General features: G+C 45.1%; 1 protein-coding gene across 1 annotated transcript; it reads right to left on the minus strand.

Annotated features, from left to right (window-relative positions):
• Window positions 1-864: 864 nt before the first annotated feature.
• Window positions 865-30619, minus strand: CES5A (carboxylesterase 5A). The gene is made up of 13 exons (XM_019455909.2): window positions 30383-30619; window positions 29053-29257; window positions 26863-27001; window positions 25379-25512; window positions 24756-24909; window positions 22673-22780; window positions 20787-20891; window positions 19580-19720; window positions 16473-16538; window positions 13723-13870; window positions 3915-4064; window positions 1294-1366; window positions 865-1204 (listed from the first exon to the last, which is right to left on the minus strand). The coding sequence occupies exons 1-13, from the start codon at window positions 30483-30485 to the stop codon at window positions 1066-1068; spliced, it is 1665 nt and encodes a 554-aa protein (XP_019311454.2). The 5' UTR covers window positions 30486-30619; the 3' UTR covers window positions 865-1065.
• Window positions 30620-72089: the final 41470 nt, after the last annotated feature.

A 72089-nucleotide genomic window follows, 5' to 3' on the forward strand; every position in this document is an offset into this window, starting at 1 on the left:
AGGGTACAAATGCATCCCTACGTATCAACTGGCTAACTCTAATTCATCCTTTCTTAAGATCAATATCATTTCTCCAGAGGGAACCTCCTAAGACTTCCATCTAAATTAGGTCCCCCGTTACACTTTAATAAAACACCTTACTCTCCCTAGGTGAACTTATCAAATTTCTATCATCAGATATTCACCTGTGTGAATGTTTGCTTACTGTTTGTTTGCTTACCACTGGTGGCGAACGTGTCTTGCTTACCACTGTAGCTCCAGTGGGGATATGTCTAGTACACATCAGGCACCCGTTATAGGTTTATGGAAGGATGGATTAGTCTCAGTCCCATCAAACATCTTTACTCCTCAGTATCTCCCTGACCTGACCTTACTGCCTGGCGTCTGACTTCTGGGCCCCTTACCTTGGAGGATGTCTGGTTTCCATTGCTGAGGAGGAGGCTCTCCGGCCCCCCCCCCCCGCCCCCCACACACACATATCTCCTGAGCTGGAGGAAAGATCCGGTTCAGGCCATCGGTGTTCAGGACATCCATGTTTGGCTTGTGGCTGAAACTCCCCTGGATCGGAGCTGAAGCACTCACATTTCACTCAACACACACAGACACCTTCTCTCATAGGGAGTCCACATCATCTTGAATGCTGGGGGTTGTGAGCATGTTCTGAACACAGAATTAAATTCTGTTCCTTGTACATTATTTTACATTCTGATTTTGTTTCATCTGACTAACAAGGTCATTATGATACCAAGTAATACGCCAGCCATCACGGTGATTTATTGAAGAAATCTGGTAGCCTTCCAAGGCCAGTAGCATTGTTTGATGTTGAAAAGAATTCCCCTAAGAATCGTCCTCAAGACCATAAAACATCGGTGAAAGCAGCTGATTCCACGAAGTAGCTCAACACAGAAACGGAGCTAAGGATCGTGGGTGAAATTGTGGAAGAAGAAAAACCAAATCACACAGAGAGAACTTCCCATGGAGCAGAAGAGAAGAAGCCAGGAGGGAGCAGAGAAAGGGAGAGTAAGGGAGAAGGAGGACTGGGGAGGGCTGTGGAAGTGGAGGGTATCAGGGGAAGGTATCCGTCCAAAACTCCACCTCTTGCTCCTTCAGTTTCTGTCCCACGCTCACATTCAAATCCAGCTTCAGGTACTGCTCGCTCTGGGTGTAGGCTGGCCACAGAGGCACACCTTCCCCATTAGGGTTCCTGGAAGTGAGGGCAGAGATGGGGGTGAGATTTCTACCCCCAGACACCTGGCTGTGGGGAAAGCCCGCACCAAGGCAGTGCTCACTTACCCGGTCCGAGCAAAGTTGGCCCAGTACCTCATCATCTTCCTGCTCAGCAATTTCTCCTCCTCGGTGGCTCCTTCTGAAGGAGACAATCACAAAATCCGGCTCTCACATGGATTTGCCAGAAGCCCAAGGTGCTTCGGGCCTGCTGAATCTCGTTCACACCTCCCTTCCCACCGGGATCCTCTCACTGGCCCACCGTTCAATCCTCAATCGTTGGGCTCATTTTGTGTCTGCACATACTGAGGCCTAGAGCCGCCAGGGTTTGCCCAAGGGATCCTGGCTTCCAAATGGAGGAGGCAGATCACACAGCTTCCCTGTCTCACCAGTGCTCTTCCAGAAATTCCCATGAGGCTGCAGGTTTCCTAGGGTCAGAGGCCACCTCTCTCTCTCTCCTTCTACCACTCCCCCTCAAACAATTAATTAATTATGGCATTTCTCCATTTGAGAAAGTAATACTTGCTCAAAGGACAAATCCAAAATGCAGGCAGGGTATCTAACGAAAGTAAGTTTCCCTCCTGTCTCTTCCCTCCAGACACCCAGTTAGTTACCAACCTCAGAGGCAACCATAGTTACCAGCTTCCTGAGTGTCCTCCAAAGGCAGGCTAGCCTCGTGCAAGGGTTTTTGGCAGATGCCTTTTTACATACTCAGTATAATACGAACATATATCCTGCGTCTTTCTCTTTGTACTAAAACTGTATCCAGGAGATAGGCCCACACTGTTGTCTATAAACCTTCCATTCATTGCCATTTATTGTTCTATAAATGTATAACACGTAAGTATGTATATATTCAGTTATCTATGAATATATAATTCAGGCATCCAATATTCTCTTGGTGGATCTTTGCATCGTTTCCAATCTTTTGCTGGTGGAAACAATGCTTCAGTGTGTGCCTAAACCTTTGCCTGTATATAATTGTGCAAAAATTCTAGAAGTTGAACTGCTAGGGTAAAGACTAACTGCATTTTAAATTTTCCATTAATATATGAGGTTGTCTGTCTCCCCACACCTGCTGAAATATATTATGTAAAATGTATCGCTCTCCCCAACCTCGATAGTTGAGAGAGAATTCCTCAGTCAAGGTTAACGTTCAATCCTCTTGATATGGGTGAGGTCGAGTGGATTTTCATGCTTAAAAGTCACATGTTTCTTCTTCCATAAACTATTTATATATTGCCCAGTGTTTGACTGGGTTGTTCTTTTCCCATTGATTTTAGGAGTTCTTTATATATATTATGTACCATATATATTTATAGATATGTATACCATATATCTCTCTATCTCTATCTATATTTTTTTTATTTTTAATTTTTTTTTTAACCTTTATTTATTTTTGAGACAGAGAGAGACAGAGCATGAACAGGGGAGGGTCAGAGAGAGGGAGACACAGAATCCAAAACAGGCTCCAGGCTCTGAGCTGTCAGCACAGAGCCTGACGCGGGGCTCGAACTCACGGACCGCAAGATCATGACCTGAGCCGAAGTCGGCCGCTTAACCGACTGAGCCACCCAGGCGCCCCCTCTATCTATCTATATTTTTTAAGTAGATTTCATGCCCAGTGTGGAGCCCAATGAGAGGCCTGAACTCATGACCCTGAGATCAAGACCTGAGCTGAGATCAACAGTCAGATGGTTAACCGAGCCACCCAGGTGCCCCAAGAGCTCCTTAGATATTAAGGAATTTAGCCTTTGATACACATGCGGTTCATTTTTTCCCATTTGGAGATTCCTGTGCCCATCACACAGTTATGAGCTCAGTGATGGCTGCTGAGTAATAGTAACAGGGACATTTATTAAGTACTCACTGTATACCTTATGAGAATTGTTTCATTTAATCCTTAAGACAACGTAGGAGGCAGTTGTGTCATTACCTGTATTACAAGGATGGGAATGAATAAATCACATAATGAATAAACCTCAGAGCGCATACTCTGGCAGAGGCTCTGTCCTCATTGTCAAGAAGCCAGCGCGAACTGCTTACGAGCCTGTGTTGTGCAATTTCTTAAACAAAATATTTTAGTGATATCTATAGTGTGTAGTTCCTATATTTTCTCTATTGATAACCTCATATGACTGGCTTCTTATTTGAGGCACTGAATAGGTCATAAATTCAGGAATGAATGAGCAAACCTTGCTAGCAACAGTGTGCAAGCATCTGCATTAGATCACCTGGGTCCCACTACTTTGGGCTGGAATTATGAAAAACATGTTTGTTTGTTTGTTTGTTTGTTTTCCTTTTAAAGCCCTGGGTAGCATCAGTGATTCTAGAAAGGGCAAGGAGGGTTGAGACTAGTGGTCAGAGAGAAGGAAGAAAGAGGTTCTAATTAAAAACAAAAAAATTAGATTGCATGAGTGCCCTCAAGGGCCCACACCTTTAGGCTTTAGTATGAAGAGAAACACTTATCAAGCAAATGCTGGCAACTCCTTTTCCTAAAAATAAGAGGAGGGCATTTTCCAGGGAATGGCTATGTCTGTTAACCATAGATTAAATACTAACCCACCAGTCTTCTGGACTCTTGCATAGTATTGGGCGGTTGAGGGACTTCGTGCTAACAGTGCCTTCTCCCCAGCTCATCCCAAGCTCCAGTCCCTGCGAGAACAGAAGCCCCCGAAGCCGTTTCTTACCGAACATGACAATGTCGCCTTTCAGGAAGGCACCTCCAAAGACGAAGCGGATTTCATCAGAGTGATCGGCTTTCACGAAAGCTGGCCTTGTGTCGTTTAAGCACTGGGGCCGGTGTTGAAACTCATAGAAGTAGACAGGTGCGCCAGCATCTGTGGAGAGGCAGGAAAGGGCCTGCGGCCGGTGCGCATGCGCAGCGGAGCAGGGGCGGCCCTGTGTCCCCACCCGGGCTGGTCCTGGCTCCACAGACCCACGGGTGGGATGGCTGAGAGAAGGCAGGTGACTCGAACCATGCTAACTTCCTTCTTCTTTGTCGGAGGCCAGCACTTCCTGCCACAGCAGCCCCTACGCCCCTGGTGGCAAGAGCTCAGCACCCCTCCGGGCAGTCTGAGAGGGCAATAGCTTTTTACTTCTCTAAAAGCCTTTCTTACTGAGCCAAGACCTACCTCCCTGTGACTTCTTGTCACTAACTCTGGTTCGGCTGTCTGGAGACAAAGCGAACAAAGTTACTCCCTGCTTTCAACATTGTTTCATCTCTCTTCAGCTGAAGGCCTTTGCTTCGTAATCCCCCCTTCCTTCCCTGCATCATCAATTTTTCTCTACTGGACCACTGCCATCAGTAGCCAACAGGCTTCCAGAGTCTCCCGTTAACATGCATACACACATGTGCAACGTACACACGCACCGACACACACATGCGCACACATACACATGCACACCCACAGGCACACACAAACACACGTACTCTTGGTCTCCGTTTCCCTTCTGGTTACTGCCTTATCTCTCTAAATCCCTTCTAGCAAGACCTGACATTACTCATCATCTCTGCTTCCTCTCCTCTCATTGTCTCTTTCTTTCTCTCTATTAACTGAAGTATCATTTACGGGCAATAAAAAACGCAGATTTTAATTACACAGTTTGATAAGATTTTACAAATGCACTGACATTCACGACATGACATCACCATGCCCAGGTATACAGACCGTTTCTATCACCCTGGAAAATTCCCTTGTGTGTCTTTGTAGTCACTCTACCAAGAGACAATCCATGTTTTTATTCCTGTCACCACAGATTAATTTCGCCTGTCCTTGACCTCCGTGTAAACGGAATAACACATTATATAGACTTTTTTGTGTCTGGCTTCTTTTCTTCAGTGTAATGTTTTTGAGATTCATGCACGTTATTGCATGTATCAGTAGTTGATTGTTTTTTCATCACCAAGTAGTATGCTACTGCATTAATATATCACAATGTATTTATCCATTTGTCTGATGATAGACTTTTAGGTTCTTTCTAGTTTGGTGGTATTATGATTAAAGCCGCTAGGGATATCCGTATACAAGTCTTTTGTAAGGACATATGCTTTCACTTTTCTTCAGTGAATATCTAAGAGGAGAATGGTTGAGTAACAGGGTAGATGTACATTAAACTGTGTAAGAAACTTGACAGCTTTCCAGAATGGTTATGTCACTTTACATTCTCTCCAGAAGTATATGACACTTCTGAATATTCCACATCCTTGGATGTGGAATACTTCTGGGTATATAGTTTGTGGGTGTTTTTTTTTTTTTTCAGTTTTTAAAAATTTTATTTTAAGAGAGAGAGAGAGCACAGAAGGGCAGAGAAAGAGGGAGAAAGAGAAACCCAAGCAGGCTCCACACTGTTAGTGCAAGCCCAATGTGGGGCTCAAACTCACGAACTGTGAGATCATGACCTGAGACAAAACCAAGAGTCAGATATTAGCCGTTCCAGAGGTGTAAATGGTCTCCTCATTTGAAGTTTATTTTGCATTTTCCTGATGACTAATAACGTTGAGCACCTTTTCAGCCTTCAGATATCTTGTTTTGTGAAGTACCCCTTCAAGCCTTTTATCCATTTGTAATTGGATTGTTTGTCTCTTCGTTATTGAATTGTAAGAGTTCTCACATTCTGGATATGAATTTTTTTGTCAGACAATTATGTTGTGAATATTTTGGTCCAGTCTGTGGCTTGCCTCTTCATTTTTGTAACAGCACTCTGGGTTTGTTTGTTTTTTTTTTTTTTCTTTTAATGTAAAATACACGTAATGCAAAATTCACCACTGTAACCATTTCTAAGTGTGCAAATCAGTGTCTTTTAGTAGGTTCGGAATGTTGTGCAACCATCACCACTATCTAGGTCCAGAACACTTTCAGCACCCCAAACAGAAGCCTTTATGCAGTCCCTCCCCATTTGCCCTTCCTTCGGAGACTGCTTTCTGTCTCTATGGATTTGCCAATTCGGACATTTTATATAAATGGAATCACACATGTGGCCTTTTGGGTCTGGCTTCTTTCACTTAGCATGTTTTCATAGTGCAACAATGTTGTAGCATGTATCAGCATTTCATTTCTCACTATGGCCACATAATAATCCATTGTATATAGACACCACATTTTGTTTATCCTTTCATGGGCTGATGGACCTTTGGCGTTGTTACCACTGTTTGATCTCTCTGAAGAAGGCTGCTGTGAACATTCATGCCACACTATTGTTTTCAGTTATCTTGGGTGTATCCCTAGAGTGGAACTGCTGAGTTATAAGGTAATTTTATGTTTAAGTTTTTGAGGAACAGGCAAACCATCTTTCCACATTTGCATGTACCATTTACCGTTCCCACCAGCTGTATATGAGAGTTCCAGTTTCTCCACATTCTCAATAACATCGTGGTTTTCTGGGTTTTGTTTGTTTATTTGTTCTTTTATTGCAGCAACTCTGGTGTGGTTATGAAGTGCTATGTTACTGTGACTTGGTCTGACTTGCCTTCCCTGATGGCTAATAATGTTGATCACCCTTTCATGTGCTCATCAGTCATTTGTATATCTATTTTAGAGAGATGTCCATTCAGTTCTTTGCCCATTTTTGAATTGAGTTATTTGGGCTTTTTGTTGAGTCCTTCATATATTCCGAATAACAGACCCTTATCATATACAGTAAAACCTTGGTTGGTGAGCATAATTTGTCCTGGAACATGCTTGTAATCCAAAGCACTTGTATATCAAAGTAAATTTCCCCATAGAAAATAATGGAAACTCAGATGATTCATTCCACAACCCAAAAATACTCACATAAAAATGATTACAATACTATAATATAATACAAAATAATAAAGAAAATACAAAATAGAAAGAAAAATAAGCAAAGTAACCTGCACTTACCTTTGAAAACCTTCACGGCTGATGTGAGGGAGACTAGAGGAGGGTTATTGTGTAGGAAGAATTTCACTATCGCTATTAGAATCATTGCTATCCATTGGCTCAGTGGAATCGTTTTCTTTTCATGCAGCTTTAATAAGGAACCCATCCAATGACACTTGCTTTTGCCTCCTTTTGAGGACTTCACAGAAATATGACATTGCATTGTCATTAAATAGATCCATCACTCGCACACCTGCAGCCTTATTTGGATGGTGCTTTTCTACAAAATGTTACTGTTTCCCACATTTTACATGTCTCCCTAATCTCATGGGAAGTGAGGGATTCCTCTGCCTTTTTCTCCTCCTCTGCCAACGAGATCCCCTCCATAACCTCTTGTTGTTGCTCGTGATGCAGATCCTTCAGTTCGTCGGTGGTCAGCTCCTGGCCATGTGTCTCCACCAGCTCTTGAATATTGTCCTCATTCACCTCCAGTCCCATGGACTTCCCCGCAAACATGGCCAACTGACGGCTCCTGTTCACGAGCAAGCCCCTCCAAGTCATGTCCAAGAATGCAGTTAGGCCACAGTTTTCTCCAAGCAGAACTGAGGGTTCTCTTGGTGACCCCATCCCAGGCTTTATCGATGATCTTGAGGCAGCTCACGATGTGGAAATGATTTTTCCAAAATGCTCAGAGGGTAAGGTTTGTTCCTTCAGTTACCTCAAGGCATTGCTGAAATAGTGCTTTGGTGTAAAGCCTTTCAAAGTTTGAAATGACCTGCTGATCCATGAGCTGGAGGATTGGAGTGGTGTTGGGAGGAAGGAACTTGACCTTAAGGAACTCGAATTCCTCCAGTAAGTCGTCCTCAAAGCCTGGAGGATGAGCAGGAGCGTTATCCATAATCAGCAAAGCTTTGAGTGGCAGATTATTTTAAAAAGGTATTTCTTCACCGCAGGACTGAAGCCCTCGTTGAGCTACTCAGTGAACAAGCTATGAGTGACCCAAGCCTTCCTGTTGGACCTCCATACAACGTTTAACTGGCTTGTCTGCACCTTGCATTTCTTGAAGGTTTGTGAATTCGTGGAATGATACACGAGCAGGTGTTTGACTTTAAAACTCTAGCCTGCGTTATTACAAAACAAGAGGGGGAGATGGTCTTTCACGGGCTTGTGACTGGGCATTGCATTCCCTTCTTCTGTAATGTAGGTCCTCTTTGGCATCTTTTTCCAAAACAGCCCCATCTCATCACAGTTAAAAACTTACTCTGGCAGGTAACACTCGGAAACCATGAGCTTCTTGAACTCGGTAGTGAACGCGTCAGCTGCTTTAGCATCCGAACTCAAAGCCTCTCCATGCCTCACAACACTACGGATGCCACTTGTCCTCTTAAAGTTATCAAACCAACCCCTGCCTGCCTTGAAGACTTTTTAATTTTCTGTTGACGTACCTGGCAGTTTACTTATGAGGTCAGCGTACAAGGCATTTGCCGTCTCATAGATAAAGTTCTTGGTCACAGTATCACCTGCTAGTTGCTTCCCATTTATCCAAACCAGAAGCAACTTTTCTACATCTTCCAGAACACGTGGCCATTGCTTTGATATTCTCCTGACTCCTTTTGGTGCATCTAGCCCCCTTATTTCTTGTTTCTGCTTTAATATTGTGCAAATGCTCAAGGTAGATTTCCTATAAAATCTTGCAATTTCGGCCACCCACATACCTCATTCTGACCTCTCAATGATTTCCTTAACTTCCACCATAATCATCTCCTTCTTACTGCCTTTCCTTTCAACATTTTTCTGCATGGGGACCATTGTCTATGTTCACACAGATGTTGACTACAGCACAATATTAATAAACTCTTGTCTTATACTGTATTTAATGTAACTGGCAAGGCAGCAGAGGAAAGGGTCTATATCTCAGGCAGCCTGACCTAGAATGAAGCAAAGCATTCCTAAGCTTACTCTTGTATGGAAAAGCAAAGGACTGTCCATAGGTGCTTTGAAGGGACAAAAAATATACTAGTGCCAGTTGTAGGCACCTTCCAATGTTTTGAAAAATCACTGATTTCTGCCAAACACTCTGGCCTGAGACTGAGCATCTGAGCATGGGAGACGATCACCCACAATCCCACAGCAAGAGAGAGAGAGAGAGAGAAGAATCAGGCTCAGCTGTGATCATGTGATGTTTGGTGTCATGTACTATTTGTATTGCAAGACATTGCTCATTTATCAAGTTAAATTTTATTAGAAATGTTTGCTTGTCTTGTGGAACACTCGCAGAACAAGTTGCTCTCAATCCAAGGTTTTACTGTATATGATTTGTAAATATCTTCTCCCATTCTGTGGGTTGTCTTTTCACTTCCTTTATATTGTGCTTTGATGCACAATAATTTTTAATTTTTATGAAGTCCAATTTATCTATTTTTTCTTTTTTCATTACGCTTTTGGCATTATATCCAAGAATCCATTGTTACTTCCAAACTATTTGTATCTTTATTTCTAAAGTGAGTCTCTTTTAGAACAGCATACGGTTGGACTCTGTTTTTATAATCCGTTCATTCTGCAATCTCTGCCTTTTGAGAGAATCCATTTATATTTAGTGGAATTACTGATTAGGAAGGATTCATTTCTGCCATTTTACTATTTGTTCTTCAATATGTCATATATTTTTTATTCTTCAATTCTTCCATTACTACTTTCTTTTGTGTTAGATAATATTTTCTAGTGTACCAGTTTGATTCCTTCTTGTTTCTTTTACTCTACATATTTGTAGTTATTTTCTAAGTGGTTGTTCTGGGGATTATAATTAACATCCTAATTTAAAATAATGTATTTCAAATGAATACCAACTTTGTCTCAATGGTATACAAAAACTTTCCCCCTTTATAGCTCTGTGCCTTTATGTTGTTGTTGTCACAAATTGCACCCCGATGCACTGTATGTCAAAACATAGATTTAAAATTATTGTTCTTTACACTTGTCTTTTAAATCATATAGGAAGAAAAGAGACATTAGAGAACCAAAAATGAATTAATACTGACTTCTACAAGTAAACATAAGTAATGTGAGTACCTTTAGTGGTGCTCTTTTTTCTTCTTGTGGGTTTCAGATACTGTCTAGTGTCCTTTCATTTCAGCCTTAGGGACTCCCTTTATCATTTCTTATCAGGCAGGTTTACTAGTGACAAAATCTCTCAGGTTTTGTTTATCTGGCAATGTCTTGATTACTCCTTCATTTTTCAAGATAGTTTTGACAGATATGGAAATCTTGGTTGGCAGGCACTTTATTATTATTATAATTATTAGTTATAATAATAATTATTAGCTCAGCACTTTGAATGTGCCATTCTGGCCTCTGTGGTTTCTGTTGAGAAATCAGCTGTTAATCTTATTGAAACTACTTTGTACATGATCAGTCTATTCTCTCTTACCTTTTTCAGGAATTTCTGGTTTTGGTTTTTGATTGATTGTAATATGTCTCTACATACATTTCTTTGAGTTTCCTCCTACTTGGGAGTCACTGAAATTCATGTACATGAATATTTACATCTTTCATCAAATTTGAGACATTTTGATAATTACTTTTTTAATATTATTTTTACCTCTTTTTCTCTCCTCTCCTTCTGGAAGTCCTATCATGCATATGTTGAGATGTTTAATGGTGTTCCACAGGCCTCTTGAGCTCTGTTTACTTTTCTTCATTCCTTTTTCTTTCTGATCCTCACATTGGGTGATCTCAATGGATTTGTGTCCAAGTTCTCTGTTTCTTTCTTCTCTATGTTCAAATCTGCTGTGGAGTCCCTCTAGTGAATTTTCCATTCCAGTTGTATTTTTCAATGCCAGAATATCTATTTGGTCCTTTTTATAATTTTATAAATTCTCTCTTTACTGCTTCTGTATGTGGTGAAACATCATTCTCATGGTTTCCTTTAATTTTTTATATGTGGTTTCCTTCAGCTATTTGAGCATGTTTAATAGTTGGTTTAAAGTCTTCAGTAAATCCAATGTCTGGGGTCCTTCAGGTTCAGTTTCTATTAATTATTTTCCTGTCTGTGGGCCATACTTTCCCATTTCTTTGCATGCCTTGTAATATTTTGTTGAAAACTGGAGATTTTGAATATTATATTGTGGCAACTCTGAACATCAGATTCTAACTCCTTTCCATAGTTTGTTGTTACTGCTTGTTATGGTTGTGGTCGTTTGTTTGTTTAGAAATGTTTCTGTACTGGGATGCCTGGGTGGCTCAGTCGGTTAAGCGTCCGACTTCAGCTCAGGTCATGATCTCACAGTTTGTGGGTTTGAGCCCTGCGTTGGGCTCTGTGCTGACAGCTCAGAGCCTGGAGCCTGCTTGGGATTCTGTGTCTCCCTCTCTCTCTGCCTCTCCCCCTCTCTCTCAAAAATAAAATAAAACATTACAAAAATTAAAAAGATAAATGTTTCTTGGTCATGTGTAGCCACCAAAGTCTTTCTCCTGTTTTCTTAGTGGTCAACTAATAATTTTATGGCTCAGCTGAGGTTTTCATAAAAGCCTAAAACAAACAAACAAAATCTCCCAGTCTTTGAAGATGGACATTGTGTGTGTGTTGGAACATCCCTCAACACTCAGCCAGACAGTTTACAACTCTTACTTAGTTTTCACTTTCTGTTTGAGGATAGCCTCCAAGTCAGCCAGATATAACAGCTTAGGGCCATCTCAGGGCTTTTATGAGCATGCTCCCTACTCTGAATATGCACAAGGCCTTCTAAATTCCCAGGTATATGGAGAGCTTCTCAATCCTTTATTCCCAGAGCAGCTCATTGCCCAGCTTTTCCTCCTAAGTGTTGTCTCTTATTTATTCCAACTGTTATCCCTTGCCCCTAGTGGTATCAGCAAATGCATTTGCCTTTAAATGTTCATGAAAAATGCCCTCCAGGTAGGTGTCTAATCCCTGAGAAAGCTCTATGTTAGGGGAAATAAAAGCAAGCCCTTTTAGCTTAGTTGTTTAGGGAGCCACCAGATAGGTCAAAGCAAACAACCACAAGTCTTTGAGAATAGGTTCTTTTTTCTCCCTCCAGTACTAGCAGCCTAGACTATAAATATGGGCTGCTGTCTTTAAGGCCATTGCCTAGCTGGTGGCAGGAAATGGTGCAGAGTAAGTTAACATGCCACAAACACTCTCACTGAGACTCCAGGGTCTATATTTTGATGAAATGTTCATTTGCTTGCTATACACCTTTGATTTATTTCCAGAGTTCTGGTAAAATTGATTCTGACAGTACATGCCAATTTATTCACTGCTTTTGTGGTGGGACAGATTTTGGACTTTCCTCCTCCACCACTTTTGCTAACATTGTTAATAGTGTTTTTTGAAAAGTTTATTTTGCTTAAGTACAAGTTAAGCTTTTGCATTTGGGTCTACAACTCAACTCACATTGATTTTTGGGTATAGTGTGAGTTAGAGGGTTGAGGCTCACTTTTTCTACATAGATATCCAGTCATTTCAGCTCTGTTTTTTGAACAGAATTTCCTTTCTCCATTGACTTATCTTAGCACCTCTGTCAAAAACTGGTTAACTGTCGATTTTCTGGACTCTCCACTCTGTTCTATGTGTCTATTCTTCAGCCAGTACCAGACTTTCTTAATGACTGTACTCAAAAATAACACTTGAAATCAGATAACTTGTAAGTCCACTAACTTTGGTGTTCTTGTTCAAGATTGTTTTGGCTATCCTTGCATTTCCATGTAAATTTTTCGAGTCAGTTCATTCATTTCTCCAAAACCACTGGTGAAAGTTTGAGATTGGGATTGTATTCTCTGGAGATCAGTTTGCTCATTTTCTCTTGAATCCGTTTTAACCAGGCTTTTACTCCCATCATCCTATCACAATAGTTCCTGTCAAGGTCACCAGTGACCTCTGTGTTCCCAAATTCAAGAGTCCGTTCTTGGTCCTCATTCCCTTGTCACCTTTGCAGACCTTTTGATACAGAATCCTATAGTTCCCTGCCACTGCTATCCCCCACCCTGTGTTTTTTTACTTATATTACCATCTAACACATATATATTCTAACTTGACTTGTTTGTTAGTCTCCCCAACTAGAATGTGAGTTACATGGTGCCTTTGTTTTGTTCACTGATGTATCCTCAGGGCCCAGAATACTGTCAGGAACATAGTAGGCTCTTGATAAAAAATTGTGGAAACAGAAGGAAAGGGGAATGGAAGAGAAAGAGAGAGAGAGAGAGAGAGAGAGAGAGATGGAGAGAGAATAAGGGCAGGGCAGGGGTAAGGAGGGAAACAAGGTTTGTGTCGCCACAAGTAATACTCCCTTTCTGATTGCTCCACTACTGCTGATACCTAAAATGTTTGGGAAGACACTTTCAGAGAAAGGAACATGGGAAATAAAATTATGGGGAGGTGGGAATTTTCTGGATGGTCCTGACGAAGGAGGAGAAACAGAAACAACAAAAACTGATCAGCATCCCTGAACTCTGAAAGGCACGGCAATTGCAAAGGTCAGCCTGCAGGGTTGTATCCCAGACATCCTTGGGAACTCCCTCTAACTGAGGGAACAGAAGGGTGGAGCAGGGCCAGTCATCAGGCAACAAGAATTCCCGCAGCCACTGGCCTTGCTGAGCTGTGACCCTGCTGTGACGGGAGCGGGGGTAGTGCTGAGAGACTCACCTCTATGATGTCGAGCTGTGACCACCCCAGGGACCGCAAAGAGCACATCTCCAAGCAAGTCCAGAAAACTATCTCGTATTTCAACCGGGAAGTGCTTGTTGTAGAAGTAATGATCAGCCACAAGGTGCAAATACTGGGTGGGGATATGCTGTAAGAAATCATGGCCACAGGACATCCAGGTCAGCAACATCCAACACGTCAAGCATTTGCCTGGGCAGACGTGATTCTGAGGTCTTTACATGCATCGCCTCGTTTAATGCACACAGTGATCCCATGATGCAAATATCAAAATTAGCCCCCTTTCACAGATGAGGGCACTGAGGCTTAGAGAGGTTAAGGGGTTGTCCAAACTGGTACAGCCATTCTTTCACTTGCAGCCAAATTTCATGCTACTAATCACCGTGCACATGCCTCTCTGAGATGCTCCAGAAACGGCCACCCTTGGCCAGAACTGGCAACATGGTTTGCAGGGCAACGTTGTTCAAAAATGATACCAATTTCAAGATGGTGACAACATAGCATTCAATCAAGTGTAGAACTCTTCTGAGTGTAGACCTTTGTGCCAACACAGGTCCCACACCCAGGAGGCCGGCTTCAGGTAGTAGCACTGCCTCCAGTCCTTTGCTGATTCGAGCTAGTTGCTCTCTTGGAGTTCCCTCATCTATAAAAAACAGGCCGTGCTGGGGATCGCATGAGATATGAAGAAAGAAACATGCTGTCTGGCACAGAGCAGGTCTTCTGCTCTATTGGTTTCCCTCAACACCTATTGCCAAAACCCTTAACGGGGCAATTCCCTGACTTCTTGACCCGACACTGGGCTGCCTCCCAGTCTTCGATCCCTCAACTTGCCCCCAGCGCAAATGCCAGAGGATGCAACGTAAACTTCATGAAGATTCAGGGTCTGCCACATCAATGATGTTCTCGGGGATCTGGGGGGTCTAGGGAATGCTGGGATAAGTTATGGCACCTCAGCCACCATCCCCACCCCCCAACATGAAAATAAGCATGGTCCTGCAGATGTTTCTCTGGAATTTGGAGGCAGTATACAGCACACTCAGACTTGTTCATCAGGTCCTCTGAAGGCTGAGTGTTTTTAATCAGGCCCAGAGCAAGTCCAGGCTCTGGTGCAAGTGTCTCTGACTTGGACCATGTGACCAGCAGACCCCTAGGTGCTCACGGTACCCAAGGAGGGTCCGGATGCTCTGTGGACCCTCTGGTGAGCCCCAGTGGGATACTCACAGTGCAGACCCCTGGGGTTCCAGAGCAAGGCTATGCCATCTGCATCAGAGAACAACTTAATCATTTGAAAAGTACTTGCTCTGCCACCTAGGAGAGACTGCGTGCCCTTCCAGTCCTCCTGCACCTCCCCACAAAGCCCACTTCCCACTCCTAGGACCTGGTTCCACATACCTACTCCTCTTGAAATGCCCTCTGCTCAAATGTTTCCCTTTCCTAAACCAGATCAATCACCTCCTCCTCCATGAGGCCATCTCCAATCCAGCCTGCGAGGTCTCACTGTCTGGTGTATATATTTTAAGTATCTCTCAAACCTTAATCCCTGTTCGGACCACTAGATAGCCAAGACTCATCAAACATTACCTCTGGGCCTTGGGGCCCGAAGGATCCCCTGCCTCTGGTCTGGCTCACTCTGTGGCCAGAAGGCTCTTTCCAAAATGGAAATCAAATCATGCCGCTCTTCCTCTGTTCCCAGCCCCTGGGATGAACTGCACCTTCCTTTCAGAGCATATAACAGCTGCAAGCACCCTCCTCTACTGCAGCCTACCCTGCAGCTGACCTCATCACACTCCTCTGCTTCTAATCTTGGGTCCTCCGGCCGGGACCTCCAGCTCCCCTGGCCCCTGTTCCTCTACCAGCCAGACAAACCTAACTCATCCTTCAAGGCTCTTCTCCTTGAGGCAGCCACCTGCTTCCTCCTGTGAGCCACATGGGGCCTCGAACATTCCTCTGCTCTGGTTTGCAGACACTACTGAAGTGCCTCCTTCACTTCATCCACCACACGCTCCCCAGGTTCTGCAAGTGTAGAAGGAGTGTCTGCTCTTCACTGTACCTCAGTGCCTAGGGAAGCGCTGGGCTCTCAAGAAGCAGCCAGTCAATGAATAAGTGCACAAAGGGAACCTGGTACAGAGTTCACACTGGATGTTTACGGCAAGAAGGAGGGAAGAAGAGAAAGGAATCCGTTCCTACATCTAGTGTCTGGCTTAAGACCTGATACTGACACATCTGTTCAGGGAGTGAATGAATAAACAGTTGAGTCAGGATCCTGGGCCTCGCTGGAACCTAATACAGTGCCCAGCTGGCGTGGAGTGAATACAGGTCCTTAGTTCCGGGTGTGTTTCAGAATTCAGAACTTTGCTGACTGTGCATAAATAATTCAGTATATAAGCTGCGTGTCATGTCACGTGCTCTGGGGGCGGCTGCCCCAGCCCCCACACTACTTATGTCATCAGAGAAGCACATGAATAGGGGGATGAATGAAGTGGATGAGAACAATAAATACCAAGGGCCACCTATCAGCTAAGGAAGTTTCGGTTGTCCTACAGGCTGTTTTTCAGAGCTCCTTGGATTTTGAGATCGTGAATAAGGGACTGTGGTACTCTATTTGGCAAAGATTCACTGAATGAGTGAACGAGGAATGACTGTAGCCCCAGCCCCTACTGCTGAGTGTGCCCCGAGGAGGTCTGTTAAATAGGTGAATCTCTGACGAGTCACAGTTGCCCAGGCTCACTTACCAGGAACGTGTGTACGAAGTGGAGGGCCAGAGACCTGTTGGAACCCCCGAGGACCCCAGGAAACTCCTGTGGAGAGAAGTAGGGCATCCTCTGTGAGCACCTCAATACACCAGAAGGGAAAGTGGTCTCGCTGAGGGCTGAGGGGCCTGCCTTTTAGAGGGGAGGCTGGGAAGAGCAGGAACCCATTTAGTCCCCAAGGGGCGACATGCAGGAGTGGCCTCAGTGGGTCGGAGCAATGACAGTCTCTTCTCACACTTGCTAAAGGCAGCCATTCCCTGCCATACCTGTGGCCTTGTGGGGCCCGAGTGGCTGCCCTGTGGAAAGACCGTGTTATGAGCTGAAATGTGCCCCCCAACCCCCATTCCCACGTTGAAGACCTAACCCCCAGTACTCCAGAGTGTGATAGAGGGGAGACCACGTTTTTCAAGAAGTGATGAAATCAAAGGGAGGACTTTAGTTGGGCCCTAATCCAACCTGACTGGTGTCCTTATAGGAAGAGGAAATTCTGACACACAGAGACATCGGGGTGTGTGCATACAGAAGAAAGACCATGTGGGGACACAGGGAGAAGATGGCTTCGTGCAAGCCAAGGAGGGAGGCCCCACAAGAAATTAAGCCTGCTGACACTTTGATCTTGGACATCCAGCCCCTGGGATTGTGAGAAAATAAGTTTCTGTTGTTTAAGCTACCTGGTCTGTGGTGTTTTGCTGTGGCAGCCCGGGCAAACTAATACAGGCTACAGCTCGGCTTTGACACCACATTCAAAGAGAGGCCAGAAAAATCTCAAACTACTGGTTTATTGTTCTCTTTCTAGAGATCTTTACAATTAGGGCCTCTGAGATGCCAGCAGTTTGCAGAGAGCCAGTGAGGTGGCAAGACTGGTGGTTAAGAGCAGAGGCTTTTCTTGGGTGCCTGGGTGGCTCAGTCGGTTAAGCGTCTGACTCTTGATTTCAGCTCAGATCATGATCTCCCAGCTCGTGAGATCGAGTCCCACGTCGTGCTCTTTGCTAACTAACAGTGCTGAGGCTGCTTGGGCCCAGTCTCTCTCTCCCTCTCTCTCTGCCCCTCCCCTGGTCATGCACGTATGCTCTAAATAAATAAATAAATAGATAGATAGATAGATAGATAGATAGATAAATAAATAAATAAATATTTTTTAAAAAGAACATAGGCTATGCTTGGTACATAGTAAGGGCTAGGAGTAATTACTTGTTAAAAGACCCCTCCCGGGCCAGTATTACAGCTTAAAAACATGAGAGGGTAGAAATACTCTCCACTTGTCAAATGAATTTCGCTTTGACATTTTCTGCTGAAAGTCTTGAGATAATAAATCACGAGGGTAAATATTTAAACATCTCTGTCTCCTGGAATCTGAGGGAAACTCCTGAATCATTCAATTTATCTACACGTGTATTTCAACCACTAAGAACCTCTCTATATGTTCAGCAGCTGAAGGATTTGGAGGGAATTTTGGAGGATTTCCTATGGTCTCCAATGGTCAGCAGTGGATGTCGCTGCGAGGTCACGTGAACTATCCACACTGATGCAGGCTTTTGAGCTATGCAGACCCAGGCACCAACTCCCATCCTGCCACTTGAATAATTCCAATAGCTAACATTTACTGACGTGTGCTTGTGAAGCAGGTAGTTAAGATCATCCTATACCACGGATTAAGGAACGAAGGTTCAGAGAGGTTGGGCAGTTCACTTAAGGTCACACAGCAGGTTACCAGAGAACCCAGCATTTAATGGCAGAGCCTAAATGCATGAAGAAATTACACAACACTGTCTCCTCCCCCAGCTGGGAGACTTTGGGGAAGGAATTTTAGCCTTTCTGAGACTAAGTTTCTTTAACTGAAAAACAGGAATAACAATGCCCATTTGCAAGTTGTTGGACAGATGGTACACACTGGGCACGTGGAAGAGCTCGGGACTGGCTGCAGTGGTTATGGTGGTGGTGTCATCGGTAGCACCTGCCTTTTTCTTTCTAGCACAAACCTGGTAGCATCGAAAGGCCTTGCTGAAGCCACAGTCTGTGACTCAGATGCCTCATTTGCAACACGAGCAGAAAGATCCTCACTCCCACTTACTCCAAAACATTGCTCTGTAAGTCACATTAATAATGGTAGAACAGGCCTTTAATAGCCCGATGAACTCAGGGTTCTGGTTCTAACCAGCCACCAACTAGCCTTGAACCTTGACAAGCCTCTGGATTTCATAACCACATTTCCCTCAGCTTGAAAGGAGGAGGTTGGTCTCCATGACTGCGCTGTGATGATGTTACGGGTTTGAGCATTCCTACCCTTCTGAGGACAGATGAAAAGTTTCTTTCAAATCAACAGGGTCTTCTTTAAATGGCAGGGTCAAGAAACCATGGCTCCTTCTCAGGACTCAGCCTGAGCACAAATAACCCCTCCTTGGAGAAGCCTTTCTTGACCACCCCTCCTCCTCCCTAAAGACCTTCTCCCACCAGTTTATGTCCTTCCTAGCACTTACACTTCCGGAAACCATCTTTTCAACTGTCCATTTCATCTGGGCCTCCCCAGTAGGATGTGAGCCTGCAGAAAGCTGGGACTGCGTGACTTGTTCACTGTTGAATGCTTGCTTTTTACCAGGGTGTAGAGCGTAAAGTAAATGTTCGCTTCATACTTGTTGAATGAATAAGACAATTCAGTGATTTCGCAACTTGTACAAACCCAGAGAGCATTCTTGGAAGTCAAAATTTCATAACCGCACACGAAAATGTAAAGGCCTGAACATTTTCCAAACCTGCATGAAATTCATCTTTGAAGTAGTAACTGTGCTCATTTGAAACAATCATTTGTGATGTTTTGAACAAAGCTCGAATGGATCCATCCTCTCTTACTTTTTTCATAGAGTTGTTTCTTTCTCCATGAACCTTATATGAGGAGCAGGGCAGATGCTGACTCCGGCTGCCCTCAATCCTCAGCTACCCTCCTTCAGAGAGGGGAAGGGGCATCACCGTGTCCTTGGCTTCCGGGCTCCCGCATGACACTTGGCGTCCTTGCTGGCAGTGCTGAGCTGTGGAAGCACATACAGCTGCCACACCGCTGAGGAAGCGACAGGAAGGACAGCTGGGATCCTTACCGTGGGCAGCAGGAAGGCACAGTCGTGGTTATTGACTCCGATGATAGAAGGAACTGAATTAAATGCTTTTTGAGTCAATAGGGCTAGAGGCTCATCAGGAAAGAAAAATTCATCAACCACTGGAATGGAAAACGTGATTTTCTGGAATAAGGAAGAGGAGAAAAATCAGCATCTGCTTCCGTTCACAAAATCTGCTGTCCCCAAGCCCCCAGCCAAGGAGACCCAACCCGCCGAGCAGTGGTCAAACTACATTAAGAAAGGAAAAAGCCACAGTTGGCCCATCCTGATGTATCAGTTCTGCTTGGCCGGCCCTGCACTTGCTTAGGCAAAGGGGCTCCAATTCTTTGAGAACCTCTGACCAAATGCAGCAGGCAGAGTGGTGAGCAGGGGACAGGGGAGTGGCCACAGTAGTGGGAATTAGTATGCGCATCTTCCTGAGATGTCCTCCTCAGCACTGTGCCTTTGATCTGGCTGAGTCTTGGGTCTCAGGAGGAAACACAAGGCTTTATCCACGTTTTTTGGGGGTCTCTGTTTGGGAGTGGGGATGGCGGGGAGCACACAGAAGACCTTTCACACTCCATCGGGTCAAGGACTTGTTATCCAGCTCCCAGACTCCAGCACAACTCACAGCGGACCCTTCATCCATGCCAACAAAGTATTTCACAATTGTTGGAATCTGACAGATAATGACCTTGCTCTTCCAAGGACCATCAGAAGCTCTCACTAGTGGAAGGGGCACAAAGAGCTGATTCAGTCCAGTGACTGAAATTTGTCAGTGGTCATCTAGACTCTGCTTACATACCTACAGAGGGGGGTGCCTCACTATCTTCTAAAGGTGCTGGCCCTTTTTCAGAGTTTTTAGAAATTTCCTGGTTATACCAAGCCAAAATGGCTTCCTAACAGAACTCACACTCTTGACACTGATTTTAGCTTCTGGCAGCATGTGGAACAGGGGAAGTCCCTCTTCCCAGTGACTTAAAGACAACATTTGTGTTTTCCTGGATCTTCTCCTGGCTAGGCAGCATCCCTGGCCCATCAAGTTCTTTAAATGACCTATCATGGTTCTGTACATTCTACAGCCATTACTATGAATCCCAACCTCCATCTTTCCAAATCCCATATCAAAGTAAGTAAGAGAGTGGTGGGGTTTGTCTGCCCTTCCATTCCAAGCACCACCCTGCCCCCAAACCCTCCCGCCCCTCTTCACCTTGCTGATGTCCAACAACTCCTCGGGGGGTTTTGCCCTCAGGCACTGCAGCAGGGCAGCCGAGTCAGACGCATGGCAACCACAGATACGCGCAAGCACCTGCAACTGTTGCCAGAGAAGGACCAGGTCAGAGCACAGCATGGAAAGTCGCCAAGAAAATGAAAAGTGAAGAGTCCTAGATCCTTCATACATGAAGCCTGCTGCCCCTCCCCGCCCCCTGAGGACAGGCGGGCACTGTACCTCTTTGTTCTCTTGCCTGACTCTCCTTGTCATCTTTAGCAACCGCTGGAGTAGGGGGAGGTGGTGTGTCAGCCTGTGGCTGTGGAACAGAGTCAAGATTCCTGGCCATGGGGAGACCAGCCCGATGATGTTGGCTCCACTGGCAGTAGGCCTCACTGAGTCCAGGCGCCCAACTCTGGGATGCTGAGTGGAGCCAGGAGCCCCAAGCGTGAGGAGCAGCTTTGCAAGCATGACTTAACTGTCAGTTGAGGCAAGACTCTGGCTCAGTGCCAGCCTGTCAGCTCTGTTAAGCCTCATCCCCACCACAGCCTAGAATACCCTGAACAGCTTTTCCTGTCTCACATCAATTCCACTCATCCCTGGCTCCTCCGAGATGTCCTTTCAGACCACTGCAGCTCCCATGAACCCCTTCCTCCTCTGATTTCCTGTTACCTCAAGGATTCCCACCTTCTCTACCTAGCCTTTTCACAAACACTGCCTTGCGCAGTCGTCGAACTTTCCGTGGGAGCTCATCCCTTGAAAGTGGTGGCCCCCCAAGTGTCTGGGAGTCATGAATGCTCTGAGAATCCAACGAAAGCTACAAACCCTCTCCCTGGGAAAATGCACAAACATATAGAATCTACACACAACGTACAACTGTAGGAGCTCAAGGACCATCTCCCAACTACCCATGGATTTCAGGTTAAAAACCTTTGTCGTAAAATGATTATGGTCTTCTGAAGTCAGTGTAGCCCTTCCCATTTATAAACCCACAGGTCCTAGCATAGAGCTGGGAGGACTATGGACACTCAGCGTACGTGTGCTAAATGAACAAACAGAGGCACAAACTGAAAGTTGATACGTCATGTTCCCCAAATCAATATTCCCGATGCATTGAGAGTATTTTTACAATATTATGACTCCATGTCTCTGCTTGTGGTGTGCACTGTCATTTTCTATCAGGTGTTCAAGCAAATGCACCACGAAAATGCATAGTCCCCAGGAGGTGGCTCCACAGCCCCGTGCTTAATCTTCATTGACCGAATCAGCTCATTTGTTAACTCATTCATTCAGCAAACAGCAATAGTCACCTAGTATGCACCAGGAATCATGCCGGGACATGAAAGATGCAAGAGACCTTGGTCTCCAGGTCCTCACTGTCCGCTAGAGCACTAACCAAGATGACAGATGACAAAAGTCTAGGGCATATGCCTCACCGCCCCCTCACAATCTCATGCCAGGCAACAAGAATCAGTCACAGTGTTATTTCCCACTGAATTGGAAACAGCCTAAGAATCTTTCTTAACAGAGTACTCTAGATAGAGTGGAGTCGATATAGGACATGAGCCGTATATAACACAGGGGACTGAGTTATATATCCTAAGCGAAGAATAATGAATAAGATGTCAGAACAATTACATAGACACTCATGTACACACACACACACACACACACACACACACACACACATTCACGCACACCAACAGTATTTCACTGGGGACCTATTTTCTGTCAAACCAGGCCTCCCATAGAGCAATAAGGTTCACCTTGGCCAGCATCAGATTCTTTTGACCATGGTCAGTAGGACTGCCAAGCACATGGTCTATCGACACCTGACCACATTCTCCCCTGACCAAGTAGAGGAGAGGTGTTAACGAGATACCTACATCCTTCTTCCTCTCATCACCAGGGGATCTCATCACTAAAGGCAGGATGGCCACCCCACTCTCCATGATGGCTTTGTGGAATAAGCCATTGGCCATGGGGGACAGAATCTGGAGACAGAACACAAGAGACCAGGAAAAGTTATGCAGGGGACTCTCCATCCAGCACATACACCACCCACCTTTCCTTGAAGAAACCTTCCCAGGAAGCCTCCTTAAAAGCTTTGTGCTTACAGAAAAAAAAAAAAAAAGCCCTGGTTTGGGGACTCAAGGACTAGCCATGGATGTATGGACAAATTATTTAACCTGTCTGAGCCCCAGGTGCCTCAGGAACTTTGAGGTCAAACATCCTGGTGTGTGATTGCTTGCTAGCTCGTTCATTTCCTAGCTGGGGGAATCTCAGGCAAATTGTTTCACATTTCTGAGCATCAATTTACTTCTTGCAAAACTGGAAGGAAAAATGGAGCACATATCACAGAACTGTGGCATAGAGCAGAAGTAACAAATATAGAAGGCTTTGCACAATGCCTGGTCGGACAGCATGCACCCACGAAACGGGGGTTGTCATCATATGTGTAAAGTTGAGTTATTATAATTCACCTTACTGAATTATTTTGAAGATACAAAAATATCTTGTATATTGTCAAGTGCTACACCGTGGAAGCTCTCTTAAACCACTTCTATGTAACTGACTTTTGTGATGAACATGTGACCCTGGAGATGCCAAGCACTCAGAGCCAGTGGGCTATTTTCTAGCACCACCACAGGTTTCTATTCCCACAAGTTTCTGGCCAAGAGGCAGGTGTGTTTGCTTCCTCACTTGTTTGGTCAGTTACACTTGCTACTGTAATTACATAATCAATGAAATACCGCGGGAACCAGTGAAGTATGTGTGTAAGAAAAGAAAACAAAACTATGTTTGGGGGAAAGAAACCTGTGATAAAGACAAGTAGCTGAAAAATACTGCCGGCAAATTAGGTGTGAAAAAGGTAAGAGTAAAATACGTTGGGTGCGGCGGCGGGGAGCGGAAAATTCCATAAATGCACCTCATTCACAGACTACAAAGCACGCATCTTTTAAAATTCATGCTCACTGTAAAGAAGCTGAAACCGTAATTAGAGGACCATGATTCCAATGGGTGGTTTATGCCAGAGAACCACGCTGGACCTCTAGCCAGCAGACCAACCTTGAAAAGATACCACACTATATACCAAACCACTGATAGAGAAATGTACACTTTCTCTTTGAAGTTAAAATAAAATGGGGCACCTGGGTGGCTTGGTCGGTTAAGCGTCCGACTTTGGCTCAGGTCATGATCTCATGGTCCATGAGTTCGAGCCCCGCGTCGGGCTCTGTGCTGACCGCTCAGAGCCTGGAGCCTGTTTCGGATTCTGTGTCTCCCTCTCTCTCTGCCCCTCCCCTGTTCATGCTCTGTCTCTCTCTGTCTCAAAAATAAATAAACGTTAAAAAAAATAAAAAATAAATAAAATAAAATGTTATAGGGGCGCCTGGGTGGCTCAGTCGGTTAAGTGTCCGACTTCAGCTCAGGTCACGATCTCGCGGTCCGTGAGTTCGAGCCCCGCGTCGGGCTCTGGGCTGATGGCTCAGAGCCTGGAGCCTGCTTCTGATTCTGTGTCTCCCTCTCTGTCTGCCCCTCCCCCGTTCATGCTCTGTCTCTCTCTGTCTCAAAAATAAATAAAAAACGTTAAAAAAATTAAAAAAAAAATAAAATGTTATATGCATCCTTTTTTTAAAAAGTTTTAGCTGAACTTTCCTATTAAACAAGTAATTACCAGTCCTGGTAATTGGACACCAGGGCTTCCATCCTATAAATATAAGGGATTTTTCTTCAAACTATTACTCAGGATGTGATCTTGGGTAATTCATTTAAACTCTTCCTGATGACAGCTCTTGTCCACAAAATGACAGAGAGCCCCTAACTCTCTCTGTGAGGCTTGAGGGAGACAATGTGTATAAAAGTGTTTGTTTCACAGGAAAGCACCAGTCAGCTATAAGTGATTCATGGTCCTCATTTTTGTAACCTCCCCCACCAAGGTCTGTTCAAATCCCAAAGAGAAGAACTCACGAGGCTGGAAACACTGATGGCTCCCGCTGACTGTCCGAAGATGGTCACAGAGCGTGGGTCACCACCGAAGAACTTGATGTTGTCCTGGACCCAGGTTAGGGCGGCCACCTGGTCCAGGAAGGCCCAGTTCCCGCGGGCATGCTCATCCCCTGTGCTGGGGCCAGAAGTAGGGTGAGAATACTCAGTGGGCTGCAATCTGCTTCCTGCCGCTCAAGGAGTTCAAGGTGGAGGCTGTGGGTGGGTGGCCACTCCTTTGCAGGATCTTCCCTGCTGTTCGTCCATCTGCTGGCCAGACGCAGAGGGTCTAGGCCCCGAAAGGAGGGCAGAGTCACAAGACGGGAAGGAGCCAGGTCCTTGACTGACCATGTGAAAAGATGTCTGTCAGTCAGGATCACTCAGTTGGACCTTACTTGAGTGAGAAAGAGATTTTTATTGTTTTAAGCCACCAAGACTTAGGAGTTTATCTGTTATAGCTGCAAAGATTACCTCACTAATTCGGGTCACAGTTATTCAATGTCACTGAAGGCTCATTCTTCCTTACGCAGCTGGGCACTGAATCCCCTGTGGCTGCCATACAGCTGTGCCTCGGGGACCTGGGGTGTCAAGCTCTCAGGGACACTTACTTGAAAAAACCAAATATTCCTAGCCGGTACTGGGTAGTCACGATCAGCACGTCCTCGTAGGCAGCCAGGGCGGACCCATCGAAGAAGGAGCCTGAGCCAATCTTGAAGGCACCCCCGGGGAACCACACCATGACCTGTAGAAGGGAGAGGAACCCTCCAGTTGGCCTGCCAGGCATTCATACCCCCTCCCCATACATTTGGGACCTTCCTTCTTTAGGGAAATATAGGTGTCTCACTTTCCTTTCTAAAAGCATGAGAGATTATGTCTTTTGAAGAAGGCCAAGGGGTGAGCATGGAGGCCTGAGTTTGATTCCCAGCTCTGCCACTGACAAACTGTGTGATGCTGGGCAGATTACTTAACCTCTCTGAGGCTCATTTTTCTCATCTATAAGATGTGAAGAATGAAAGTATCTCATCTTATGGGCTATCATGAGATTTCAACAAGATTCTGCATTTAAGTTCTTAGAACAATTTCAAGTGCTCAGAAAGTATTAACCAAATATCACTGAACTTGTGACCCACACGAAGACAGAAATCATTGTAAGCCCTGTGGAGAGCAAAATCCGCTTAAACTGTTTTAACTTTACTCTTTCCACTACCTACAGAGAGAAGCGAAGCGAGGAGAGAAAAAAAAAGGGAAGAGAAGTGTGAAAACTTTACTATATCAATTAGAAAAATTGGGACTGGGCAACATAAAACATTCACATGGTACTATCATGATTCATATACTTACAAATATATCTTTTTCATTCTCTTTTTTAAGGTCATATTAGGGACTACAAGTCTTGGGCCAGCCATGGGGGATAAGGGAGAACCAGACAAAGCACTGGCTTTGACACGGGAATTTCTACTCACTGTGTGTACAAGGTATTTAGGCCATCCCTGTGCCTCATCTTCTTAATCTGTACTATGGGTCCAGTAATCTTTACCCATGATTACTGTGGGGGTTAAATGAGATAATGTACTGTGCCTGGCACACAGTCAATTGCTCAATATATGTTGTTGTTATGATCCAATAGAGTGAGTCTCTCATTGCAGTGGCATGGGGGAGAGATGATGGCTTTCCTACTCACTTATACAGAGATATTTTACATTCCTAAATGAAATACTTAGTATTATTACCTGTCCTCGTTGCAAACAGAAAAATTGGAAGGTGTATATCCTCTTTAAAGGATTTCCCAAACAGAGTCCTTGTAAGCAGTCTTTCTAAATGTTTACAGACCATTAAATACTCAACAGAGGGGAAAATCAAAACAAAATAAAAATTGAAGGTCAAGTTCCTGCCAATAAAGAAGCAATCAGAAAGGAAGTTAGAGGGAATCTGTCATTAAATGACTTTTTAAGAAAATTATTGATGTGCAAGTGATTACATTTCTCTTTTACCCAACAGGGGGTAGGTTGGATTCTAGACACCCAGCCACTCCTCCTGGGTCCCTGGCCGAGAACCTGCTAGCTGGAGCCCCCCGCATGGCAGGCAGCCTTACAGGGAGGTTGGAGCCATTGTCCGCATGGGCTGGCGCATAGATGTTAAGGTACAGGCAGTCTTCGGACGCTTCCAATTTGGGGTAATGCAGTTTGAGAATGTGTTGATAGGAGACCAGCCACTCTAAGTCCTGGGAGCATCTTGGAGGAAAAAAAGGAAAAATCTTCAGAGTTGCTGTCAGCACACTTGCCTGGGAGGGGCCAGGTCCCATGACGGCAGGGAGGCCTGGTGTCCTATGTCTGAGCAGAAGAGGCATATGGGAGCTATTGGTACAGAGTCTAATCATCTCCCTGGCCCCCGCCATAGTGGCACAGACAAAGAAACAAACTATGATTCTCTTTGATCTGGCTTGGGGGTAGGAGAGTATGTTGTGCAGAATAATTGTGCCATTAACCTCCAGTACCCACCCATGCCCACACCCGCTACCATAACCCCAGACACACACATAGAGATTCAAGATGACTCAACAATTCCCCAAACTAAAGGGCAAGACCCTGGGCTGCAAATCAAGGGTATTACTCTAGTAGCTCCCTTTTCTGCACCCAGAGGAACAAAAGGACACCTCTAGGCTTTTCTACCAGGGACCTATAGAGGTATATGTACAAGGAGATTCCTGCATTCAAACCTTTGCTCAAGCTGGTCCCTATGCCCAGACTGTTCTCTCCTCATGTTTGTTTGCTCGTGTTCTTTCCTTTCTTTCAGATTCAGTGCAAGTGCCACCTCCTTCAAGAAGCCTTCTGAGATTTCTCCAGTTAGACCACAGCTCTTCTTTGGAGACCGCTGTACATGCTGTGTTCTTTCCTAGAAGTTCTCCTGGGCTTGTACATGGGTGTTACCAGCTTTCCCACTCAAATGGGAGCAGCTTAAAGCCTAGGACTCTGTTTTGGTCACCTCAGTACTTCATAGCCCCTAGCACTGAGCCTGCTTGCTATGCAATAAGATTGAAGGAGTCTACATATGTGATTTCTACTATACTTCAGTGCTCCATGAATGTTAATTGTTTTTTTAATAAAATAGTGTACGGATTAGGCGGTGGGAAACCATCACTGCAAATTTACCCCCAGACAAGTGCTTATGCCTTTTTGCCCTTTTGTATGTTGTTTATCAGAAATCAAGCCCTCGCTGCTTTCAACACAGCCATCCCTGACCTCCCCACAAGGTGAGGCTAGGTGGTTCCTTCTCAGCACCATTTTCTGATCCCCTAAGGTTGCCCTTGTCACTCTATATTTTAATTATTGCTGTTATTTCCACCCCTGCCACCCCCACCAGCCCCCAGGTTCCTTCAGGGAAGCTGTGACCAGCCCACTGTGGTATCTGCCAGAGCTTAATGGAAGAGGAAGTTACTGAGCTGGCTCTTAATGGATATTAGTTGAATGAATAACTGAATGAATGAACAGATGAGTTTTAGCTTAGTGTCCTCAGTCGCTGGGCCACATGGGGTCTCCTTTGTGGCTTAGGGCACTTCCTAAAACCAGGGTACTCCTTCTGCCTGGGACCGCCAAGGCAAGGAACCGGGGTGGCCCAATGTGAGGACTTCACAAAATCTGAGTTTCAGAAGATTCTTGAGGATTTTCAAGTCTTCCATCTCAACCTATGCTCAAGTTCTCAGGATTCACCCACCTCACTCAGCTTGAAAATTTGCAGTGACTGGGAGCTCCTGGCCCAGAACACACTCACGTATTCCATAGGTGTCTATGGATTTCCCTGCACTGGGCACAGAGTGCTAGAGCTGAAATCTCTTGCAAGGTGGTTCTTCACCCTAAGGCCCTCAGCCTGGGTGAGAGGTGACATGGAATCACCCGGACAAAGACTCAGTAAGTCCGTCGTAGTGGTTCCCAAACCTGATTGGTCCACAAATCCCTAGAGACCTTTCAGTGACTCTAGTTTTTTGGGCCCAGCTCCGGAGATTCCAATTTAGGAAGTTCAAGAAGGGAGCCCAAGAAATCTGCATGCTCTGAACACCACCACCACTGATTCTGCTGGTCAGCCAGCTGGGGAGCCATGAGATTACCGAAGGTCTTGTCTACTCCCGTACCCACCCTCCTCCTCGTCCTCCTCGTCCTCCTCCGTCCCCTCCTCCTCCTTCTTGTTCCCCACCTTTCCCAGGAGGCTGCATGACCTTTATTCCCACTCAGTGCTGTGTCCCCACTCCCAGTTCACATTCCACCCATGGGACCGAGCCTGCTCTTACAATTTAGGGTAGGATGTGGCATTTCGGAAGTCATTCCAGGGCAAAGCAGGCTTTGGTTGCTTAAATCGCAGGGGCCCTAGAGGAGGTGCAGCATAGGGGATCCCGAGGAACATGTTCACAGGCACGGTGCTTCCCAGTACAGTGGTTTGCTTCCCCCGGACCCATCCCAGCCTGGTGCTCCTCACTGGTGCATCAGCAGCTGGCCCTGAGGGGACACACAGGGAGGAATCAGATGCTGGCCTGGTAGAGAACCAGAATAAGCTCAACTAGGAGCTCCCCTCAGTGGGGGCACTCTTTGTTGGCCCAGACGCGGTGCAACAGGAAGTATCTAGACTCCCCGTCAATGAACCCAGGTCCATTGCTTCCTTCAAGATTGCCACCTGCGTAAGAACACCGACTTAGTTTCTACTAGGAGTATAGCACCGACCCACAAAAGTTTCCGGTCACCTTAGGGCACAAGTAGCCTCTCCCTTCTGCAGCACAGATTTCTCTTACTCTGGAACTGATACATGCCAGGGCTACAGATCCTAGGGTCCCACAAAGTCATCTAACCCAGAGTCCCCACATGCTGGTCATTTTCATACTCACCGTCACATTTGCTGGCATGTCTGTGCATCCCCTGTCTGACTAATAGCTTTTTAATTTTTCTTAAAATTAAATTTTAATAAACTTAAAAAATCTTACCTAGAGGATTCCTAAGCATTAACATCTATGGAACTGTGCTTCTGATGAATTAAGTATACGCTTTTGAATACGCGTGAAAATAAGTAGATGTCAATGAAAATAAAAAGTTCTCATACAGATGCCACCTGACATCAGCTCATCCACCTCCAGGATATGAGGAGGACATTTTGGGAAACCGAGAGTGCAAGCTTCTTGGTTTCCACATAGAATATAGAGCATTGAGAAGTTCACTGCCCAGCTACTTGCTTGGCAGGACTCAGGTGTCTTGGTGCTACCTGCTCTAACGTCACTGTGACAGTGAAAGTCCTATCCGGGCAGCCAGTACCACAAAGCATGGGCTCTATCCTTTGCCCCTCCCCAGCACCCAGGACAGAGGGCTCTGCAAGCCTCGACAAGGTATGAGCACCCAAGGATAGGACCTGGATCTTCTGTGCAATACCCACACCCACAAAGGACACTCTGTTGGGGGGCTTTCAGTGACACCAGGAGATTGGTCAGGTGCCCTGAGGTTACTACATGGCTTTCCATGCACCATGAGACCTCTGAGAAATAAGTTTGTTTGCACTAGTAGAAAAAAAAAATCCAAGATAAGGAAATCTCCCTACCCTATCTTCTGAGGGCCCTCCTCTCCCACTGGGTGTCTCACCCTTAATGACAGCTGCAAGGACCCAAAGAGCCCAGATCAGGGTCTGGCCTGGGTGCACCCACATCCCACTCATCCGGCTGGACCGCCTGAACTCCTCGCACATCCACGGCCTCCGCTGGCCTCAGAGAGCTTCAGTCAAAGAAAGAAAGGGCTCAACAAATGTTGAGCAGGCAGACACAGGATGCAGGGTTGGTGGAGAAAGGCATCAGACCAAGATCTGCAGAGGAATTGGCCAAGCAAGACTTTCCTGTTCCGATTTATATAAGGAGAAGCTGATGATTAACTAGTGAGCTGGTGAAGGATAATGTGGTAGGTTCTGGGCTCATGGGATGATATAAATAGAAAAGACATTTGGGATCAGGTAAGTCAAAGACCTCAGCTCTGATGCCTGCAAAGGTCAGGAAGGCAGCAAACAAGCAGTGAATGAAGCTGGCCAAGAGAGATCAACTGGAAGCAGTGGGGACTGTGGAAAACTGGATAGCACATGCCCTGTCTTAAAGGGGCAATGGCTTCTCAACTCCAGTAAACATTTGGCTTATGACAATGTAGGTACACCAAACCAGAAGTCTATGATCTCTCTCAATTTTTATATGCAGCCTCACTTTTTAAAAGTCATGATATGAACACAATGCAGTATTTCTACTGGCTGCAATTCTGATCTAGACCCAGCACCCTGTGTAAATATGAGGAGACAAGCCCAAAGAGGTGAAGTTACCATGCATGGTTCTGTTGGAGCATGTCCTTAGCATTCTGGGTTCTCGCTGCGCTGCTGGTGGGTCATAGAAGATCCAGCTCAGGACCCAGGAGCATCACCATCCTGCTCCCAACAGGGTCCACGCTGCCCTCAGGGTAAAGGGCCTGGGATGGGGTTTTCCAAATACTCGGGGCTGGATGGGTAGAATCAGAATTATCTGGCGTACTTGTTGATATTGTGTCCTTCTGCTCCACTCCCCCTGGAGATATGGGGGCAGGACAATATCCATAGTGGGTTTGGGAAGCATCAACCTAATGCACAGGTTTCCCAGAGTGGTCACCTCCTGAGAAATGCAGGATTGTCACAAGCACATATTAGGAGCCTGCTGGCTACAGAACTCTGTATAATAGGCAAGGAAAGGCTTCCTCGAGCTCAGAGCAAGGGGCTGCCTGATGCATGTGGCTAAAGGCAGGTGCTCTGTAAACCTCTGCAGAATAGATGCCTTCCAGCAAATAATATCTTTCACCTCAATTCCAGCTCCATTTCTGATATGCCTATGACAGCACCAGGAATTACAGAAACAGGACTTGAGCGCAGTCCTTTCTGAAGGTTTGATTCTTAATTCAGCAAAAATCACTTATGGTTCAAATAAATCTTGAAAATCCCTCAAATTGCCCCTGAAATCCAGTGAACAGGCCCTACATATGCTGTTGAGGAGTAAGAAAGAAAGAGACTGCCTATACCAGACGTCTGGATATTCAAACTGCCCACCTTTGAAGTGATCACAAATCCTGGGAGATGAATGGGGGATGGGGTGGGAATTTCTAAAATGTTTCTGATGTGCCTGCAGAGTTTACTGGTTTAGGCTCAACATTAAGCATACCAAAATCCTATGTATAGACATGCTGGTTGCTGCTAGGTTCAGGTACTTACAGTGTTTTAGGCATCAAAGCCCTTAGCTTGGGTCCGGGCCATAGAGTAGGTCGTCAGTGGTATTTGCTAGACTGGAATCTAACCCTAGCTTATTAAGACACACACACACACACACACACACACACACACACACACACACATGCTGATGCCTTTCTTCTCTAGCTTCTTACCCTTTAAAACTCAATTCAACACCCACCTCTTTCAAGAACCTTTCCTAGATTCTCCTGAACTCCTTAGAACTTTGCTTTTCTGGTACCTCTTGCTTCCTAATTACCTGCGAATAGGATTGCCTTCCTCCTAGACAAAAGGTCTTTTCCATTTATGTATCCGTCACAGCTTCTTCCGTGGGTCCTGGTGTTTCCCTCAACTTAGCCATTGGCCTTGTAACTTCACAGTTGGTACCATTCCCACTACTAACTTGACTATCGATTCACTCAGAAGTTTTCTTTAAATTGACTTAAAAAATGATTTATTATCAAGAAATTTGTATATAGCTAATGCAATGGAAATAGTGTTTTGAAAGGAGTAAATCAGTATATTTTGCATTTCTATACCGCAAAATCATCCCCCCACCTCTGGTAACCATTATAGTAAAGCTGTAGGGTATCGTGTAGAGGACCCCAAAAAGACAGAGTGGAGAATCTGCCCCTCCTGCACCATGGATCTTGGGAAAGAGAACGGAACAATGGTAGGGAAAACAGGGAGCGATACCAGGCGCCCTGAGCCCCTCTTAGACTTAAGTCCAAAAGTGGGAGATGTGCTAGACAGGGAAGTTGAAGGCAGACTTGTTTCTCCAGGAGAAGACTGCCACAGAGGTGCCCCAAATCCTTAAGCCAGACTGTGGCAGCCAAAACCGAGTAGAAGAGGTTGGGCGAAGAGAGACCTCAGGTGATGCTCCTGCTTATCCTGGATCAGTTAGTCCTTGGAAGGGCCCCAAACATGGCCTTGAAGGGAACTCAGAGGTACTTGGAATATGGTTGGGAGCTGGATAGGAAGGAGATCAGGGGACCCACAGAGGTGCTTCCTGGGCTTGAGGACAAAGTGAACCACAGCCTGACCTAGGTGGAGCACAGTGCTGAGTGCTGGTCAGAGCTGAGGTGGGGCACTGAGTCACTGAGGATCCATGGGCTTTGACCAAGACAACAGGATAGACCACAAGCTCACCATGTTAGAATTAATCATCTTCCCAGGAATTTGGTGCACAGGGAAGTTGCTGTGGACAGCCCAATAATGCTAGGACTATTGCAAGTAGGGCCAGGCTCCCTCCACGCTTCTATTTGTGTGGTCACATAAGCTTCCCCCAATTCATGCATCCAGATGCCATCTTGGAGAGGAGCGGGGAGGATGGGAAGCAAATCTGAGGTCATGCATTTATTTGAAAAAGCTTATGTTACTTAAAGAGATTGTTTAAATTATTGAATAGGACTGAATTTACCAGAGGGAGCTCAATGTTAATATGTACCATTAACCACGAGGGATGAGGTGTTCTCTCTTTGTTAGAAAGAAAAACTAATAAGTGTTATAGATATATATAAGAAACAGGTTGCGGGGTGCCTGGGTGGCTCAGTTGATTGAGTTAGTTGAGGGTCCGACTCTTGACTTAGGCTCAGATCATGATCTCCTGGTTAGTGAGATCAAGCCCCGCATCGGGCTCCATCTGTCAGTGTGGAGCCTGCTTGGGACTCTCTCTCCCTCTCTCTGTTCCCTCCCTGGCTCATGTTCTGTCTCTCAAAATAAATACATAAACTGAAAAAAAGATTAAAAAAAGAAACACACTGTGGGCAAACTGATGCTATCTTTTCTACAAACCCACCGCTGAAAGAGAACTGTGGAGGGCATGACTTCCTAACTGCGTATCTTATATTTGCTCTTCTGTCAAGGTGCCACCTCTGATTATCTCAGGCACCCGCTAATGGACAGGGCCTGCACTCTGAGAAACTAATACGGCCTGTAATAATGATACTAGTTTTCATTTACGGAATGCTTTCTAGGCTATCAGAACCTGGGCTAAACGTTTTGCAACCCTTACCTTATTTAATGCCATTATTCCCACTTTGCAGATGAGAAAACTGAGGCTCTGCAAGGTAGAAGGAATTGCGAAATATCACAAGGCTGAGAAGCCAGCACAGCTGGGACTTGAGCCCAGACTTCCTGCTTCCAAACTGCAGGCTTAGCCATTTAGAGAAGAGAAAGAAGGAGGAATGAAGGTCAGGGAGCATGACTGACTCCTGCAGTTCTTGGGCTGTTAAAAATCATTTAATCTTCTAGGAAGCTGAGTAACCCCCTGACGTCACCTCCTTGGACCTTGATGTTCCCATCAGTAGTACAGACCAGTGGCCTGGATGGCCCCTGAGACACAGACCTTTGATGGGCTCTCTCTGTCCTCCCAAACTGCTCTGCTGAAACCCTGCAGGAGAAACCGGAATGAGAGAGGACCTCAGTGTGAGGCTCAGCTTTGGCTTAAAATATATGCTAATCGACCCTGCTACCAATGGCCTCGGGTGCAGACTGGACTGCAGGTGGACAAAACAAAGGGAGGGTGCTCTGGGATGGACTCGGGTCACAGGGTGCAATCCCCCTGTCACCCAACACGGGCCCAGAGCTGGGTACCCTGGGGCTTCCTTCCCACAGCCTTTCTTCAATCCCACTTCACATTGCTGCTCAATGCAAATGCTTCAACAGGATGTTCAAATCCTTTCCCATCTGGCTTCATCCTGCCATTCCAGATGGATGCCTCGCTGCACCCCATTGCTGCACCCCCATAACTGTGCTTCCATCACCTCACCCCCATCCCTGTAGCCTCACCACTTTACCCCATCCCTGCACCCCCATCACCTCACCCCATCCCTACAACCTCATCATCATACTACCATCATTTATTCCCATCACTGTGGGTCCCATCACTGCACCCCATTGGCAACCATCCTTTGTTAATTATATTTTCCTCTCCTGGAATGTTTTGCCTTGACTTCTTCACCTGGCAAAATCCTATTTGTCTTTCAAGCTCCCACAGGAACACCGTCTCCTCCATGCAGAGCCCCTTATTCTCAAGTGCTACAACCGTTTTCTCTTTCCTCCTGTGTGCTTTGTCAATGTTTCTATTATATGGTTTACAATGCTCCGTCCTCGTTCTGTGGCTGTTTAGCCACAAATGATGATGAGGCTGAGGATGATGATGCCGATATCACTTGTCTCCTGGTCACATAACCTCAGGCCACTTCTGCTTTAAGTCACAGCTGCAGTGGACAGTTCTGTGCAGGCTCAGTCTCACCTTGCACTGACTGCACACCACTTGAAGCACGGGTGGGCCATGTGACTTTCTATTTTCTGCCCCAGGGCCTTCTCCCTTGTCACAAATATCCCCTCTGACTTTGTCTAAGTGAGATTGGAACTAGAATAACCCAGGAGTAACGCTCTCAAGGAAGGGAGAACGAGGCCTGGGAGATACACACTCCAGCCTCTGAAGGCATTCTGTGTGCTGCTCAGGAGGCAGAGGGTTCCAGAAAAATTGAGTTCTCATTGCTCACAGCAGCAGTCTCAGTAATACATCCTTTCTTGTCTTTTCTCTCTCTTCTCCCAGCCCCAAGCTCTGCTCTCAGGGAACAAAACTAAGTCAGTGGGCACCAGAAGGAGACCTAGGAAGTAGATTATCAGTGGGAATATGTGAGTGGATCCCTCACCATTCAGATAGCATCATGTCATAAAGACTCTCAGGGATGGGTTGGGATGCGGTCCAGCTGGAGGGGACCATTGATGTATGCCTTAACCCTAGCATCTCTAAGGTATAGAGGTGATGCTAATTACAAGGGTTGTGGTGTTGGCTGGATTTCATTAACTGCCTTGGAAACCCTGAAAAAAAAAAGACAGGCTCTGGTCAATCTGCTATCAATACAGAGTGAAAATTGGTAGGCTTCCTGGCAGCTTTTAAAGATAACCTTATCTCCTTGAACCACAGTTAGGCCATGCTGTGAGGCCCAAGATTTCAACATAAGAGTGAGAGAGCTACAAAGAAGGTTCAATGCGTAGCTGTGGAAGATCTCTTATACTAAAGCCAGGGCCCAGGTAAGATGATTAGGACCCCGAGACCTGGGGTGGAGACATGTGGATGGATGTGTTTGAGAACCATGAACATCCAGATTCTCCTAAACTCTCCAAACGAGCAGAAACCAACCTCTCCTTCTTACTAGAGGAGGACAGACTTGATTTGTGATGTGTGTCTCACATGAAATGCTTTTCTACTTCAAGATCACCCGATTTCATGCATTGCCCCTGGCCAGTCATGAAAGCCAGGTTTCAGCAGAGCTTGAACAAGGGAATGTAGCCCCTTCTCTGGGAGGAAATGGCTTTCTCACTGAATTAATTGCGTAACATGGCCAATATGTCCTGGTAAAAACTGAGAAAAACATGTGTGGGAGTGAATCCTGAGGGTGGTGGACCTGAAGGGTGGAGCAGAAGATAAGACTGGATAGGAGAGAATTTAACACAACAGCACATTCTCAGGACTCAGGATTTATTGTCCTGAAAGAATGTCTCGAGCTGGTCTAATATGCTGCAGGAATGGCTTCTTGAAGCTTGAACACGATGACAGCCTACAAAAAAATGAGATGGAAATGCTAGAATTGCCATGGCCAAGTATTGATAAAGTGATCAGAAGGTTCGGGATATGGGTCTATTAGAATAAATTTATTTCCTAGAATGAGGGAACTCACCACCTGGTGATATTTACTAGGAGTGCCCAGGGACTCTCTTCACTAGGGTAGTGAGGAATGTACCAGTGTAGAGGGCACCTATACCTTTGAGAAGCCCAATGGTGACAGTTCTTGGTAAGTAAAGGTTGACAGTAGGCAATGCTACCATGAAAATAGGCTTCGTTCCGATTCAGTCAATGTGAGTGAATCTGGAATAGCAGAAGCCAGGTAGTGTTACTTAACCACCAGAGATAACGTGGAAATCGCTACCTCAATGGACAGCAAAGGCAGTGGCAACCAGGGTGCCTTGTCCCACTGAGATCTATGACAGTGACTAATAGACCATGGTATTCCTAGAAATAAGTAGGCAGCCAACTTGAATGTTGCTTCAGTTGTAAAACCAGAAAAAGCCAAGAGCTGGTGAGCAGAAGTTGCATGCCAGCCATAACAGTGAAAGATCACAATGCCTTACCAGATGTTTCTAGATCTAAACCACTTCTCTGGGTGGCTCAGCTAAGCATCTAACTGGCTCAGGTCATGATCTCAGGGTTCATGGGTTTGAGCCCTGTGTCAGGCTCTTTGCTGACAGCTCGGAGCCTGGAGCCTGCTTCGGATTCTGTGTCTCCTTCTCTTTCTGCCCCTCCCCTGCTTGCGCACACTCTCTCGCTCCCTCTCTCTCTCTCTCAAAAATAAATAAGCGTTGGGGCGCCTGGGTGGCTCAGTTGGTTAAGCATCCGACTTCCACTCAGGTCATGAGCTCACAGTTCGTTGAGTTCGAGCCCCGCATTGGGCTCTGTGCTGACAGCTTGGAGCCTGGAGCCTGCTTCGGATTCTGTGTCTCCCTCTATCTCTCTGCCCCTCCCTTGCTCACATTCTGTCTCTCTCCCTCTCTCAAAAATAAATAAACATTTAAAAAATTTTTTAAAAAATAAACGTTGAGAAAAAAAATTTAAATAAATAAACCACCTCTCAAACTTACTGAATCCATTCATTAAAGGATTCTGGGTCTTCTTAAAGAAGAACTATGTAATGACACTACAAATATATATATATATATATATATATATATATATATATATATATTACAAATATATATATATATATATTACAAATATATATATATATATTACAAATATATATATATATTACAAATATATATATATATATATTACAAATATATATATATATATATATATATATATATATATATATATATTCATTCCCTCAGTCCTTCTCTAAAGGAATTTGTAGCCAGGACCCACCTCATCATGGGAAATTCCAGATGCATGGTCATTTGATGCCCATGATCTAGTTTTTCTTCTCAACCAGGACCCAGTCAGTAAGACTCCAATAGATGCTTCTGAAAGGGCATATAATTCTCTGCTGCAGTTAGCAAGGACTTACTCCAGAATTCCAGGGACCTATATCATGAGTCTCCCACTAGAGTTTTCCATAAACTCTACACTGCATCTTTTCCCATCCCCAACATCTCCAATATCCTAAGGCCTGCCAGGTCCTATCATTCAGTAGCTGGGATGATTGGTCCATGGTGCCATTTCCTCTCCAGACCCCACTCAAAGTCGGCACCCTTTCATGTCACTCAGGACTTGGGCCAGCTGAATACCATATACAAATACCCTTGTCAACTAGACAGTGATTGGGGGTCACATTTCAAAGGTCGTGATATATAAGACTGGACAAAAGAATATGCCATTGAATGGAGGTTTCATTCCCCCCATCACCTGCAAGCAGCAGGGTTGATAGAAAGAATGGAACATTAAAGATGCAAGTTAAATTACTAACAGGTAAAACACATTGGTCAGATGGACTAAAGTACTGTCCCAGGCTTTAATACACTTAAGTGATCAACCAGTAGGGCTTGTTGCCCCATACGCCACACTAGGGACTCCTGCTCAGACACCCAACACTGTAAAGGTATGGAAGCTATGGGGGCAGCCATTGCCTTGGCTCTCACCATGGATCAATGTGTTATATGCTGCTAAGAACACCAAGTCCCATCATGCCAGAGAAAGGTATCATCACTAGAACTTGCAATAAGACGTCCCATTGGGATGGACAAGTTACTTCACCCCCTAGGTGAGGGGGAACTACTCAGTCTCCACTGGGATCCTATTCTCCTGATGCAAGCCAGAGCTGTTGAAAAGTACTAGGCCTGCAATAGAACATGCACCATTGAAAGGGGAGAGAGGGTGGTAGTCCTGATCTGGCATATCCTGTCTCCAGTCCATCTCTTCATGCCTGACAGTGCTGTCTCCCTCAGTCAACATGTATGGTATATACAGCCAGGCTAAGTTCCCAAAGCTGTCAACCCCACACTCCTCAAGGCCAGGTGGGCAAGTTCTGTTTTCCACTGGCACGATCATTTGGCCACCATCTTTTTTTCTCCATTGGCCTGGAGGACATTATAACACACGTAAAAGCCCTTACTAAATTCATCCAACAAGCCTTAAATGATAGCCAACTAAACATTTCTTTACCGAACACTGAAATGTCTATAGTAAGAAAAGTTGTCCTCCAAGATTAGATGGCCTTGGACCTTATTATTGTCTCCCAAGGAGGCACCTGTACTGTTATCCAAATAGAATGTTATGTGTCCATACCTGATGAGGCTGCTAATGTATCATCTTTATTAAATCACACGAGGACACAAGTGAAATGCCTTGAGTGATCAACCCCCAGTCTAGGGGACTTAAATAAATCAGTGGTTGGGCTCTTGGAGAAAAAAAAAAAAGGTACTTATTTTGGTAATTATCTTGATTTGTGTTCTCTCTTGCATATGCCTCTATTGTTGTTGTGGTATCTGCCTCCCGTATAGCCAGATAGCCACCAAACCAACAGCCTACATGCAAGTGAAATCCTTTGTTGACATCTCAAGGCACACTGAGGAAGTGGGGGGTGTGTAAGAGTGTAAGAGCCTGTCTCAAGGTATGGAATGCTAGAGGAGGTCATTGACAGGATGTGACCACCAGTTAACCCTGGAACTGGACCTGGGCAATTGGAGGCTCGTCACCCCCTCCCCTGTCCTTGAAATACACACTCTGCCCACCGTTCCCACAGTGGGTGCCATTTTGAAGGACAGAACCTTGACAGAGTAAGACATTGTGGAGACCATCTGGATGGTATACATGACTGAATCCAGTTAAGACCTACATATAAACTTGTAAGATTCTGGTGAGGGGATGCCAAGATCTACTCATTTTGTTGCCACCCAAGACAAGACTGAAAAGTAAGTTCCCTTGCTTATTAAACCTGCCACCAATCTGGAGTGCTCTGCCTCTTTCTTTGGTCTTTTCCTTGCCTTCCATGTACAGGAGCCAGTTTGCAAACCAACAGCAACTAGACCTAACAGACATGCATAGCATGCTATATCCAACAACAGCAGAATACACATTCTGCTCCAGTGCACATAGAACATTCTCCAAAGTATACCATATGTTAGACCACAAAACAAGTCTCAATAAATTTTTAAAAGTTTGAAATCATACAAAGTATCTTCTACCACGATGGAATTAAAACAGAAATCAATGACAACAGAAAATTCAGACAATTCACAAATATGTGAAATCTAAGAAAGACACTCAAACAACCAACAGGTCAAAGAAAAAATCACCAGGGAATTAAAAAATACTTTGAGATGTTCTCTGAAAGTATACACTTGTGACTTAAAAAATAATACTTTGAGATGAATGAGTTAGAGGCACATCACAGCACAACTTATGAGGTGCTGTGAAAGCAGTGCTCTAAATGCCTACGTTGAAAAAAGAAGATCTGGAATAAACAATCTAAACTTCTGGAGCACCTGGGTGGCTCAGCCAGTTGAGCAACTGACTCTTGATTTCGGCTCAGTTCATCATCTCATGGTTATGAGGCCAAGCCCTGCATGGGGCTGTTGGGATAGATAGACCAAAACACAAAGAGAAAAGATTCAAAATACTAAGGTCAGTAATGAAAGTGGGAACATGACTACCAATCTTATGGGATGTTTTTCAGGCTGAAAGGAAATGATAAATCAAATAGAACGCGAATGTATGACGGAGCTCTAAGACACACAGAAGTAATATATATGACAAAACAAAGCATGAGAGGAGGGGGTAAAAGGGATAATATTATATTAAATTCCTTATATTATGTAGCTAAAAAATTCAACAGCAGAGACCAAAGAAAGAATCACAGAAAGTACTCTATTAATCTAAAAGAAAATAGGAAAAGAGGAATAAAGGAAACTACAAAAGAAATGGTGGAAAGAAATAACAGCCAAGTGATAGACTTCAGCCTACCCACTTTAGTAAACACTTTTGATAAAAACGGATTAAACACTACAAGTTGCGACCGTGGTTTTTCAGTGCATTCAATATAGATTTCAAGATAAGAAATCTTACCAAAGACAAACAGAAGCATTTTTTTAGTGACAAAAAGAAAATACAGTGACCAGAAAAATAAAACAATCCTTTTTTTAAAAGTTTATTTATTTTTGAGACAGAGAGAGAGAAGAGACAGAGCATGAGCGGGGGAGGGGCAGAGAGAGACAGAGACACAGAATCCGAAGCAGGCTCCAGGCTGTGAGCTGTCCGCACAGAGCCCGACGCGGGGCTCGAACTCACAAACCATGAGGTCATCACCTGAGCTGAAGTTGGATGCTCAACCAACTGAATCACCCAGGCGCCCCAAAATAAAATAATCCTAATTGTGATGCACCTAACAATGAGCCAAAAGAAATGAAGAAAAAAATTGAAGTATACAAAGAAATGGAAAATATTACAATCATAGTTAGAAATTTTAATACAGCTCTCTCCATACAATTAGTAGAATAAGCAGGGAAATTTCAGTTAAGAGAGAGACTTGAACAACGTATTAATAATCAATTTGATCTAACTGATATATGCTAGACTAACAACTGCAGATTACACTTTCTTTTCAGGGGCACATAGAACATTTACTAACAGGAACCATATTCTGGGCCCTAAATGAAGTTTTAATAAATTGCAAAGTATTAAAAGAATTAAAATTAAATTAAAATAAGTATATTCTCTGATATATGCACAATGCCAAAGTTGATAACAAAAGATAATTAGAAAAATTCCAAACACTTGTAAATTAAGCAACACGCCTTCACATAACAAAGTAAATTAGACACTGGAGTTCAGGGATTGGTGGACTTTCAGATACCATAAGTGGACTGACATCATCTTTGGAAGCATCCTTACTCAGGTGAGACTATTGTTGACTGGCTGCCCCTCAGAAGTGTGTTTACTGAAGTGAGTGTGTCCCTGATGGCTGATTTTCAAAAGCAAGCAAATAATGATGATCTGTGATTTTCAATAGCATGTTCACTGAAGCAAGTTGTCATTGATCAACTGAACAAATTTAAAACCAATTCTGGTGGCTACTTGCTACCATAGCTATAGAACAATCCATTTGTTATTAAATTTGAGAGAACATGTTTATTTTCAATATGAAAAATCTATTTTTTTCTACTTAAAAAAATTAGAAAATGAAATTATAATGGCATCATAAACATCAAATGCTCAGTGATATATTTAATGGAAGATTTGAAAGACCTCTGACTCAAAACTACAAAACAATGCTAAGAGGAATAAATGAATAAATAAATGGGGAAGATAAACCATGTTCATGGATTCAAGGACTCAGTATTATTAAGATGTCATTTCAACCAAATTGATCTATAGAGTGAATTCAACCCAAATAAAAACTCCAGCAGGCCTTTCTTTTTTTTTTTTTTTCAAAAATAAATTGAAAAACTGATTCTAAAATGTAAAACCTTAAAAAATTTTGGAGGACTTACACTACCAGACATCAAGACTTACTATAAAAGTAACTTGACCCTTACCTCGTCATACACTGAAATTAATTTAGACATACCAAAACCTAAATGTGAAAACGTAGGAGAACATTTTCATAATATTAGAATAGGCAAAGGTTTCTGAGAGAAACAAAAGGCATTAATCAGAAAAGAAAAACATTTATAAATTGTATTTTATTAAAATTTAAAACTTCTGCTCATCAAGAGACATCATTAAGAATGTGAAAAGATGAGACACAGATTGAGTGAAAACATTCACAATACATATACTTGACAAAGGAATCATACCTGGAATATGTAAGATTTCCCACAAATAACCTAATTAAAAATGGGCAAAAACAGAGTGGGGGAGGGCTGGGCAAAAGGGATGAAGAAGGTCAAAAGATACAAACTTCCAGTTATCAGATAAATAAGTCCTAAGAATTTAATGTACATCATGGTGACTATAGTTAACCATATGTACTGCATATTTGAAGGATGCTAACAGAGTAAATCTGAAAAGTTCTCATCACAAGAAAAAAAATTTTATAACTATGGGCGGTGACGGATGGTATCTCAACTTACTGCGATGATCGTTTCACACTGTGTACAAACTGAATCACTATATTGTACACCTAAAACTAGTATAATGTTCTATGTTAATCATACTTCAATTTTAAAAATTGGGCAAAAGACTTGAGCAAGCATTGTACAAAAGAACCTAGCCAAGTAGTTAATAAGCGCATGAACGGGTATTCCATATCATTAGCCATCAAGGTAATGTGATTAAAAATACAGTGAGTACCATTATACATCACCAAAAGGGATAACAATAAAAAATAAAATTAAAAAAAAACTAACTATATCATGTATTGGCAAGGATGCAGAGTCCATTGCTAGGAGAGAAAGGTTAAAATGGTAAAAACCACTTTGTAAAACTGTACGTCAGTTTCCAATAAGGTAAACATTCACCAACCCTATGACTGAGCACTTATACTCCAAAGAGAAATAAATGTATGTGTCCACAAAAAGACTTGTGCAAGAATGTTTACAGAAGCTTTATTCATAATAGCCCCAAACTAGAGACCAATGTTCATCGACAAGAGAATGGATAAACTGTGGTGTGTTCATACAACTGAATACTACCACTCAGCCATAAAATAAACAAAACTCCTGAAATGTACAATGTGAGTGAATCTCAGAAACATTCTTTTGATTGAAAGACGCCAGACACCAACAGGCAAAACTAACCTCTGGTAACAGAAGTCAGAATAGTGGTCATGCCAGTGGGGAGAATTGCGCAGAAAGGGGCATGGGAACTTTGGGGGGTTATGCAAATGTTTTGTGTCTTAATCTGGTGATCACATGGGTGTCAACCTATGTAAAGATGTATGAAGCTGAACACTGACGCTTTGTCTCTAGGTAAGTTATATTTCAACAACTGGCTGAAGATAAATCAGCGAGGTCTCATTTCTAAGGATTTTGCTGGGGGTCAGAAGTCAAGGCCATTTCTAGATTCACTCACTGTCAAGCCTGGGTCACTGTTATTATAGCTTGTATGCTGGCACCCCAGCTAGACAGGCTACTTTGCTGACTTCCACATCTTCCCTCCGCCCTGGACGTGCTCTAAAAGCCAACCCCTGGATTTAGTCAGTTTTTCATCCTCACATCCTGTGGCTAAACCCTGAGCTCAGGCCACAGCCCTGAAAACACACCGGGCACTTCCTGGAATGGCTCAGCTCTCTGTCAACAGCACAAGCCCATTCACCAGTGCAGGTGAGGTCTCTGATTTCCACTAGGAAAGAATCAGTAAGTGTCCAGGTGTACTATACCGTCTGCATGTAGGGGTGTGTGTGTGTGTGTGTGTGTGTGTGTGTGTGTGTGTGTGTGTGTGTGTGAATCCCACTCTCCAAACTTGGCAGCACAATAAATGAGACTCTGTTTTTCTCCAAGTGAACTGAATTTCTATACTGCGTGCCCGTCACCACCCTGCAGAGTGGAGTCACCTGCCACTATTGCTGTTTTCAGATCCAAGCTGGCAGCTCCCTCCTGGCTCACTGCTCTTTGTCTCTGCTCCTTTTCTGGCCTGGAGTTTGAGCAGAGCTCCACCTTCCCAAGGTTCCCTTTCTGTGTTGTCTGTCATTGCAGTGGATTTGGACCAGAGGAGGATGTCGAGGCACAAACAAATTCCCAGCATATGCTGACCCAGAAATTTCAAACTTAATAATGTTCATGAGCACACGCCTTCTCCAGCTACTGAAGGCTAAGGCTTTTGAACCTCAGAAGTTCAGAACTGATTCCCATTTGGGCTGCCTTATGCCATGCCGTCCTTCCTTGAGGAGAAGAATGCAGAATGGCCTCACGAACTGAATGAGGAAAGGGCCAAATAGGTACAAGGAATGCAGGAGAATGTGACACTTCAAAATACTATCCCTCCACACATCCTTGGAGAGTGTTGGGACCTCCTGTGAACTTTGCTGAGAAACTAGTACGTCCAAGAGTCTGTGGGCAGGAGGGCACAAGGGCAGGAGGAAAATGAGGCATAAATTTCACCTTAGAGGGAGTTACTGTGTGAATGTAGGTAACTCTAACAGAAGACAGAATATGGTAATTGCCCCAACTGCATTTTGGACCGAGATGGTGTGCAAAGAAGGAAGATGATTAATCCGAGGCAACACGGCAGATACCCCCTTATTTTTCACCCTTGCACCTAAAGCTGTTGACCAATGGCTTCAGGGCTCCTCATCAGGGAGCTCCCTGCTCCTAGCCTAGTCCTCTCCACAGCTTTGAGGGTAGTTCATACAGTATCCTTCCTCTTTGACCTTAAAACTGTGATACCTAACCCCAGACGATTGTGGGGCTGTGTCAAGGAAGAAATAGTGTTTCAACACTTACCAGAAAGAGGGTGTGGGGCGCCTGGGTGGCTCAGTCAGTTAAGCGTCTGACTTCGGCTCAGGTCATGATCTTGCAGTTTGTGAGTTCGGGTCACGCATCGGGCTCTGTGCTGACAGCTCAGAGCCTGGAGCCTGCTTCAGACTCTGTGTTTCCCTCTCTCTCTGCCCTTCCCCTGCTCGTGCTCTGTCTCTCTCTGCTTCTCAAAAATAAATGAACAGTTAAAAAAAAAATTTTTTTAAGGAGCGGGTAAGGAGTGGGAAGGTGTTCTGGAAGATTGTTGCAGGAAAGGCTAAAATTTGTCCACACCTACCTATATCTACACTCTTGGCATTGACTCTTCTTCTACATTGACGCTGAGCTTCATCATGTGACTTGCTTTGGACAATGAAACAACAGCAAATATCATACAAGCAAAGAACTGAAAAGTGCTTATATGGGTTTGGCTTCTCTTTCGGCCCTTCAGAACCCTGCAATTACCATGTGTGAACCAGTCTGGCTAGCCTACCGGATGATGGAAGTCAGGGCACCAGTGTCCCCATCGCTCCAGCTGATGGTGGGGTCTCCTAGCTGACTGACAGCAGACCTGATGCATGAGCGAGGCTAGCTAAAACCAACAGAACTGCTTGAGTAAGCCCAGACCAAATTGCTGTGCCCAGACCCACAGAAACTTGAGCTGAATAAATGGTTATTTTTTTAAAGCCACTATGTTCTGGGTTGGTTTGTTGCACAGCAATATATAACTGAGACAGAAGTTGGTATGTAGATGTTAGATGCTGCCTAAAAAAAAACCCCTAAAACTCCTGAGACAGAATGTTGTATCTTTAGTGTGCTCTTAGCTGCTTACGATAAGATAAAAAGCCTGTAGCAAGGCAGAAAAAGAATCAATGTCTGGCAAACATTTCAGTTCCACACTGTTGTTTCCAAAAGGTCATGCCCTAGAAGGAACAGAGAACGGTGGAGGAGAGTGGAGAGAAGGAGAAACCTGATCTGCGTCATGCTTCCTGGCTGGAGAGGAGATGAGTCCTGGACCCCAAGCCAGAATGGTAACATGTACCCAGGCACAAGATCTTATAAGCCATCACACAAATGGCCAAGTCCCCTGCCCCAAATGTAACTCACAAAAGGCATAGGTCTTCTGGATGATGGATGGTGGACCCTTTGTGGACCAATGATTGAGAAGTAGGTGGTCCTGCAAACCTCTTGCCCCTAAACCATGCCATGGCGTGGGCTGATGGTCCAGGGATTAGGACCCAATCTGCAGAACTAGGGAGGGGCCTAGGGAATCCAGAAAAAGGTCAGGCTAAGCTTTCCCACCACTTGGGTGGAGTGAGAGCTCTACATCCTAACAGCATTATAAAGAATAATTATGAATTATAAATTATAATTATAAACATTATACTTTTGGACTTACTTTGGGGTAGTTACATTACAACACACTCCTTTGCTCTCAATGATGGCCATGGGAGTCAAGCTTTAAAAGTTCAACTCCTTGCGACTGGAGGAAATATTTAAATTATTTATGGGTTATATTAATATTATATAATTATTATGTAATATTGACTGCTTCATTACTATTATCATGACTTCTGCGGTGCTAAGTGCTTTACATAAGTTACTTTATTTAATCTTCCTACAACTGTATGAAGTGGGTATTACTACTCCATTTTATAGATGAGAGAATTAAGGCTTAGGGGAACTAGGTATTTAGTTCCCAGACTTCTAAGTCTGTTTAACCCATTCCCCTACGTTGCAAATTTGTCTTTGGAAGCAGCAATCATGGCTACACAGATGTCAAGAAAGTTACAGTTAGGAGGGATTCAGAGATGACCAAAGCCAGCCTCCTCATCAGAATGATGTGGACGCTGAGGGTTAGAGGGGTCAGGGCTCACACCAGGACCATGGCTCCTGATTCCTGACCACTCTTCTCTACACAGAGGGTTCTCACTTTCCTCCCTGACGGTGCTGACCTTACAATGTGCAGGCACCGTGGAGCAAAAAAAGGGTGATATGCATTGTCTCATTTCATCCTGATGACAACACTGGGAGATATTTTAAATATGACAAAACTGGTTTCAAAAAGTTATTGTCTTGCCCAAGGTCCTGGATGCTGAATGGCAGAGTCAGCATTTGAAAGTAACACTCTATTAGGGAAGCCTGTTTTTTTAACTCCTACTCTGCCTGCCTGGGGAGTGGCAATCATCCCAGGGAATGAATTCGCAAGGGAAGATTTTCTATTAGTTGGGGCCCCAGGAGGTTTCTCACATGCCTACAGTAGCCCCCACCTCTCCAGGCCCCACCTCAGGCGCCTGCCTAAGGCCCTCCTGCTCACTTGTGTGCAAAAAGCTCTTCTCCAGCTTGTGTCTCCAGGGGACTGCTAAGTGTTCTGCTTGCCCAAGCCCATGCCAACAGCATCTAACTGCCAGGGACCACTGCCTGCTATCCTCACTGGGAAACAAACCACTTGGAGGGGGGAGGGGAGAACCAGCACGCAAGGGGGAGGCGGGGGATAGGGGTCATGATCTATTCATTCCTCTGGCCAAAAGGCCAAGGCACCTCCAGGGTTGGGGGTCACGGGCAGAGGTTTTCTGCAAGGGGAAGAAATGGTGCTGGGACCCTTTACGTGACCCAGGGTTAGAGTGGGGGCAAGATAAAGAGTTACTTTGTTTCACTTAGAAGATGTCGGTCAATACCCAAATAGAAGGGGCAGGTCCTAAGGAAGCCTGCTGCAATGGTTAATTTTATATGTCAACTTGAAGGGATGAAAGGGTGCCCAGATAGCTAGTAAGACATTATTTCTGAGTGTCTGTGAGGGTGTTTCTGAAAGAGATTAGCATTTTAATGAGTAGACTGTGTAAAAAGATTGCCCTCACCAATGTGGGTGGGCATCATCCAATCTGTTGAGGGCCTGAATAGAACAAAGAAAATGGAGGATGGGCACTTTGCTTTTTGCTTGAGCTGAGACACGCAGCTTTTCCTGACCTCCTAGCCATTGGACTCTGACTGGGACTTAAGCCATTAGCCACCCCAGCTCTCAGGCCTTCAGACCCATACTGAATGACACCACTGGCTTTCCTGGTTCTCTGGCTTGCAGACAGCAGATCATGAGCCTTCTTCACCTCTACAACCACTGACCTGCAATCATTCTCCATAGATAGATAGATATAGATATAGATATAGATCTCCATATCTCCATATATCCTATTGGGTTTGTTCTTCTGGAGAACCCTGACTAATAATACATCTACCTTCGAGTAGAGAAGGATCAAGCATGTGTCTGAATATAAAGATGCAATCCCTAAATCCCTCATGTTCCTGATGGAAGAACCTCGACAGATTATCTCCTCCAAGATTCTAAATGTACCACAGAGAAGCCAAGATCCTGCATAGGGCAGGTATTTCCACATTTCCTTTTTGCTTAAGAGGTACTTAGAGATGACAAGGTGTCTTTACCATCAGGGTTTAGACAATTAACTTACCAGGCATAGCAGCATTATTTGCTAATAGTCAAAAGCTGGAATCAACTCAAAAGCCCAGCATTAGTAGAAAAAATAAATGTACGAGTAGGATGAATAAATGTGGTATATCCACAATATATGTGGAATAGTTTACAGCGAAGAAAAAGAACAAAGTGCTACTATAGGCCATGGATTGAATGAATCTCCCAAAGTCAAACTTAAAAAGCCAGACACAAAAGAGTATATACTGCATAATTCCCATAGTGTAAAGTTCAAAATTAGTCAGGCTAACCTATGGTGACAGAAGTCAGAATAGCGGGGACGTGGGTAATGACTGCAAGACTTCGGGGGTTCTGGGAAATGCTCTGTATTTTGATGTGGTGGTATGGTTGCATGAGCAAAATTTTGTGACGATTTGATTTGTACACTAAGTATCTGTGCACTTTTCTATATGCATGTTGCACATTATACTTAAATTAAAACATAAAAGCAAATAGTGAATATTCCTTGAGTGTGTGCATGTGAAATCATGTGTAGGTGCTTCCAGAAACTCTAAAAGGCCCACCACAAGATATCAAGAGAGACAAAATCTTGAGACAAAAATTGGAGTGATTTTTTTTTACTTTTTTCATACTTTTCTGTATTGTTTGCAACTGTATTTATTATGAGCATGTACTATTTTTATAATCAGAAAAAATGGCTATTTTTATTTGAGGAATGAGAGAATTAAGGCAACATAAGAGCAAATAATCCTTAAGAACAAAGGAGGAAGGCTCCAAGTAAAGTATAGTGCTGTATCATGGACACTCTGTAATTACCTGTAGAATAGATGTTTGACCCCATAAGGTTGTTTCATTAAACCAGGAAATTGAGATCCAGTGAGTACAAGTAAGAATTGAAGCCTCATCTCCAATTATGGAAGAAAAGGTTCGTCTTCACGAAGGGATGTGTCCCTGGGGGGCACCCAGAGCCCAGAAATCTCTGTCCTAGTCTGGCCAGCTGTCTCTCAGCATGAGAGGGGGGCTAGGGGCTTCCTGGGATGATAGCCTGACCCAGGTGCCTGGGCTGGACTGCCAACACTAAAATCTTCAGAGGAATCATCACACTCGTGATTGTTTTCAAAGAGACTGCTGCGTGCCTGGCACTGTGTAGGTATTTAAGTAGGTAATCTAAATTTACTCTTCTCAATCGTCATGTAAAAGAAATCTTGATGGCTGCATTTTGCAGATGAGGAAGCAAGGTTCATCCAAGGTCCCACAGCTGGTCTGGCAAAATGAGGTGGAGGCTGGGACAGAGGTCCTGCCGTAAGGGCTTTAGAGTCACTGCCTATGACTCAGCGTGGATCCAAATACAACCATGGATTTGTTTCCTGCCAAGCCCCAAGCCTGGGCAAGCACATCAAGTGCCTGACCTGCCTTTCTAGAGATCCTCATGCTCAAGTACCTGCCCTAGGTCCCAATGCCAACATCTCAAAGAGCCTCAGTGGTTGGGCCTGTAGGAAGAGAAGGCTTGGTTTGGTGGAACAGAATGGACAGGTCCCTTTCAGAACAGATATAGAAGTCAAGAGCATGTTCTCTCATTGTTATGATGGAAGGCTTCCTGGAGAAGGTGTCCAAATGAGGATGCCTAGAAAAAGCAGCTTATACTGTTATACATCCTTCCAAAATGGAAGCTGGGAGCACTAAGGGTGCTGCCGGCTATCCCTCAGGAGCTGCCTCCCCTGCCTTTCACATTAAATTTCTAACTTGGAAAGAGGACCCTGGATTCATCTGGAAGTTTTGAGCTGAGAGACACTCTGGGCTTTGAGTCTATCAGTTTTTAAACTGTGTCTTCTAAAACACTGGTATATCAGAACAGCCTCTGGAGCCACAGAGAACCAATTGAGGTAATGCTCCTTCCCACCCCGACTTCCAAGGACACTCTCACCTCTCAATTATTAGATTTTATTTTATTTTATTAGATCAAACAGTGGGTCTTGGGGCACTTGGGTGGCTCAGTCAGTTGAGCATCTGACTTCAGCTCAGATCATGATGTCGTGGTTTGTGAGTTCGAACCCCACATCGGGCTCGCTGCTGTCAGCACAGAGCCCACTTCAGATCTTCTGTCCCCCTCTCTCTCTGCCCTTCCTCCTCCTCCTCCTCCTCCTCCTCCTCCTCCTCCTTCACTGTCTCTCATAACAAAAACAAAACAAAACAAAACAAAACAAAACAAAACAAAACAAAACAAAAAAATGGATCTCAACCAGGAGCAATTTTGTACCCCTCCCCATTGCAGGAAACATTTGGAAATGTCTAACGACATTTTTATTATTAAAACTTGGGGAGTGCTCCTGGCATCCAGTGAGTAGGGGCCAAGGATGCTACTGACCACTCTACTTAGAACAGACTTCCACAATTATCCACCCCCGTAGTCAATAGCGCTGAGGTTAAGAAACCCTGGGATAAACCATATGATACACTTGACATTTTTGACTTACAAAAGCAGTGATTTCACATGATTCATATTGGCTTTCTATAGCTTTCATTAAAAGAGGGTTCTAAAGTAGTCTTAAACATTGCCAATGATTAAATCCAAATCTCTGTTGCAAGACAGTCAGAATGTAGCTCAGAGAGAAGAAGGGGATTTCCCAAGGTCACACAGCAAACAAGCATGGATCCAGACCTGAACATGGGCCCCCTTCACCTCTGTTAACCCTTTCTGTTACCACAGAAGCCTGGCCTCCACTGCAGGACAACCACAGGAAATGCTTCTTCCCTATTTGCTGCTCTAATGCTCTGCCCCAGGAGAAATTGTTTCTGAGAGGGCTGCTTCCCACCAAAAACTTGGAGTGACATTCATCCAGAACTCAAAAGAAAATCTGTTTGCCTAAGAAAAAAGAAGAGGGGAACAAAAGAACCTTATCCCCAAACAGCCATGCAAAGTGAGGCCAGCTGCAGGGAATTAAGTGAGATTAATACCCGCTCACGTTGATGAAGAGAGAAAAGGCATATGAGAAGCACATTGAGAATGACAAGGCTTTCCTATCGAGGAATAATAGCTTCGCTTCAGATGGACAGGGAACCTTTCACTCTGAAAGAATGAGCTCGGTGCCATCCCATAATAAGGCCTGTACAGGGGCCTGCAGGATTGCAGGGGAACTTGTCCTCCAGGAAAAATGCAATTGTGATGCCACAGACACTTCCAGAGGCTGAGGACACACAGCCTGTCAAAGAGCTCTGCTTTCCAGAGCTGGGAAGAATCTGGGAGATGGTCTGCGTGAAGCAGATTTGGGATGAGGAACAAGAGTCAAGCTTTCCCTCACCCTGCAGCCAAAAGCTGGGGAGCTCTGTGGCATTTTGCGTGCCAACTTGAATTTAACCTGCACATCCTCGTTTTAGTACTTGGACACTTAAACCCCATCCACCCACTGCCATGCCCAAGTTTTGTTCACTTTTCTCAAAACTGCATCCAGGAAGCACTCATCTCATCTCACATCTCCATTGGATGATAGGGAAACTGAGGCACAAAGAGGGGAGAGGTTTGCCTGAGTCAGGAGAAGAGCTTCTCACCTCACCCCTACCCAAGCTAGGGTCCTTTCTCAGACAGGAAAGGAAAAAAATCCAGCAAGCAGATACCTGTGGGCATCCTATTCAAAGATTTTTTGGTCATAGTTGTAAAAAAAAAAAAGAGAGAGAGAACTACCCTATAAAGTTAAAATAAACCCCTACAAACACAAAATATCCTAAGCTACCCACCACAGAGTTTGGGAAGCAGGTCCCCCATCCTCAGTGAGGAATCCATCCCCTTAAAAAATGCATTAAGCCTCAGGTATAGCCTCTCCAGATTTCCTATTTATCAAGGCCTCAATTATTTCCCCTGGTGCACTGAGTGCCCACAACAAAAACTGGAATCACTTACCAAGACCTGAATTCCCCCATCTTCCTTCTGATGGTTTCCATGGCAAACACTTTCACCTTCCATTTTATATATAGAATTTAGGCCAACCCAAGGGCTCTTGAAAATGGTTTTTCTGACCCCACTAGTGTTGACCCTCTTTCCCTCTTATAAGTCAGTGGATTTTATTTTAATTTTAAGGTTTACAATTAAATTGTAGCTGTTCCAGGACTGTCTGTCAGCACGTGGCTTCAGCAGCCAGCCGCAGCCCAAATTCCTCATCCTTGTTCCTTTCAACACAGAATGATAGAAGCCTTGGCAAGGACTGTAATGAGGAACAGAAGAGTTTACTCTCAAATGAAGCCCTTCCCCTTTGATCTTGGCCTTTCTGATTGTGCCTTTGGCTGCTAAACACTGCTTTGATCCTTTGCCTGCCAGAAGCCACCAAAGATTTTCCACATCCTCTGCTCCATTTAGAATGAAACAGAAACTTTGCCACCTGGCAGGTCAGGACAGCCAGTGGTAGGGAATGAGAAACATGAACATCTACTTTCTAACAGTGACTGGACATTTGGGGAGGCTATGATCAATGGGGCCTTGAATGGACAGTAGAAATTTTCTATCATGCTGCCTTATGTCCAGTTTGGTTAAGCAGGAGGGCTGTCCTCCACCCTCAGGCAGAAAGAGATGGCACAACTTCTTCACTGACCATTAGGACTGACCTCCTAGAAACCTGCCCACAGAAGACACGGACTGGCCTCCTAGAGACCTGCTCAATAGAAGACACGAAGCAAATGAAAGAAAAGATCACTTTGGTTTCTTCTCTCAGTCCTGACCAACATTCTGTGAAATCATTGTCTATTCAAACATTCCCAAGAAGATAGTCACAATATATAGGGTTATCAGAGGCATCATCCACAGCTGTCAGAGTCCTTAGCCCAGTGCCTTTGAAGGGGACTCAAAGGATACAAAAGAGTAGCCCCCACCAGATACAACCTCATGCCCCTGCATTTATAATAAAACATGGAGAGTATCATCCAAATTTCCATCTCCACCTGTTACTTCAAATGTCACCATTGGTCATTTCTTCTTTACAACACGAATACCTTGGGGGAGAATGAGTGGTGGTGAAGCTCAAGGCCCCCAGATGAGGGGGATGAGTTTTTCAGACCAGAAGAATCCAGGTCAATATAGAAGTAGTGAAAGAAGGGAATTGAGAGAGGAAAGATGAAATAAAGATATAAGAAAGAGGAGGTAACAAAGAATAACTGCTTCTTTCACAATTCTGACAAAAGGTCAGCCTGGGGAAGGTCATTTTACTCCTTCTACTCATCAGTCTTAATCGAGACTCCTTTGGATATAGATCCCTAAGCTGGACTTGTTTTAAAGGTTTGCAGGGAGAGAGAGAGAGACAGAGAGAGAGAGAGAGAGAGAGAGAGAGAGAATAAAGGTATGAAGAGAAGTTGCAGACCTGCTGTACTCCCAGACCTGAAATAAGCAAAAAGTTCAACTCCTGAAGCCTAAGAGGGGCAATGAACTCTGGGAGGCCAAAGCCAGGCTCTCAGACCTATATCTGAGCTAGGGAAAGGTATTCTTCCTGCCTAGGGCTATGCCCCATTCTAAGCTATTTGACTGAAATGGGGCTGGACAGGCATAGAAACCCTGGCAACATGGACTTATCTAAGTGATTTGCTGGCTCAGTCACTTAGTTTGTAATATTCATATAGAGTAAGACACCTACACACATACCTGATTATATAAGGCCTGAATCTAAAGGCCAGGAGAGCTGAATGGAAGCAACACACACACACACATGCACACACACACACACACACACACAACAGACAGTGATGAACACAGAGAGAAAAAAGAAAACAAAAACTCTCACCAACAAATGTGAACTCACAAAACAATATCAAGAAAAGGTAGGCAAGAAACAAGAGAATTTATACTAGCAGAGGAAGGAAAAAGGAGAAAACAAAGAAAACATTAACAAACAAAAGGAAGTAAAAGAAGAAAAAAGGAAAGCAGGTGAGGTAAATACAAGATTGCGAAAATAAAACCAAATATAATGGTAATCACAATAGATGTAAATGGCTTAAACTCACTTATTAAAAGTCAGAGGTCATTTAAAAATGTTAGTGACATATATGTTTGCATATGTAATACAAGGGAATATTCAGCCATGAGAAAGAAGGATATCTTGCCATTTGCAATAACATGGATGGACCTTGAGACATTATGCTAAGTGAGATAAGTCAGACAGAAAAAGACAAGTGCTGTATGATATCACTTATTTTGGCATCTAAAAAAGTCAAACCCATAAAAGGCATAGAGCAAAATGGTGGTTGCTTAGGGGATTGGGGGGTTGGATGATAAGACTGATGTTGTTTAAGGGTACAAACTTGCAGTGAGTAATAAACAAGCCATAGAGATCTAATTCCTTATATAATGAATTAGATAATAATATTGTACTACAATCATCAAACTTGCTAAGAGACTAAAACTTAATTATCTCAACCATTAAAAAAGAAAGACAATTATGTAACATGATAAAGGTGCTAAATATTGCTACAATGACAATCATATTACAATACATAAATGTATCAAATTAACACACTGTACACCTTACATTTACCCATTATATGTCAAATATATTCAATTAAAAAAAGTTGGAAGTCACCAGATTGCACTTAGCTTACAAAAGATATACCTGAAACAAAATAAGAAAAGTGTAGAAAATGAAAAGATAGAGAAGGTATTTCACAATAGTGAAATCAGACAAAATGGAATTTAAGTTGAAAAACATGAATAAGGATAAGGATGGGAACTCTATGATTAAAAAAAAATCCACTAAGATTTTAATGCAATCAAAAACTTGTAGGCACCCACTAACAAGCTTCAAAATATATAAAGCATAACCTGACACCCTCCCCAAATAAGGGAGAAAACAATGAGTTAACTGACAGAAAAATATGAGGAAGTTGCAAAAGTCTATACTCATAGTGAGATGATTTGAACAACACAGTATTTGCTAAATAAGGGAACCCGATTGTACTTGGTCACCCCAGAAAGAAACCTATAATGGCTTAAACTGAGGAATAGGAGGCTTCTGGATTTTAGTTACCCTGTGGAGATGAAGGGTTTGATCATGAGACGGGTCCAGCCCAACTCACTATGATTTCATTGGAATTTGGGGTCAAAGTACAAGTTAAAATGAAATGTGTCTGTGCTTGTGCTTTTTCTCTGTAACTCTTTTACTAGACCTGCCACGGATGATCACCCAGATAATGGAACATCTGAACTGAGTTGCAGTGAGTCAGCCAGTTATTGATGGCAGAGGAGGAAGAGAATTTATGAGCTTCATAGAAAATATCAGAAGGCCAGTGGAAAACACATCATAAAGCACCAACTGTACATTAACTTTGAGATTCTGGGCCTCCATTCCTCGGTTTCTCAGGGTAAAATCACTACCACCATCCCCACTACCAGTTATCGAGTGGTTACGCAGGCACTGTGTAAGTGTGTTACATATATGCCTCTATTAATCTTCACAAAACCCATTTCAAGTAGGAGCTTTTACAACTATCCTCATTATACAGAAAAGGAGCTGAGGTTCAGAAAAATTCAGTGATTGGCCTATAGTGACACAGCTAATAAGTGACAGAATTGGGATTGAACCCAGGTTTGTTTGACCAAAGGACACTGTTTTCTTTCTTTTTTTTTTTTTTTTTTTGGCCAATGAACTGAAAACACTCACCTGACACATAATAATAACCGATCACTCATCGTTCAAATCTCAGGTCAGGTGTCCCTTTGCCCCCAGGCAGAAGTCAGCACTCATGTTTCTAGTTCATGCCTTCCCATAGATCACTCTAGAAGACAGTAAGCACCACAAGAGTGGCAAGTTGTCTTTCCTGCCCCGGATCCTCAACTCTTACCACTATGTCTGACCCAAAGAGAGTAATCAGGACATTTTATTCAACTGAATTGAACGATCGGCAAAAAGAAGCCAAATTCTACCACACACAAGCACGATCCATGCAAACAGAGCCACTTGGCCACTTGAATGTTAAGTTTTAAAACCTTATTTTGCAAAACAGGTTGCTAGATGAGCCAGTGACCCAGGGAAAGCTCTTTCTCCTTTAGCTTCAGAGTGCTGCCCTGGACATCCATAGTGTCCCCAGACCCACCTTCCAGGCCTCATCATTCAGGCAACTTCCTCTGCAGAAATATCATGGATGGTTCTGAAGGTGTTGTCAAGGGAGGGGAGTTTTGTGGTTGGGGTCTTCTAATTCCCTGTTTTTCTTGTCTCCAGAATACTCTAGCACCCCACAAAAGATCTATAAATTTTATTTATTTTTCAAACGTTTTTTAAGTTTATTAATTTAGTTTGAGAGAGACAGAGACAGCATGAGTGAGGGAGGGGCAGAGAGAGAGGGAGAGAGAATCCCAAGCAGGCTCTGTGCTGAGTGCAGAGCCCGATATGGGCCTCGAATCTATGAAACTGTGATATCATCACCTGGGCCGAAATCAAGAGTCATACACTTAACCAACTAAGCCCCCAGGTGCCCCTATAAATTTTATTTTAAACATGATTCTTCCTCCCATGCCCAGATCAAGCCCCTATTTCTCCAGGACAGCTTCTCTACACTGGTTATTCTGGGCTCTGCAAGTTCTGGAATGTAGATAGGGTTGGAACTTAACGTTTAGCTGCTGACACAAAGCCCTACCTCCAATAAAGTACAAAGAATGAAATTATTAACTAAGAAGTGAGAGAAAAAGAAAGTTTTCAATTATTAATTGCCCAGAAAATCTCCTGATGCTTCAAACGTGCTATCTCATTTAATCATTGCAACATATACCCAGGAAGTATTAATGATTCCATGTTACCTGTGAGAACACTGAAACCCAGAGAAGGCAAGCCCCTTGTGAAGTTCACAGAGAGATACAGTGACTGACAGGATTTGAATCCAAGTATGTCTGCCTCTAGGGGCCTGGAATCTCAAATAATATGGGCAGTATGTTTTACAAACTCGGCTGCAGATGGTCAGTGCTGGTGACCCTCTGAGTATCACATACTCCATGGGCACCAGAAAGATGCTTAAGCTTAAACAAGAAAGATTCTTACTGAGATCCCCTGTTTCCTGGCAAGAGCATTTGAGGAGAGGGATGTTGATTGATGCGGGTTGTAATAATACTTATTTGTCTGCAATTACTCCTTGAATCCCAGCCAAAATGGGCCACACTGAGCTGCAGCTGTACAAGATGTCTGGATTCTCCCACACAGCAAAGAGTCGGGAACAGGGTGGTCAGGAAAGGAGCTGAGTGGGGGCAGAAAGACATCTCCATTCAATGAATATTTATTGCAGCCTTGCTCTACACCAGACCTGGGTGGGGAAGGGAGAGGGAAAGCATGAACTGGAACAAAAATGCAGCTTCTTTATATATCAATTAATTGTTTACTTACAAAGTGCAAAGATTAAAAAAAAAGAGTGGTTTCTTCCTTTGTGGGAAATAACAAGCACACGAACAAAACCCAGCAACGTGATGTGACTGACACCATAATCAGGGTGTGCTGGGGGAGCTTAAAGAAAGTTGCTCCCCAGGAGGTAGGGAAGACTTTCTAGAAGAGGTGACTTTTAAGCTAGGTCTTGCTGGCTAGGGTTTGCATGCTTGTCCATCAGGTGAATGAGAAGCTGAGAAGTGGGGAGGCAGTCCAGGCATGGTGGGCAGCCTGCAGAAAGGCTGGGGGCACGAATGTGCACCATATGCAATACGTTCTGGCGTCTGATACATCCGCTGTCCTGTCACATGCTGGTGTACAGACCTTAGGCCGGTTCTTTTCTTTGTGCCTCAGTTGCCTCTTGTGAGATGGGGAGAAAAAATAGTTCCTACCCATAGGGCTGCCACAAAGATTAAATGCTATTATATCTGTAATGCTTAAAAGAGTTCCTGGCACATACAGATACTCAATAAAAGCTAGTTAATTTTAATTTTGTTATTAACATGATGATGATGATGATGATGATGATGATGATGATGATGGTGATGATGACGATGACGATGGAAGACAGTAATGAAAAATGAGGTGAGATCCAAGTTATTGACAGCTTCAAATGCTATGTATGGGAAAGAATGGACAATTTCATTCTCCAGCTCCAGAATGACAGTGCAGCAGACAGAAGACTTTTAGACTCAGCACAGTGATTCCACGCCTATTACTTTTAGGTGAGCCCCCCCCCCCCCACAGCCTTGGTAAAGGTATTGCTCTGAGACATGGCAAGGCCAGCTCACTCACTGCAGGGACTCTTGGAGCAGGGTGGAGAGACATGAGCTCAACCTGGCAGGAGGAGGCCCCCCTGCCATCCAGCCCCTGTCACTGTCCCTCATGTGCATGCTGTGTGGGACTTGCGAGGACATCTCCAGGCCTCCTGCGATTTGAGGCACATCGTAATCCACCAGGGACAGTCCGTATCTCTTCTTTATGCCCCACTCACTGGGCTTCTCCATCCGCACTCACTCCCCAAAGCTCCTGGGACGTGAATATGGATACTCCCAGCCCATGAAGTGTTGACCGAATGGCCTCCTGTCTGGCCTGGGCATTGGGTAACCGTCCCCTCCCTTCCCTTCCCTGCCTCGTTCTTTGCCAATTTTCCCCCTCCCTCAGCACCCTGCATTCACCCCCGGAATTAGCTTAACTCTCCTGCTCCATTCCTACTCCTTCAGAGCAGGGGGCCTCTGCTGTGTTCACTGCTCCCCCTAAACACTCCAGCTTCTTGTTCCTGCCCAAATCCTCTGGGTCAGCATCCCATGAACATTTCTCGTTCATAGTGCCCTCTCTATTATAGTCCACACTGATCTTTCCTTTCTTTTTTTAAAAAAAAAATAATTTATTTTTGAGAGAGAGAGAGAGACAGACAGACAGAACCAGTGGGGGAGGGGCAGAGAGAGATGGGGACAGAGGATCTGAAGCAGGCTCCGTGCCGACAGCAGAGAGCCCGATGTGGGGCTCACAAACCGTGAGATCATGACCTGAGCCGAAGTCAGACACTTAACCCACTGAGCCACCCAGGTGTCCCCAATCTTTCCTTTCTTGCTTCTGGTATATTCAGATGGGCCCCAAGCCCCGCAGTTTAGTCCATCTTATGTCTTGTATTGGCCATAAGTACCCTGGCCTATGGCTCTTACTCTTCAGAGACAGGATGCTTCACGGAGCCTCCTATGTCCCCATCTTCCCTGGGCACAGGGAATTAGTACTAGCTACAGAGAGACCCTCCTTTTGCCCTCAGTTCTAAAGGCTGCACCCCTTCTTTTCTCCCCATTCCACACATATTTCCCAAAGAGAACAAAGAAAGCTGCTCTTATTTTCTCAAAGAGAATCAAATGCCAGGAAAATCTAGAATGGGGGGGGGGGAAATGCCCCATGTTCACAGACATGAGTTGGTGGTGGCACTGGCAACAAGCAGGCAAGGGTGAGTTTGAGTTACCTGCGTTCGGATCAAGGCCGTACAGTCCACTCGCCTAAGAGACGCTGCCCTCTGCTCTTTCTCCCAGCCTTGGGGATGACTGGGGCTCTGGGAGCCTGGGTGGACTGCCTCATTCTTTCCTATTTGTCCTCAATCCATGGGGGTAGGGGGGGGAGGCTGGACTCTTCTCTACACCCCCTTTCCCACAGAGAATGGGGGTGACATGGGCTTGCTAATTTTAACCCACTCCTCGCAGTCATCGTCAAACCCAACCCATGCTTAGAGGTTAAAGTAAAACCTGAAGTAAAGCAGGACTGACTGCAGTCAGACACCAGGAAGAACTCCCAGCTAACAGGCACCAAGCAGCCCACTCCTTAAACGCACCGTGCAGCTAAACCCAGCATCCACTGGTGGAGACCACACGGCGGTGCTGTGAGCCAGGTACCTGCTTGCCCCATACCTCACGGAAGAGCTACCCGGGGCTCAGCCAGGGTGCCCTCCACCCCAGCCGACAGTGCTCAGCTTCAGTTCACCTCCGCCAAGAAGACTCCTGTGACTGTGCTGGTCTATACTCATCTGCCCTTCTCTGAGGACCTACGTCATTTTCTCCCCAAATCCCAGCGGTGCCATGTGACGCACGCTCCGTTGAGATACTTGTGCTCCTTAGCATTAACCTTGCTTTCCCGACCATGACGTAACCTCCACGAATGTCGCATGGAGTCTAGGAGCTTAGAGGGATTACATAAAACTGAGACTTCCTAATATGCATAGCATTTGGAAATTGAATTGGCTAGGGTAAAAGTTGAGCTGCGAAAAAACAATCCTCACTACGTGGCCTGAAGAACACAGAAGTTTATTTCTCTTTCAGCTGCTGCTCTCTTGCTGTGCCACATCCGCTCAGATCCCCTTATCATTGCCATGCCCACCAGCCTGGCTTCTGATGGCAAAGGGCTGCTCTCAGGCTGGGGGCGTTCACTCTGCCCATGGGCACACAGGAGACTGGAAGAGTGGTCCAGGGATCAAGGGTGTGGGGGGCAACATGGCCCAGTTCCTTCACCCTCGGCTCTCTCTGAAGCTCCTGGCCTACTCTGTTTTGCAGAGCTTCCCCAGGGAATTAAGCTCTTGTCACCTGCTGAGGTGGCTGGCCTTTATTGACTACCTTCTCTTCCTTTTGTCGCCTCCCCACTCACCTGCCAGTGCTCTTGCCCTCCCCCAAGCAAACAAACCACATGTGCTCAGTCCTCTTAGAACATCGACCCAGGGTCCTTTCATCTTGTTGCTCTCCTTGCTCCCCTACCCCAAGCAGATCGTCCTGCTCCGCAGGGTCAAAGTGGTGTCACGGACCCATCCATGCCCTGGATTCCAGAAAGGAAAGGAGCAAGGACATCCAGGGAAGCAATTTCTTCTAAGTGAGGGAGGTAGAAATTGCAGCCGTCCCTTCCTTTCACGTGTCCTTGTTGAGAACTTAGCTGCAAGGGAGGCTGGAAATGTGCCCAGCATGAAGTGTTAATATGCATGAGGGGAAATAATTGCAGCAGATGCTTTACAGGCTCTGCTGCAGAAATGGAATCTACCTGCCCATTTACCGGGCCCCAAAGTGAAGGCGTCCTGCTGCGTACCTTCCCGGCTCTGCCTTGCTGAATGCCCACAACACAAAATGAGCCCATTACTGCCGTTGTTCGCAGATTGAGACTGTACTGACAAGTTCAGCATCTCACCTAAGTCACACGTGAGCTTTAAGGGGCAAAGTTGGGCTCCAAACCGACGTCTGGCTCGTGGGTTTTTCTACTCTGTGGTTCTTCTGCTTTTTATCCCTATCCGTGAATTATAATCTGGCTCAATATCCTTACTTTGAAGATAACAAAACTGGGGGACACAGAAGGGCAGAGACTCACCCCAAATCACTCAGAGAGCAAAAACCCAGGGGTTCTGGCTACCAGTTGGCTACTTCATCCATGAATCCTGCTCTGGGCTGATGACCTCTAAACAGCTCCTGCTGTGACTCAGACCAGTGCCTGTGGGCTGCTGAGAAGAAGGATATGTATCCTTTGGATTCACTGAGTCCAGATCCCAGCCCTAAATCACAATAGCATCTAAATTTCTAAATAGAAAATCCACCAGTCAGGGTGGCAGTGATGGCCCGTTGTCTCTTGTTACCTGTATAGCATCTCCCGTACTTTGCCCACAGGCCTTGAACCAGCTCCCTGGCCTCTCCCAGAAAGCAAGGAGTGCTTATTCCCTTGGGCCTGGCTGTTCGCATGCAGGAGTTAGACAGTGGAGAGGGATGGGGCCATCAGGGTCCCCAGATCCTCCATGAAGTCATCCCCTTGCTGTCGTCAGTGTCAGTTGCCTAGCAACTGCCTTTGGCAGATGGTGGCACGGAGAGCATGCCAATCTCTCCCACAGCTAAAAATACATTCCGACGACAACGGGTCTATTTTAAAAGATACAATGCGCTCCCAATGTCTCCCTTGAATGTGAAGAACTGTGCTGTGCCGGGTCTCTCTGGGGTTCTGATTTCGTCTGACAGGGCGGAAGGGAGCATTCGAGGAAAGGAACCCAAAGCCAGGCACCACGGGGTGCGGAGAAAATCATTATGGAGGAGGAGGGAGGAGAGGAAGAAGAGGAGAGATAAGAATGAGCTGGGAAGTAAATATAGTCGGCAGCACATCCTCTTATTTGGCCATATTTTTTTTATCTCCACGGGAGGGTGGGGTTAGGAATCACAGAATCGCCGAAACCTAGAGCTGGAAGGGACCCAATCTCATTTCCCAGTTGGGAGAGCAGAGGCCCTGAGAGGATGAGATGAGAAGAGCTGGCACTTTGTCCTTGTTCAGGGTGCAAGGGCTAGGGTTCCAGATGTGGGCATGATACCTTGGACCCTCTAACTCCTCCCACATCTCTATCAGCAAGTTGATCACATGACACCTCACCAGCTTAGCTCTCTGTCAACCACCATGATGGTACAAAGGAAGTAGAGATTCTACTCGTGCATGCATTTAGCCATTCATTTATTCAATAAATATTTACTAGGCACCTACTGCCACACCGCCAAGCTTTGAAGATACAGCAGGGGATAATTACATATGGCCCCCACCTCCTGTTGCTTGTGGTCCAACAGGTGAGACGGGCACTAAACAGGTAAGCACAGGGTGCCCCATGCTACACACATTGAAGCCAGATCTGGTCGAAGCCTACTAGTGAGCTCTGCAACCAAAGGATATTAGTAGGGCCGCAAGATAAAATACAGGAGGCCCAGTTAAATTTGCATGTCAGATGAACTACAATGTTTTCAAAATATAAGTATAACCCCAACATTGCCTTATCTCAGGTTCAAGTTTAACTGGACCTCCGATTTTTTTATTTGTTAAATCTGGCAACTTCACACTTAATATCATGATTGTTTGGTTTCCTCATCTATAAAATGGGGACAGTAGTATCTACTCATAGGGGTTGTTGTGTGGATTAAACGAGAAAACTTGTATATTAATGACTGGCAGATAAATATTCTTCCTTCTTCTCTCTCATAAGACTTACCTGGGATTTTGCCCTGCCCAGCGTGTTAGTCGTCCTCCCCCCAGGGTCTGGGTGAGGATAACCCTGCGAGGCCCAAAGGCTCAGTTGGGGGATGAGGGAAATCTGCAGGTTGACAACTGGGTTGCCAAAGGAACTAGGAATCAAACCAACTTTGCTTGGAGTGCTGGTCAGGGTCAACAGTTCTCCATTGCCTGGGGTGCTTGTTAAAAATATAGATGTCAGGGCTCTCTGCAAGATTTAATGAATCAGAATGTCTAGGGAAGAGTGTGCCTTTTCAACAAAATCCCCAGAAACTCCCTGGACTCAAGAGTTTGAGAACCCCTGGCTTGGCACGTGGAGAGGGACTGCTGTCCATGCTGAGACGCAGTCACCAAAGCCTGCACTGACATATGGGATCCTGGCAATCCGGGGTCCTGGAACTGAAAAGGGACATTAGTGGGAAACTGGGTGAAATCTGAAGAAACATTAGTAGTTTAGTTAATGGGTATTGTACCCATGTTAATTTCTTGGTTTTGATCACTGTACCATAGTAACATAAGATGTTAACATGAGGGAAAACTCAGTGAAGGGTATATGGGAACTCTCTGTACTATCATCACAACTCTTGGGTAAATCTCAAATTATTTCTAAATAAAATTTTTTTTAAAAAAGCTTATTTTGACCCAAAGCCTGCCTTGCACCTTTCCCTGGCACAAAGGTGCATCAAAAGGCTCAGCCCGCAGGCTGGCTGGACTCTAAACCAGCATTAGTTAAGCAAATGCTGGTAGCTGAGAGCCCCTCCATCCCCCACCCAAAACACCAGGTCCTGGGGAAGCATTGCTTCTCTTTCCTGCCACTCACACTGGGGCTTAAATGTCAACCTCAATGAATTACATTTTAATCTATGTTATCAACCTGGCCAAGGCCCTAATTGGATGCCAGGCACACCCGCTGAAGGGCATGCATAATTCATTAACTGGGAGGCCACTAAAGCCTTTCATCATGGGCCAGGGAAGGAGGAGGGAGAGAAGGAGAAGAGGAGAAGGAGGGAGAGAGGGGCAGGGGTATGAGTTGGAAAAGGAGGGCAAGCGGGTGGGTTGGAAGGGAGATGAGAGAAGGGACCTGGAATAATCTTCCCAGACTTTAAGTTTAAAAACTCAGTGGGTACTCTCTAAGCCTCTGCCCCAGGGCCACCTCCTCCAGAAAGCCTTCATTCTTTACCCACCCACTCCCAACCCCCTGTAGCAAGCTCAGGCCCTCCTTCTCTTACTCTCCCACAGCACAGGACGTACCTCTGTCATACATGACTAATCACAAGGTCCTATAATGTTTATTTAAACATGTGCCTCCCCCTGGACCTTGAATCCGCTCCTTTCGGGGTAATGTCTCACTCGATGACAGATCACTCCTGCCTGGAAGACTCTGCACACAGTAAGGGTCTGTCAAATGACTGATTTTCACTCAAATTTCTAGCTCAGGCCAAACAAAGAAATGATCTCAGCGAACGAACATGTCCACTTGAGCTCCCCAGCTGTGCTACCAAACTTGCTCCTGTTCCTCAAAGCCACCATCCATTCTGCTCAGCCCCTGTCATCTTCTGTCATCATCTCCCAAAGCCAAGAACCAGAGAGGGAAGCAAACACAGCGATAGTAGAACCGAAAGGGGGAGTCCCCATTTGTTTGGGCATGCCTCATGCTACACAGCTAAGCACAGAACACCCCCCACCTTCCTCAGTCCTGTCCACGTGAGCTCCTGCTCCACTCAAACGGCCTTGTCCAGGTTGCTAACCAAATCCACGTGGTCAGAGCCAACAGGCACTTCTCTGCCTTCACCTTGACTGACCTGTAGCAGCATTGAGCCCCCCCCCCCACTTCCTTGATACATGACCTTCTCTTGATTCCTGATACCACACCCTTCTGTTTTTCCTCCTTCCACGTTAGCCACTTGGTGTCCACTTGCTTTGCTGAATCTCCCGCATTTGTCTGACCACTGAACGGTGAGAATCCCCAAGGCTCACTCCTCAGACTTCTGCTCTTCTCTGACTACTGTTTCTACTTAACATTATTCCGTTCCATGGCTTTAAATGCCATCAAACACTAATAGTTCCTAAACAAACACATCCATCCTTGACCTTCCCCTTAAGCTTCAAGCATAAATATCCACTTTGGTGTCTATAGCTATCTATTGCTGCGTAACAAACTACCCCCAAATGTAAACAGTTTGAAAAAATAAACGTGTTATCTCAAGTTTCTGTGAGTCAGGAATCTGGATGCCACTTACCTGGGTGCTTCTGGCTGATGTTCTCAAGCTGTCAGTGGGGGCTGCAGTCTCATCAGAAGGTGTGATGCGGGAGGTTCTGCTTCCAAGTTCACTCACATGGCTGTTCCATGGGAGTCTCTCCATAAACTCACAACATGGCAGCTGCCTTGTTTCAGAGAAAGTGAGCAAGAGGACAAGGAGGGGTACCCAAGACAGAAGCCAGGGTCTTTTTGTAACCTGATCTCAGGAGTGACATTCCATCCTCTTTGCCCAATTCTGTTTGTTGGAAGTGAGTCACTAAATCCAGCCCACCCCAAGGGGAGAAGATCACACAGGGCATGAAGCGCAGGATCATTGATGGCCATCTTAAATAGGCATCTCTAATTAAACGTGCCCATGAAAGAACTCCTAACATTTCCCACCCCAAACTTGCTCCTCTCCGTATTTTCTCTATCTTAGTAACTAGTGCACTAGCATCGGAATGGAGTGTACTATCAATTTGGATAAGCTGGAACTACATCTCCCAGAATCTCCTTCGTGCATGGTTCTGGGATAGAGTTGGCCAAAGAGGGAACCGGCACAGAATTTGGAGGAAGGAAGTGAAGCATCAGTCATTATTATTGAAAGATCGTGTAAGTCACATATACTGCTGAGCAGACAGAGGTACCTGGAGCCTTGCAGTTTGTCCATATCTCCTCTGCCTTGTGTCCAGCTTATCTTCCTAACTGCTGGCCAACAACTGACCAACAGCTACTCCAGGCCCACGTCCAGATGTGTGGCTGTGGCCCCAGGGAGGTGGCAGATTCCCAGAGGCAACAGCACCCCAGAGCCCTCTCCGTGAGTCTCCTCATGGCCTCATCTTGCTAGCTGGATATGCTTGATTTCTTGGATGTCCCCACTGCTCCAATGTATTCACCTACACAGCGGCTTCAGGACTGTTGTTGGCTCTTTCTCTGACCCTTCAATTCACCCTTCCCCTTCCAAACTTCACTGCCCCAGGATCTCCCGTTATAAGATAATGAATTCTTATAATGAATGCTTTATCCCATACTGCTGTCTCCTTTTGCTCTCAACTGAAGTGTCAACTCCTCAGACAGGCCTTTCCTAAATTCACCCCCCTGTCCATGTTCCAATTTCTCAGACCATCAGATTCTGAATGAGATCATTATTAGCCAACCTTACCACTTTACTATGTCTCATCTGCACAATATTGTGTAATTGTGCTGCCATGGATGCTTCCGCAAAAAGGGCATATTTATACCTACTTTTTTGATGGGGAAATGAAAGCACAAAGAGGTGATGAGATCTTCCCGTGATCCCACAGAGTAAGCCATGAAACAGATGGTAAAAGGGGGATCAGAACCCAGTGCTGCCTGACTTCTACTCCATTCTCTTCATCACATATAACACCTCCCTGTGCCTGAAGCTGGCATTGGGAGAGCTTCTCTACATCTGGCTCAGTGTCTTTATCACTAGTACCTCACACTGGTTGTGAGCACTGAGCGTTTACTCAGTACTGTGACTTGCCTGCCCCAACGGATCTCAAGAGCCATCTCCCCTGGGGAGGATCTAGAGTAGAATCGAGGATGCTCAGGATTCTTTTGAGCCGAGGATCCATGTGTCCTCTCCAAGACTAGGTGGCAGATTTCATTCTGGACCCTGAGCAGTGCCCTGCCGGGGCCTCTTTCTACCCCACTCCTCTCTCAGCTCACAGTCTCAGGTGGGCTGGTGGCCCATCTCTCGACCCCACACCAAATCAACAACACAAGGCGCCAGGCCACAGACCAAACCTGCAGCTGGGCTGTGTTTATCACAGAGGCCAGGCGACTCCCAGGCAGCAGGCCTCCCCTCTTCAAGGCCCTCACCCGCTTGCAGGCAACTATATCTTGTGTTCGCCTGCAGTAGGGCTGGGGTGCGTCAGGCCTTCAAGGAGCTTCATTTGGCACTCTTCTGAGGTTTATGCAACTCAGAAGCTATGCAGTCGGAGAAACAGACTTGTAATCCAGCAAGTCAAAGGGCCACAGAGAAGCCAGTGTCACTATGATTAGTTTCATCTAGCGCCTGCTGGGTAAAGCCCAACATCCTCGCCTACCGTCAGAGCTCTCTGAGGTCTGTCTTCAGCCAGGACTCACTGTACAAATGCTCTGATCCTCCCTCTCCCTGGGAGACATGGGCCCTTTTGCCCCTTTGACTCAGCTCAGAACAGTGTCGCCCTTCCTGGTGACCTCTCCTTACCCTTTTACTGCCTCATACCCTTGCCCAGAGGTACAGGTCAAAAACAACCATTAACTACATAGTGGTTAAGCAACATTTGTGCATTATCTTCTTTTTTTAAAAATTTTTTAACGTTTATTTTTGAGACAGAGAGAGACTATAAGCAGGGGAGGGGCAGAGAGAGGGGGAGATATGGAATCTGAAGCAGGCTCCAGGCTCTGATTTGTCAGTACACAGCCCAATGGCAGAGCTCGAACTCATGAACCGTGAGATCACGACCTGAACTGAAGTTGGACGCTTAACCAACTGAGCCACCCAGGTGCCCCATGAATTATCTTCTTTTAAGATTTAGAAAAATCACTACTTTTTAATCAATTTATACATTCCAAAAATGTTTTCCCATCTGCTGTTGATCGATCAAAAGCTATTAGGTGGGCTGAACACAAAGGAGCTCCACTGTAGAGTTGTGGAAATAACCATACCTGGCAAATTTTGAGCTCTTCTTTTTTGCCTAGAGGTGTGCCAAGCGCTTTCTGTGAGTTCAATACACTGACTTCTTTCAAAAGTCCTGGGAGGCAACTATTGCTATTATCCTCATTCTCCGGAAGAGAAAACTGAGGCTCAGAGATATTTTAAAACACCCCTATTCATTGCCCCTCAACATATTAAGTAGCAAAGCCAGAATTTGAACCCTGGTCACCAACTCCAGTCAATTGCTCAGTCACACCCAGTCACAAAGGAAGGCCCAGGGAGGTGAAGAGACTCGTCCTGCTCTTTCATACAAATACATCTTAAATTTTAACATGCATGGAAATCACCTGGGGGCCTAGCTAAAATGTATTAAAATGAAGATTTTGATTCTGTAGGTCTGGGAAGGGCCCAAGATTCTGCATCTCTAACAAGCCCCCAAGCAATGCTAACACTGAGTGTGGTGAGGTTCTATACCACGCTGCATCTGGAAAGTACCTGCCATCCACTCACTGACATCAGATCCTCCTGGGTAGGTAAGTTCTTGCATTCAGCACAGACCACCCTCGCCATTGCAAGTAACTGAAAACCCAATTCAAACATTGGTTTAAGACAAAAAAAGGAATTTATTGATTAATGTAACTGGAAGTCCTGGCTTCAGGCAAGGCTGTATCTAGATGCTCTGATGATGTATGAGGACCTGGTTTTTCAAAACTGCTCAGTTTGCACTTCGTGTTGGCTTCATTCCCAGGCTCTACACAGTGATACGAAGGCTGCCAGAGGAATGAAGACACGGTGGGATGGTCCTGACAAGCTGGAACTTTCTCCTACATGGCAGGCTCCAAGTGTCTCATCACCCCACGCCCGACCTGGGTGTCCTTAAAGTCTGAGCGGGCTCGTGATGCCAATGCCACCAGGCGGATTTGCTAAGGAGAGGATAGAGATGAAGTGACCACACCCTGATGTGCTGTAGTACATTTTCAAATTCCCTGGGTTATTCTATTCTTCCTTAACTGTGGCGAATTGGTCCCAATTCTTCATTCCCCTGCAGCAATGTTATATATCTACATCTTTGCCATAGCTCCATAGTGGGTGGGGTGAACCTCCCCACCTCATGATTTGGGGGTTAGTCACGTGACCTGCTTTGGCCAACAGACATCAGAAAATGTGAAGTGAGCAGAGGCTGGACACCTGCTTGCCCAGTTTGGCTTACTGTCTTGTGCCACGGTGGCCATGGAGTAGAGCACACATCCTGAGCATGTCCCCAGTGGCTGCTGGCCTATGGAAGACGAGACATGTGGAATGAGCCTGTACCCAATCTTCAGCCTAGAGCCTGGGGCCCAGCTTAGCCCAGCTGAGAGGCAGCTGATCTGCAAGACTGTGAGCAAGAGAATAAATGATTGCTGTGTCAAGTCACTGAGACTGAGTGGGGTTGTTTTGTCACACAGCATCACGGTGGCAGTAGCTAATACACCAGCTTAATAATTCACCCTCAAAAATGGGACAAGAAATTCTTTTCCTTTTGAGCTCCCCAAGCAGTACCTCGTGTACACTCAGGTAGAAAAACAACAAGACTCCTCCATTCTAATTTCTCAATATGACAGATCGGGAAACTGAAGCTCAGAGAAACAAGAGCTTTGTTTAAGATCACACTGAGTAGGTAGGCCAGCAGGCAGAAGTAGAACTGCCTGCTGACTTCTGAGCCAGTGTCTTTCCCCTATCCCCTCCGCCCCTCTTATTTCTTTACTCAGAGCCTCGGAAAACATTCTCGTGACCTGCACTGTCTTGACAAGCATGACCTCAAGACTCAGAGGTCCCACGTGACTCTGACCTTGCATCAGAGAATGACTTTTGAAGGCCCATGCACTCGAGGCCCTCTGTGGATGTCCAAGCTCTGCTTTCCAGCCACAGCCTGCAGGACCACAGAGGTAGGTTATGTTCAAGGTCTGGGTACAATCTCAGATCTCAGTGACACAAGCAGGTCCACCTGCCCATGGGGTCTCAGGGCCTGTGGCTGGAGGGTTTCACACAGACCACATGAGAGAAGTCATAGCCAGGACCAGGGCTCAGATGTGCTCTACTGGGGAGGAGAGTGGGTCAGAGGGGGCATTGGAAGGGAGCAGAGAGGGGCCCATCTGCTCCTGAGGACCACCTGGGATCAACCCCAAGGCAAGGCCAAGTCCAACCGTAAGGCGCTTCCTACTTTCAGAGAAAATGGTTCTCCAGCAGCCTTGCTGAGGGAAGTGGGCGCTTGGCTCACAGGCCTGGTTGGCAGGGATGCAGCGCAGATGGGCTGCTGACAGCATCCCCCTCTTGCCCCCTCCTCAGACAACTCCAAAGGGGGAGTGAGCCGCAGGCCTGCCCGCACCATCTCCTTCCACGCCACATTCACACAACCTGGCAGCATCTCTCACGTGAACCCCACCCCCACTGATCTCTCCCAACCACGCTGGCCCTGCAGGTCCCCAGCCCCAACTAGCCTCAGTTACCACCTCAAAATCAGGGCTGGGACTAGGGTGAGGTGGGCGAGGCACAAAATTTAGGTAGGTGCCAAAATTACTCAGCAAACAAGATAAGTAATATTTTCACGCAATATTTTTAAAAATCAAAATTAATGCAAAAAAATATGCATGATAAGCAAATATCAAAAATTTACACAAAAGACAGTTTTGGACAGGTGGGGTTTGGGTTAAGGCAAATTAAGGCCTCATCCTACAAGTACAGGGGTAGATGCCTTCATTAAAAAATTTTTGGTATTTCGTCCATAATGGATTTTTTTGCATTATTAAAAAAATGTTAAATACTGCATTAAAATATTTATTCTAATTACTGATTTTTGGCCCCCACTTAAATTCTTTTTTTTTTTTTTTTTTGAGAGACAGCATGTGAGTGAGGGAAAGGGGCAGAGGAAAGAGAGAGAAAATCTTAAGCAGGCTCCACACTCAGTGCAGAGCCCAACACAGGGCTTGATCCCATGACCCCGGGATCATGAACTGAGCCGAAATCAAGAGTCAGATGCTCAAATGATTGCACCACCCAGATGCCCCTTAAATTCTTCATCCAAGGCAAGCACCTCACCTTCCTCATCTTGGTCCTGGTCCTACAAACCCAAATGTGGTCACTCACCCTCCTCAGTCCTAGCAGTGCCTTCCCAATATTGTCAAGATACAAGCAAAACTCTTCTAAGTCCTCATGATTGGATCTCTGCCCACTGTTCCATCCTAACCACTGGTAGCCAGCTGGAACACACCCATATGGCCATAGGGGTTGTTAAAATATTGGAATACTTCCTAATCTGAAGCACCAGCACCTCACTCCAAGGGTCCCCTGTCATCCTAGCTCCTCTCACAGGATCCTGTCAGAACCTCCCACAATCCAGCAACCAAAGGATCAATGCCTGACCAACTCAGGACCCCCAGAT

The sequence above is a fragment of the Panthera pardus genome, unplaced genomic scaffold (assembly GCF_024362965.1).
Source record: "Panthera pardus isolate Hobbes unplaced genomic scaffold, ASM2436296v1 HiC_scaffold_18, whole genome shotgun sequence".
NCBI lineage: Eukaryota > Metazoa > Chordata > Mammalia > Carnivora > Felidae > Panthera > Panthera pardus.

What these genes read in the sequence shown, in the direction of transcription:
- CES5A (XM_019455909.2), bottom strand. Translation starts at nt 30,485, where the DNA reads ATGTGCGAGGAGTTCAGGCGGTCCAGCCGGATGAGTGGGATGTGGGTG. An exon ending in GGAATATTTGGTTTTTTCAA is followed by an intron (nt 24,910 to 25,378) that starts GTAAGTGTCCCT and finishes TTCTGGCCCCAG; the next exon opens with CACAGGGGATGAGCATGCCC. An exon ending in CCATCAGTGTTTCCAGCCTC is followed by an intron (nt 22,781 to 24,755) that starts GTGAGTTCTTCT and finishes TTCTGTCTCCAG; the next exon opens with ATTCTGTCCCCCATGGCCAA.